Source organism: Mesocricetus auratus, unplaced genomic scaffold, assembly GCF_017639785.1.
Source record: "Mesocricetus auratus isolate SY011 unplaced genomic scaffold, BCM_Maur_2.0 Super-Scaffold_100006, whole genome shotgun sequence".
Taxonomy (NCBI): domain Eukaryota; kingdom Metazoa; phylum Chordata; class Mammalia; order Rodentia; family Cricetidae; genus Mesocricetus; species Mesocricetus auratus.
Window position 1 is genome coordinate 104,456,067 of NW_024429190.1, and position 55,456 is coordinate 104,511,522.

At 46.4% G+C, this 55,456-nt stretch overlaps 1 protein-coding gene across 1 annotated transcript; it reads left to right on the forward strand.

Moving 5' to 3' along the window:
• Nucleotides 1-2,672: 2,672 nt before the first annotated feature.
• Nucleotides 2,673-43,781, forward strand: Rft1 (RFT1 homolog). Its single transcript, XM_005085213.4, has 13 exons — nucleotides 2,673-2,801; nucleotides 6,777-6,862; nucleotides 8,682-8,798; nucleotides 9,722-9,911; nucleotides 11,433-11,534; nucleotides 14,753-14,890; nucleotides 24,832-24,910; nucleotides 27,795-27,845; nucleotides 28,587-28,717; nucleotides 30,321-30,465; nucleotides 33,957-34,062; nucleotides 39,600-39,849; nucleotides 40,343-43,781. Exons 1-13 carry the CDS (start codon nucleotides 2,739-2,741, stop codon nucleotides 40,508-40,510), a joined length of 1,626 nt encoding a protein of 541 aa, XP_005085270.1. The 5' UTR covers nucleotides 2,673-2,738; the 3' UTR covers nucleotides 40,511-43,781.
• The last annotated feature ends 11,675 nt before the right edge of the window (nucleotides 43,782-55,456 follow it).

A 55,456-nucleotide genomic window follows, 5' to 3' on the forward strand; every position in this document is an offset into this window, starting at 1 on the left:
TCATCTTCTGAGTTCAGTTGTGTTCCACGAGGCATTTATGAGAGTGTAGGAACGTTCTCTGTCAGTACCGTAGGAGGCAAATCCTGCTGGGCTGACTCCTGTCTGATTGAAGCTCACAGGCTAGTTAGATAGAGATACACGTTTTCATCTCTCCACTGTAAAACAGGCCACACAAAGATCTATGCAAGAGTACAAAGTGCTTTAAGGCGCAGTCATATTGGGCTGCAGAAATTTATTTCTCCATTCCTGGAGCCTTGGTTCTGGTGAGGGGACTCTTCCTGGTCCGTAGATGCCACCTTCCTGCTGTATTCTCTCACAATGAACAGAGAAACCATCTCTTCAAATATGTCTTTTTAGGTGCTGAGAGTCAAACCACATGTCTGCACATGATAGGCAATGCCCTCTTTATATGGCCACCGATTGCATCATAAAGGTTACATCGTGATGACCTAATTACTTCCCAAGTGCTCTCCTAATGCCACCACATTCAGGTCTGTCATTATATGAGTTTTGAGGAGACACGGACATCTAGTCCACAGCAAGCACTGACTACGGGCAGTTAGAAGTCAGGATTGGGGCCCCAGGAAGGCAAAAAGCACTGTCAGGAAAGTGATTTAGGCAGAGAAGGAGAAAGAAACAAAGATGAACCTCACGGGGCCTCTTCGAGGACCAGTAAGGGTTCCAGGTGTTCATTTGTTCGTTTGTTTTGAGACAGAATCTCATTATGTCATCCTGTCTGGTCTGGAACTTGCTATGTAGACCCGGCTAGCCTCAAACCCACAAAGACAAGAGTTGCCTCCCGAGTGTTGTGGTTAAGGGCCCCAAATTGGGGGAGGGGTCTAAAATGTACTGATAAAGACAGTGAATGATGCAAAAGGCGAAAAGAAGTTGATTGAGATCAAGGAAAGCTTTAGAGGTTAGAAAAAAAATGATCGTGTATGTTGGGGACTTTGTGAAAAAAAAATGTATACAAGCACTTCTAGTCTGCTCTTTGATCCATTGTGCCCAGGCCTATGCTGTGCAGAATTGAACAAGGCTTGCTTTCTTCCTCACAACTGGGCCCAAGTATCAGAGCTTTGGGAAGGTTTCTACAAAATTACGTAGATGAAAATGCTGTGTCTTAATGGGACCTCTGGTAGTAGATCAGTATTTATCCCTAGCATATGTGGATGTTGGGAGCCCACTCCACATAGAGGGATACTCTCTCAGCCTAGACACACAGGGAAGCGCCTAGGTTCTGCTCCAAATGATATGACAGACTTTGAAGATTCCCCATGGAAGGCCTCACCCTCCCTGGGGAGCAGAAAGGGGATGGGATACGGGTTCAGTGGGGGGCAGGGGAGAAGGGGAGGGAGAGGGAACTGGGATTGACATGTAAAACAAGCTGGTTTCTAATTTAAAAATTTAAAAATCTGGAAAAAAAAGAGAAAATACTGTGTCTTTTTGTTCTCAGCTCTTCCTCTGTAAAATGGGGAGAAGTCCTGTCCATCCTAACCGGGAGAAGGGTGCTATGAATGGATTTGTGTGAGAGCCAATGGCCAGAATCTGACTACTGATTCTCTGCATCTCTGCTGAGAGCTCTGTTCCTCTGAGACCATTCGTTTTTCTTCGATTTGTTTTTGGACAGGGTCTTCTATAGCCCAGGCTGGCTAAGGATAACCTTGAACTTTTGATCCTCCAGCCTTCACCCTGTGTGTGTTGGATTTCAGGTATACACCACCAGGGTAAGAATATACGGTGCTGGGACCGAACCTAGAGTTTCCCTGGATGTTAAGTAAGCACTCTCAGTCTATGATGCCATCTTCTAAGACTGCCCATCGAATTTGATTTATTTGCAAGAAAGAAACATTCATAAAAGGAAACGGCTTTCATCCAAAAAATAAAAAGAATCGGGCTGGGCTGTAATCTCTGTGGTAGAGCACCTGTCTTGCACGCATGAAGCCCTAGGTCCAATCCCCAGTACTACGAAGTGAGGCAGAGAACAGGCTGGCAAATTGGCTCAGCAGGTTAAGTGCCTGCCTTGTAAATTTGCCACTCTGAGCTTGATCTCAGAACCCAGGCAAAGGTAGATATAACTGACTCCCAAGAGTTGTTCTTTGACACACACACACCTACACTACATAAAAATAAACATTTAATTAGAAAAGCAAAGCACAACAAAGAAGATGCCAGCTTGTTTTGGCGGTCTACTCCTGTAGTCTCAGTCACCGGATCAGGAGTTCAAGGCCTTCCCAGACTCTGTAAGTGAATTCCAGGCCAGCCTCGGCTACACAGCGAGAGTTTATTTCAAAATAACAGCTGGAATCCCCGTACTGGGGAGGCAGAAGCAGGCGGATCACTGAGTTCGAGGCCAGCCTGGTCTACACGTCGGGTTGCAGGCTAGCTAGAACGACCTAATGAGGCCCTATCTCAAAAAAATAAATAAAATCAAATATCAAACCAACACACAAACCAAAAGACAACATCTGGTCCCCGGGGGGGTGCACCCGAGGAAGCCCAACATTACCGCAGCAAGTTCTAGGCCAACACGGAACGAAGGAAAAAAAAAACACACCAAAATCAAAAAACAAGAACCGGCTAAGGCGCAGCCTCACAAGACGTTCGGACGCGCAGCTCCTTGTGCCCCGCCCACTGCCGGCAAAGCGCCCAATCAGGAACGAGGCTGCTAGTGACGTCATCTCCCCGCGACGGAGCGGGCGCCAGGCGCGCTTCCTCCTCCGAGCCGTGGCGTGGCGGCTATGGGTAGCCAGGAGGTGCTGGGCCAGGCAGCCCGGCTGGCCTCCTCAGGTCTCCTGCTGCAGGTACTCTGCTGCTGCGCCAGCTCCGGGGGGGCTGTGCTGGGTCCCCCGCGCTCCCCCGCGGCGGGAGGGGCGCCGGGCCCGGGAGTTGGGAAGTCGTGGCTGCACGGCCGACTTTCCTTGCAGACCATACGGACTTAGCCGTTTCCTTTCCCAAGACTGCATTTCCGTGTTGGCAGTGGGGAGGCAGAGGCTCCTCAGTGCCCCGCAAGCTGATGCTTGAATGGGTTCATCTCTGTGTGTCCCACCTTGGGTTGTCAGACACCTGCCTGCAACGCTGGTCCGCACGTAAAGGGCGTAGCTGAGATTTGGGGATCCGGGTTCAGGCAGGACTCGCTGCACGACCCAGGACGAAAATCACGTCAGCCCCGGGGCCTCAGCTCCTCGTCCACAGAATGAGGGTCATAGTTTCTAATTCAGAAAGCAGTTGCAAGTGTTGTTTGGGATCATCTGAATTAAGCACACTTCACCATAGCACCTGCATCCCAGAGTGCGCTTAAAAAACTGCGTCTTTTGTGTGTCCTTGGGTAGGCCATTTTTTGACTTTTGTGTTCCCCAGATGACACTTGGCCTGTTCATCCAAATCAGCGGTTCTCAATCTGTGGCTATTAATTTTTACTTAAAATACACACACACACACAAGCACACACACTATCATACAAATAGGCATTTAAAGTAATGGGAGAAGATAAAATAAAAACAAACAGAAAAAAGAGACAAAGAAAAAGCACAAGAAATATACAAATGATGAGACAACAAACCCTTTGGCAAACCTCTACCTCCAAAAACATTTACGTTATGATTCGTAACGGCAGCAAGGGTACAGCTATGAAGTAGGAGCGAAAATAATTTTATGAGGAACTGTGTTAAAGGATTGCTGCATTAGGAATGCTTGAGAACCGCTTATCAAAAGAGTGTCTAAAGATTCTTTCCTCCCTAAAAGTCAGTTCTTCTAAGTTTCTCATTTTTCTTGATGCCTTATTCTCCAGTTTATCAACCCAACTTCACTGAAGTCTTTTTTTTTTTTTTTTTTTTTGGTTTTTCGAGACAGGGTTTCTCTGTATTGTTTTTGAGGCTGTCGGTCCAGCCCGGCCTCGAACTCACAGAGATCCGCCCGCCTCTGCCTCCCGAGTGCTGGGATTAAAGGCGTGCGCCACTCCCCCCCCACCCCCCCAGCCCCCCCACCCCCGGCCTGGTCGTGAATTCTTGATACTCTTGCTTCTGTTTACAAAGTGCTGGGGTAACAGACATGCATCACTATTTTGAATGAGAACAGTAATACAACCTCACAGGGTCATTAGGAAGACTAGATGAAATCCTGTTACGCCCGGGCACAAAGCATGGTGCTTATCAGTGTTAGCTGCTTTCTTAGTGTGGTAGGTCCGTAAATGGCAGTGTAGGGATGAAACAAGGTAACCACATAGAGAAAAGCACTTTGCACAGGGTATGGGCTTAGTGAGCACTGCCCACCTGGTTTAACTCCATCTGTCTAGTTCTTCGTTTTCCTATTTCGCAGTATGCGTGACCTCAGTGCGTTATACATAGTGTTTATTTTTCCACAGAAAAAGAAACTGGCCATAGAAGACAAAGGAGTAGGGGTCAAGTGACTTAACTGTAACATTAAACCGGCCCATTTGTTTGCTGTTTGATACCAGGCAGACCCTTTCATGACGAGTTTTGTTTCTGCCGCCTTTGCCTGGTTGCTGTTTGGCGTTGGGAGTTGAGCCTTTCAGAACCCCACAGGTTCTAAGCAAGAGTTTTATCGCTGAGCTACATTCCCAGCCCTGGCTGGCTTTTGCGGTCTTGCTTTTGAGACAGGGTCTCATTGTTTAGCCCTGGTTGGACTAGAATTCTCTAGGTCTGAAACTCCAAAGGGATTTGCCCAGTTCTGCCTTGTGAATGCTGGGATTAAAGGTTTGTGCCACCATGGCTGGCCTGCTTGGTTGTTTTTAAGGGTTAAATAAATAACAAATGTAAAAGCTTCTATAAATGTAAAGTCCTTTACGAAAGTAAATAGAGGATATGTTGCTAATAAGGGCCACTGGGTGGCCTTAAACCTTTATTAGCTTTATTCGACTTTATTAGAGCAAACTTTTATTCAGATCACTTAGAAGATATTGATATGACCTAAGACCTTAAGTGTTTTGTACAATAGTAACTTTTTAAATGTACAATTTGTAATCAGCACATATTATTGTACACAATGATGACCTTTATAATTGTATATGTGGATTTTTAGAGTAGCCATAAAATGTAGATTTCTTGATTGTTTTAGTTCAGTCATACATGCTTCCTTAAGTTATAATGCTGATACTTATGGTAGCGTTGCAGCTACATTTTATTATGTAATTTGTGAGTCTTAGTTCTGAGCTAATCACAATGTACATTTTATTGCCTTTAATTTATACATTAAGATGTCTTCACTTCTATAATCTTATTTTAGTCTTGTAATGAACCTTATGAGATATTTAGCCTCATCTGACAGAAAGTTGAGCCTTGTAAAAATTAGAAGATGAGGTATGCATTTAAGAGCTAAGTGACAGGCGGCCTCAGCTGAGGACTTCACTAAGACTGTGAGTTGGTTCCCTGCTACCAGCAGTGAGTGCAGAATTTGGCTTGTGTGTATGAACACACATGTTTCTAAGAAGCTACAGAGCTTCTGTCAGATAGAAAAGATCATCTATGACTCCATAAACATGGTGGTAATTTTGGCATGGGTGTCTCTTTAGGAACAGTGTTAATGGCCGGGAGATTTTCAGACCATGGTAGTCCTCTGGTCTACAGTGATTGAATCTGCCAAAAAAGGCAGCTGTGCACATGGGTAACCTTGAGCATGCCTAACGCTGAGTGACTTGTCATTTGTAGCTGGGATGAGGAGAGAGCACGAGTTAGACTTGCACGCATCCTACTCAGCAGCTCCGCTTGGGAGCCCCATTTAATTGTAGTTTCTTGTTTTCCTATGTCTCATTGGAAGGATTCTTTGTTTAGGTGGCTTCCCTCCCCTCCCCTCCCCTTCCCTCCCCTCCCTCCCCTCCCCTCCCCTCCCCTCCCCTCCCCTCCCTCCCTCCCTCCTTCCTTCCTTCCTTCCTTCCTTCGCTTTCCAGGACATGGTTTCTCTGTGTAGCCTTGGCTGTCTTGGAAGTCACTTTGTACACCAGGCTGACTTTGAATTCTGAGATTAAAGGTCTGCAACCATCACTGCCCAGCCTGGCTTTTAGATGGTTTTCTTTAATGGACAGATTTGAAAGTCTTAGGACGTGTGCCTGTTTTCCCACTCACATTTTACATTAATCTTATTACTACAATTGTTACTTAAAAGATGCATCAACTCCTCTCTGGAAAGAGGCAAGTATTCAATAAACATAGTGTTTCCTGTGTTACTAAGGAAATCAGATTTCAAAGACATTAAACGTCTTTGGAATCCCCAGGTATTGCCAGGCAGAGAAGAAAGAAATTAGACCCCAGATTCCTAGTGAGCCTACTATACTCTGCAGGCTCTTGTTTCGGTGTGTTCAGTTTCTAAAGAGGATTTGGGAGTCAGTCTTTTGACCTTGTCATCCAAAGATGTGTTGGGCTGAATCCATAGTTATCTTGGGTCTCAAGTGGCCCATTGGCTATAGGCTGGATATGTCTGGAGAAGGTTTTAGCTAGGGTTCTGGATAATGTGAAGCACTACAGCAGTTCTCTCTCTATCTCCTTGACTTAGAACCTGAAGACTCAGTCTGCCCAGGCTTCTCTCATTAGTAAGTAAGGGAGAGTTCCAAATGCCGTCCCGGGTTCTTTGCCCACTGCTCTAAGGAGGTACACAGCTCACAGAAAGCCAGTGAGGTGAGTGAGCATCTTAGAGAAGAGTCTCCATAGCAGAGCTGCTGCGTGTCGTCATATCACACGGGGAAGGACAGCTTCTCAGTCCTCATTTCAGTGACGTCAACACGCCAATCGTAACCCCAAACGTAACACAAATGCACTTTCTTACAGGTATTGTTTCGATTAATAACCTTTGTCTTGAACGCATTTATTCTTCGCTTCCTGTCCAAGGAGATTGTGGGCATAGTGAATGTCAGGTAAGGAATGTACCCTGGCACTGTCCACAATTCCTGTCACTTATCACAGTTGTGCTTTTTTTTCAGGCTGTACCCATGTGCCACCCTCAGATTTAGATTTAGAATCGTATGCTTTCCCCAGTAACAGAGTGTTTTAGCAGTGGGCTGAAGAGAAGTGCAGGGTGGGGGATGAGCGGGCCCTGCTGTGTTTAATGGACCCGTGCAGTGTTTTCCATTAGCAGCCTCCAAATGCATACTTCTCCCCAGCTCTTCTAGCTTCTCTGCTCTTAGAGCCCAGGAGAAGAGTGGGAGTAGTTCATTGCAAACCTCGTCTCAGGTATAATCAATCCAGTGTTCTTGTCCTGCTGACACAACACAGGAAGCAGGGATTCTGTAGTTGGTGAGGATGTGTCTCGTAATTGCAGGGCTGGAACACCCAGCCACCTCCGTCTCGGCTTCAGTGATTTCAGAGCTGAGATATGGTAGCTGGGACCAGAGCACGAATCCTTGTGGTTGATTCTGTGCAAAGTGAACTTGTTTTGTCTTAGGCTCAGCTTGTTTCTTCTCTGCTCTAGGACACCCACACTTATTTTGTCTTCACAAATGACACAAAAAACGAGTGAAATAATGTCCTGAGAATAGCTCATCCTCTCAGACATTTCTTCATATCCTGATAAACAAGACAGTATGTTCGAGACAGAATTTCATGCCTGGTATTTACCATCTAAACATTTACCATGTTTTTCAAAGAGCCTAATGGCTGTGTTCAAACTTGGTATTGTCAGAGCAGTCTTCTGGAACTTTGTATTAGGTATGGTTCATAGTCTCACGAGGGGTGGTGAAGGGAGAGGAGTCATTGAGAAACCATTTAAAAAGCAGAACGAAAGAGGGGTCAGAATTTTCTCCCATGCATCCTCCCCCCAGATCGCCAGGTGTCTGCCTCGACAGTCTTTGCCTGCTCTTCCTCACTGTTAAGGTGTGGCTTTGGCTCCTCACCTGCGATGCTGGTTGGGCTACTGGGGAGTAGGATGCACCTTGACAACCTCATCAGGCCCCTGGCTGTAGAGGCAGGGAAACCTCAGCTGCTTTTCTTTGGGTGCAGGAAGACTGACCCACCTGACTGAGCTACTCAGGCAAATCCTAGGGGTTACAGCAGCCTCTATTGGCTACCTGCTTTGCTGGTCTCCCTGAGACTCTTTTAGCACCTCCCTGGAGTAGAACCTCTGCTTCTCTCACAGAGTCTCCAGTGTCACCAGAAGGTCCCCTTGCTATGGGGGCGATGAGCTGCTCTTTTCCTCCTTACGGTCAGGACCACACCTCTGCCCTCAGCCATGAGCGCAGGCTGTCTGTCTGTCTGTCTGTCTGTCTGGGATGTAGCTGTGAGCACACACAGTCAAGCATGCCTTGTTTGGGTCCTCACTGGTTTCCATGGGGATCCATCCATCCGATGGGAGTCTTGTCAGAGGCGTTGTGCTCTGCATCCCTACCATGGTTTCCGGGCTTGCTCTGTCTTTTCTGCACTCCTGTACACATGCTAGGCAGTGCTGTGCCACCGAGCCGTGTCTGTAGTCTCCTCTTCACTTTTATTTTGAGGTAGGATCTCACTAAGTTGTTCAGGCTGGTCTTGAACTCATTCTGTAGTCCAGCAGGCCTTGAACTTGCTGTCTTCCAGGCTCAGCCTCCCATGTAGTTGGAATCACAGGTTTGGGCCACCAGGCCACCAGTGGTTTATGACAACTGTCTTTTCTTGTTCCTATTGCTAGAAGAATCTCAAAGGTTCTTTCACTGAAACATTAGAACAGGCCTGAAGGCCTCACCCATTTCTACATTTGCTTTGTAGACTAACACTGCTTTACTCAACGACCATCTTCCTGGCCAGGGAGGCCTTCCGAAGAGCCTGTCTGAGTGGCGGTGCCCAGAGAGACTGGGGTCAGACCTTCAACCTCCTGTGGCTAACGTGAGTTGGACTTCAGCAGGTGACAAGTTCTAAGAACACACATGCCAGGAGTGTTATAGTGAAGTGACAGAACCCACCGAAAGCTAACTGTCTCCAGACTGGGTCCTGGGGACTAGCTTTACAGCGGGAAGGGAGAGTGTCTGAGTTGGAGATGACACTTACGTGGTCTCCTGTCCCGTAGCAAGGAGGTGTTCAGGGCAGGGTTCCTGGCTTCCTGCTCCACTCTTTATTCCTAATCTTTCTGCCCTGTAGTTTCCTTTGAACTTTTAGCAACTACTTAGTATTTTTAAAAAACACTTTTCTTCAATTCTTTAGAATGTTCCTGTAGACCAAGTATGTCATCTGAAAACTAAAATGGCTTCTCCAGCTAGATCCCTGCTGGGAGGAGGCGTTTCCCAGTGGACAACTCGATCGCCTCACAGCAGCGCCTGTCAGAAGGACCGGCAAGCGTTCATTTTATTAGCAGAGTGACAGCTAACTGTGATAGCACATGAAATGGGTGCCATGCTGAGGACTATTGATTATTTGGAGTGCAAGAGCTGACTGCATGATGTCTGTCAGCCACTCTGAGCATAGGCAACAGTTTTTTTTTCTGGAAAATTTCCTACACCATGGGATGTAGGCTTTGGGTTAGGTCGGGATTGGGTCTTGTCTCTGTTCTTGGCCAAATTACCAGTTCCTTTCAGCCTCAGCTTCCTTCTAAGTGGGATAATGGCTGAGGATCATTGTGGAGTGTCAGTGAGATCAAGGGCTAAGTCACGGTGCCAGGCATGTGGGTAATGCCTGCATTCCCTGCTAACAGCCTCATATTGTGGAAATTGTTTTCATGATGACTCTTGTTTTCACGCAGCATTACTAGTTTAATGCATCTTTATACTTAAGACAGAGGTTGTGTATTAAAAACATCTTTTCTATTCCTCTAGTGTTCCCCTGGGTGTATTTTGGTCCTTGCTCTTGGGCTGGGTCTGGTTGCAGTTGCTTGAGGTGCCTGATCCAAATGTGGTCCCCTACTACGGAGCTGGAGTGGCACTCTTTGGTCTCTCGGCAGTGGTGGAACTTCTGGGAGAGCCTTTCTGGGTCTTGGCACAAGCACACATGTTTGTCAAGCTCAAGGTCAGTGAACCTGTTGTGAATAAGAAGTGTGAGCAGTAAGGGAAAGTGTGAGGTTTTGGTGTTATTACTGACGTTTGTTCTGGGACAGGGTCTCACTGTGTAGCTCTGGCTGGCCAGGAACTGACAGAGATCCACCTGCCTGTACCTTCTAAGGGCTGGGATTAAAGGTGTGTGCCAGCAGGCCTGGAATATATGGGTATTTTGCTTGCATGTGTGTCTGTGTACTAGCTGGGTGCCTGGTGCCTCTGGAGGACAGAAGAGGGGGTTAGATCTCCTGGAACTGGAGCTACAGACAGTTGTGAGTCACCATACGGGTGCTGGGAACTGAACCCAGGTCCTTTGGAAGAAGAGGCAGTGCATTTAACTACTGAATCATTTTTCCAGCCTTTGGTTGTGTGCTGTTTATTATTTTAAATTTGTCAGATGGGCTATGCTAAAGTTTGTTCCTGCCAATTGAGTCATGATGGTGGACACATATAATCCCAGTGCTCCAGAGGCTGAGGCAGGAGGATGGTGTATTCAGGGCTAGTTTGGGCTACATTATAAGATTTTATCTCAAAAACAAGTAGGTGCTAGGGAGACAGTTCAGTCAGTGAAAAGCTTGCTGTACAAGAAATGAGGACCTGAGTTTCTGTCCCTGAAGCCATGTTACAAGTCACACCTTTAATCCCAGTACTACAGGAGGCAGAAACAGAAGGTTCCTGGGTCCTGTTGGCCAGCCAGCCTAGCCAATCACTGAGCTCCAGGTCCAGTGAAAGACCCTGTCTCGGGGCTGGAGAGATGGCTCAGAGGTTAAGAGCACTGACTCCTCTTCCAGAGGTCCTGAGTTCAATTCCCAGCAACCACATGGTGGCTCACAACCATCTGTAATGAGATCTGGTGTCCTCTTCTGACCTAGAGGCAGAACACTGTATACATAATAAATAAATCTTAAAAAAAAAAAGACCCTGTCTCAAAACATAAGGTGGAGGGCATTAGAGGGAGACACCTGACAGTGATCACTGGCCCCCTTGTGCATATGTACCTGCTTACATACATATACATGTATGAACGAATTGGTCACACACAGTTCGGGCTGGGGGTGCAGATTACCTCTATATCATAAATGAAAAGCAGGTTTTGTAATAAGGAAGATAATATTTAGAATTGAAATTTAAAATTTAGGATCTCTATAAAATAGTTCATATTTTTAAAAAATAATCTTGTTTAGTTGAATCCTAATATTGGTTTCTTTTCCTCTTTTAAAATATATTATTTAATGCGTAGTAGCATATATATGTATTATATCTTACGGCATAAAGCTAAAGATGAATGAACTGCCCACTTATCCCAAGAGATAAAGCATTACTATTGGTGCTTCCGTCTAAACACGCCCCATCCCCTGCAGCAGGATAGCCACCATGCTGAATTCCGTGTGTGTTATGTGTGTTATTCTGTGTGTGTTATGTGTGTTATTCCGTGTGTGTTATGCCTTTCCTTATTTACCCTGTGATCCTCTGGCTCCTTTCCCTCTGTGCGCAGGTGCTTGCTGAGAGCATGTCGGTCATCCTCCGGAGTGTCCTGACGGCCTTTCTTGTGCTGTGGCTGCCTCACTGGGGCCTGTTCATTTTCTCTGTGGCTCAGGTGAGAATCATTCTCTACTCCTTACATAACCCACATTTCTGTTTTCCGCTTCTTGTTCCCACCGGCGTGTGTTTTATGCTCACAATACTCATGCTTTTCAGGATAGTTGGAAACTCCAGAATTTTGGCTTGCCACCACTTCTCCAGCTGCTATATCCATCCTGTTTCACACAGGGCACCATTGTGTCCCTAGGGACCAGGGAGGGCCATACACTTTCCAATTGTCCAGCATCAAAAGTTCTTTTAGACATTCTCTGGGCGGGTCCATATGAAACTGGATTTGATTGTCTACTAGACCTATGGAGGAGTAGGGGCAGGGGAGCCAAGGGGTGGGGTGGGAACCGAATTGTATGCGTATTATTTTCCTTGAGTTTCAATCAGTTGTTTGCAGAATAGGAGGAAACCCTGCCAAGTGTGTTTTAAACTTAGATTGAAATCTCACATAATTCAGAGAGAATGACTCAAGTCCAAGCAAGTTCGTTTTCAGGGCTGGCAGTTTGGCTCCATTGTGTGTTTTAGGTGTAGTCCATAGTTCCAGCTGCAATGAAGACATTGCTAGAGTGAAAGTACTATTTTAAAAATGAGCCCTGAGGCTGGAGAGACGGCTCAGAGGTTAGGAGCACCGGTGCTCTTCCAGAGGTCCCGGGTTCAATTCCTAGAAACCACATGGTGGCTCACAGCCATCTGTAATAGTTGTATCCCTGCAGGCAGAACACTATACATAGTAAATAAATAAATCTGAAAAAAATGAAGCATAAACCTGGGCATGGTGGTGCGCAACTTTAATCCCAGTACTCAAGTGACAGAGGCAGGCAGATTTCTGTGAGCTCAGTGCCTGTAGTTCAAGAATACATAGAGAAACCTTGTCTCGAAAACCTAAATAAATAAATGAAATTAAAGTAGCCTAAGATCAGATATTTATCAGACATCAAAAAGACATATGAAGTGGTATATGAGAGTTCCCTTGTCAAACTGGCCTCCAAGTTCTTCTTTAAATTGCCCATAAAACTCACCTCAGAATAATACTTATTCCCGACAATAAAGATAAGCCCTCTTAAAAACTGAGCAAAGAATTTGAACAGACATTTTCCTAAAGACTATATAAAATAAATGGACATCAAGCACATGAAAACATGCTTACAATCAATAATTATTAGAGAAATGCAAATCAAAACCATAGTGAGGGCCTGTCCTGACCTTTAAACCCAGCACTGGGGAGGCAGAAACAGGTGGGTCTCTGGGAGTTCAAGGCCAACCTGGTCTACCTTATGGGTTCCATGACAACCAGGACTACAAAGAGAAAATCTAACTAAAAACAAATAAACAAATAATAAAACCACAGTGAGGTATTACTTCACACTTACTAGGGTGGTTATTTTTTCTTGTTAGGTATAAAATAACATATGAGGGCAGGGTTGTGGAGAAATTGAAACCAGTACATTTTTGGTCTACACATAAAATCATGCAGCCTCCATGAAAAGCTATATGACAGTGCCTCTAAAAATTAAACAGAAGCCGGGCGTTGGTGGCGCACGCCTTTAATCCCAGCACTCGGGAGGCAGAGGCAGGCGGATCTCTGTAAGTTTGAGACCAGCCTGGACTACCAAGCAAGTTCCAGGACAGCCTCCAAAGCCACAGAGAAACCCTGTCTCGAAAAACCAAAAAAAAAAAAAAAAAAAAAATTAAACAGAGCTATCATATGACCCAACATTTCTACTCTTAAGTATATACACCAAAGAGAATGTTCATAACACTATGGACAGTGGCGAAAAGACAGACATATTCCAAATGCCCATCAACTAATGAATTGGATGAACAAAATTTGGTATGTCCATATAAAGGAATGTCAGTCAGTTCTAAGAGCTGCCTTGCATGCTGGCCTACCTGTAATCGCAGCACTCTGGAGGTAGAGGAGGAGAAGTTGTGCAAGCCTGAGTGCAGCCTGGTCTCCAGAGTCCCACAACAGCCAGAGGCCAGTTGTGAGACCAAACAGCTACTGATACACTATGGATACAGATGAAGATGAACCTTGAAACATACTAAGTGAAAGAAGTAGTCAAGCCAATTATATGATTCAGCTGATATCTAATGTCCGTGACTGTCGGGCTCACAACACAGGAGATTAGTTGCTAAATGATGGAGGAATAAGCAGTACTTAATTATAGTTTGTTTTGAACTGATAAAAATATTAAGGAGTTAGATAGTGATGATTTAACAACAATGTAAGTGAACTATAAGCCACTGAATCCTGTAGTTGAAGTTGTAACTTTTATCGTGTGGCTTTCTCCTGATGGAGACAGTAGGAGGATCCTGTGGCTGTGGTGCCTTCAGGTTGCTGCTACTGTTCCCCCAAACTCTGCTCAGCAGGGGATCAGGAGAGGTGGAAAAGCACATTTATCACCGAGGACATAGTATTAGCTGCTGTGGCTCCCGGCCACACTGCCTGTCTTTTAAGGGAGGACAGCAGGCTTCATCCTTACGCGTGGTTGAGAGTAGCGCGCAAAGGAGAGGCCTACCAAACCATGACTCCTCTTTTTCCTTGTCACACGGCTTTTGACAGGAGTTACCTTGATGCAGGCAAGTAGAAAGAGGGGCTTGGTGGCCCCAGTTCTCAGAAGGGAAGGAGGACAGAAGGGAGCCTGTGACAAGGGGCCCTTTTGGATACTCATTTCCAGTCTTCAAACAAAAGCTTGATGGCCCACTTCTGCCAGAATCGATTCTTTTGTCCCAGATGGGTGGAGGGTGAGGTGGGCGTTATCACAACCCCGCCTTTTCCTCCTGCAGCTTGAAGCAGCTGTCACCCTGCCAGTGCTCTAGGTGGGGAGGAGAGAGCCAGGAGCTCCGTTCTGCTTTGTAATCGTAAATGGCATGAGTTCCACGGCTTATGGGAAACTGGGCCCTAAATGATGGCAGAAGCCTGTCTGTCAGCACAGTGGGGACACCTGGAGCCACAGTCTGCTGGGTGGGTACCTGACGTTGTTGGATTTGAGCCTGTGGCCGTCTGCCATGGTGAATATGTTCTCCAACCAAGTGAAGTGTTGGAGCCTGTGCACAAAGGTATCGCAGAGGAACTGGGCCTGAGTGGAGTGCTGTGCTGCTCTTTGAAAAGGGCAGTTAATTAAGACAGTTCTGTTTACCTCAGAGATAATCTTACAGTCCTGTTGTAATCATGCCTGTATCAAAACAACTTACCTTCAACCCTTTGTTTTCATGTTTCAGCTTTTCTATACTACCATTCTGGTGCTCTGCTATGTGATTTATTTAATAAAAGTACTGCATTCCCCAGAATCAACCAAGCAACTGACTCTTCCTGTCTCCAAAATAACACAACTGTTACCCAGTATTCCAAGAAGCAGAGTGAGTAAAGCCTTTTTATCTCTTATCATTTTCTTCACACATGATGGTTATCCTTGAGATAAAGAAACTGCGACTGGCTTATTGTTATAGCAGAAAAGATACTTTTAAAGGTTGTATTTACTGAGTCCTTGCCACACATATCAGGTTGGGATTTCCAAATCTTAGCACTGACTTTTGGGCAGAGCATCAGAGGATACAGGGGCTGTGGTGTGCACGGCACAGTGCTCAGCATCCCTGGCCTCTTGAGGCCGCTAGCACGTCTGCCCAGCAGCACAGCACTGGCAGCATCTCCCCAGGGCAGACTACTCCCAGGAGAGAAGAATTATGCTACGCCCTATACGAGCTTCCTGTACCTCAGCTAGGGCTTGCAGCAACTCTGAAAGATGGACAGTGTCACTCTGTATTTTAGGATTCAGGAGTCGAGACTGAGCACACTATGTACCTGCCCTAGGTGCAGGTGGAGGGAAGTTAGGAGCCCACAGGGGATCAAGTTCCCTGTGTCCCACTCTCTTCTGTGTCTTTTCTCCTCTCTGTGGACTGACCTCTGGCAGAGGCAATCCAGAATTCTGAGAATGCCTGGATAATTCCCAGCGCTTGGTTTTTTTTTTTTTTCCTGTTTCTTTTTGACACAAAGTTTTGCTTTTATAGTCTCAAACTTGGAATCCTCCTGCCTCAGCCTTGTGAGTGCTGGCATGGAAGACGCCATGTCTGGCTCGTGTCACCTCGTTTTGTTTGTTTGTTTTTAATCTCGGCGTGAGGCCATCATCTCACATGGCTGCTTTCCCCTCAGACCAAATGAGAAAACTGGATGCTGGCACGTGGGAGTGAAGCCTAACCTTGTTCCTCTCAATTCTCAAACTCCTGGGCTGTTGGCCTTGTGTTCCTAGCCCTGATGGTCAGTTAGTCCTGCTGGCTGGCCTGGAGCCAAAGCGTCTCTCGGGACAGTACACCACGCAGCCTTCCCGCAGACACTCTCCATCGCTCCGCCCCGTGCTGAGCACGGGCTTTTTTCTCAGCTCAGGACTTCTCTTTCATGATCACTTGAAAGGTAGCTGAGTGTGGGAGCCATCTCAGGGTTATGGAGTCCTGTTGTGCTACTTTTTAAGAAGGACCTGGCATATGGTGTGCGTCAGAGCCACGTGTGCTCTCGGTTGTTGACAAGGAATGCTCCATTCTCACCAGCTGCTCCTAGCAAACCTTAATCAGTGACAGTTTGCCCACCGCTGTGTCTCATCTGTGGGTGTACATGGTTAGGATTCCTGGTTAGAAGAGTCCCTCCCCACCAAGGTCTCTCAGCACCACCATTACCTGACCAGCCCCCGTTTTCTGGCATGCTTTGGAAAGGTGCAATTGAATTGTTAGTAGCTTCTTTACATGCCAAATAAGGGTAATAATAATCCATCCCCTGTAAGGTCTTGAGAGCCTGGTGAGATGGGACCTGGACAGACTTAACACTGGCCTGGTGCAAGTGGGCGCCACCATCTTCACACTGCTGCTTCCAGGGCAGAGCTGGCTGACACTGATGGCAGTGGTGTGACACTCAAGTCTAACCACAGCCCACACTGAGGGTACCTGTGCCTAAGTGGTGGTGCAGAAGCCCCTGCTCTGAAATGGCTGACCCCATGCTTGGTGTGATTAGAACCCAGACATCAGGAAGGCACATTTCTAGGCCTCAGAGAGCTTCCTGTCGGTTTGGAAGGCAACAGGGAGAGATCTGAAGCCTGCAGACTCGGGTTTTGTTTTGTTTGAGAGGGGTCTGATTCTTTTGCCTGAACTAGTGCTGAACTCTTGGGCTCAAACAACCTTCTTGTCCTATCTTCCCAAATAATTGGAAATGTAGCTTGCCACCACACCTGGCTAGAGCCCTTATGTTTTAATTTACTGTTTACTTTTTTGTTTGTTTGGTTTTTTGAGACAGGGTTTTTCTGTGTAACTGCCCTGGCTGTCTTGTCCTGGAACAGGCTTTGTAGAACAGGCTGGCCTTGAACTCACATAGATTCACCTGCCTCTGCCTCTTGACTGCTGGAATTAAAGGCTGCCTGGCCGACTCTTTATTTTTAAAGTGAAACTGTTGGCTTACATGACCCAGGAGGCTCATCTGAAGACTTCAGGAGCTCCATGAAGCTATTTGAACTTTGAAAAGGCCCGTTGAAGATGAGCATGATAGCACATGACAGTCGTTCAAGAAGCTGAGGCGGAAGGATCAGGAGGTCAAGGACTGCCTGGGCAGCATAGTGAGACCCTGCCGTAAAATTTTTAAAGAAAAGAAAGTCTGGAGATGTAGCCTAGTATTTGAAAGGCCCAAGTTCAGTTCCAGGTAGTGCCAGAAATGGATGAAGGGAGAGAGAGAGCTTCAGGGAGGGAAGAAGGAGTAGGTTATAGTAACTGCTCTCTGCCAGCACTGACGTGGGTTTTGTGTTATGTTTTCCCAAGGTCCTGTGAGATAAATGCGGTTGTCTCCATTTTACAGATGAGAGGGCTGTTTGAGTCCACTTCCTTGTAATTGCTTTCTGTGGACCAGCTTTGCTTTATGTGGGTAACTAAGCTCCAAAAGAATTGGGCTTATTGCCCATGTAATTTTTTATTTGCTTAAAGATGGGAAGTTCCAGGTAGAAAAATTACTCAGGCTTATTATTTTTAAAGGCGTAAAGAGAAGAGTCTTAGGCCAGGTGTAGAGGTGTACTCTTGTAATCCCAACATTTGGGAGGCAGGTGGATCTCCGTAAGTTCAAGGCCAGCCTGTTCTGCATAGTGAGTCCCTGCCTCAAAAACAACAAGACAAATGACAAGAAGAGAATAGTCTATATTCAACTCTCCCTCAAGCAGAAGCCTGTTTGTCTCCTTGGAGCAGCTTTCTGCACCAGACTCCAGTGTAAAACTACTCTCACGGTCACATGCAAAATCAACAACCAAATCACAAGGTTTCCCTTCCTAGTCTTCTAGAATTCCATTTTTTTTATAGATATGTGTTTAGATTTGTTTGTTTGTTTGTTTTTCAAGACAGGGTTTCTCTGTATAGCCCTGACTGTCCTGGAACTTGCTCTGTAGACCAGGCTGGCCTCGAATTCAGAAATCCACCTGCCTCTGCCTCCTGAGCCAGGATTAAAGGCGTGAGGTACCACCACCACCACCTGGCTTTGTTTAGATTTGAAATAAATGAGTGGCACCTCCAATGACTACTGCTTTTATATTCTCTGTCACGTCTGAGTAACCTGAGAAGACTGCTGGTATTTAAGTGAAGCTGTGGAGTGGTGACTGCGCTGTGGAGGAGAGATCCGATACATGCTCAGCCAACCACACGGCAAGACTGCATTCATTTAGTGTCGTCAGAACAGCAGCTCAGGATGGACGGGGGAGCCTATAGGAGCTTTCAGGAAGGCTTCAGAATATGGGGCAAGTGGGGCATTTGAGTGGAACGGACAGGGGGAGGGACAGAAGTGGCTAGAGATTATGAAGGGAGGTGAGCATAGGTGCCGGGCTAGCACCAGAGAGAGATTACGAAGGGGGGTGAGCATGGGTGCTGGGATAGCACCAAATGGCAGTAACCCCAGCAGAGCAGAGTTTGACCTGAATTCAGGAGCAGTGGAACTTAAGGAAGGTTTTATTTTAGAATAGAAAAAGATTTGTTAGTTTTAGTTTTTTAAAGTTAAATTTGTTCAACAGTTTTGCACACATGCAATACCTTACTGACCAGGCTCTCCCTTTCCCAGCTCCCCACTCCCCTGTCTAACTGCCATTTCCTACAGATCTCCTCCTCACCTCACGGATGAAATAGCCATATTCTCAGTCCCAACCCACTGATGGGCACCGCGCAGGCTTAAGCATACCTTCTATGGTTCAGAGTACTACCACACATACGCAGTCCACTTCTGCCCACCCATGTCAAGCTCCAGCTCAAAGGCAGCTTCCTCCAGGAAGCCTTCCTGATTGCTCCAGATAGAATTCTCAGTTCAACCAAATGCACGCTGTCTTGAGGTGTGGTTGTCTAAGCATGTATCGGATCTCTCCACCACAACGCATTCAATATGGCCTCACGCTGAAGACGTGCTTGCTGAGATGAACTCCACAGCTTTTTGTTTTATTTTGTGACCCATTGAGTTTAGCAAGGGCAACTGTGTAGCATCAGTTTGGAGTTATCTATCAGTTGGAACTAGGTAGACTTGGCGTTGGATATATAAGTGAAGACAATGGTTGTTCTTCTCAGAATTCCTTTTTGAAGCAGGGACTAATGTAACCCAGGCTAACTTCTAACTACGTAGCCGAGGATGCCCTTGAACTTGTGGTTTCTTATCTCTACTTCCTGAGTGCTGGGTTTCCACACAAATCTGAAAGACTTTTTTAATGGTGCCATGTGGGAGGAGCTTCATAGCTTCTCACTTTTCTCTCAGGAAACAGAACTTCTGTCTCTCTTTGAGACTGGTCTCACCATATGTCCAGCCTTAAGCTCTTAGTCCCTCGTGCCTCAAGAGTTTGAGTGCTGTTGTCACAGGCACGTGCCACCACGTCTAGCTAATCTTACTGTAAGATAGAGTGTACTAGAAGCTTTTCTGCTGTCCTGCCAGGTTCCACAGCTGCTTGTAAAATTGCCACTCAGAGGCTTACTATTAGTTACAATTGTTTAGTCAGTGGTCAGGCTTATTACTGGCTGGCTCTTACATGTAAATTAACCTGTGATGCTTGGACACCTTCCTCCTTGGGCAGCTGGATGGTAACCCTTGACTCTGCCTCCTTTCTCCCTGTACCTCTGCTTGGGTTTCCCACCTCGCTATATTCTGGCCTGCCAAAGGCCAGAGCAGCTTTATTCATCAGCCAATAATAGCAGCACATACTCACAGCATACAGAAGGACATCCCTTACCAGTAGAGCTTATCTCATTTTGCAGAGGACAAAACCAAGGCTTAGCAAAGTTGGCTGTCTTGCCCTTGGCCTTTGGGCTAGGTCAAGAAGCAGTTCAAACCCTAGGTGCTAAGCTTGGTGCCAGAGAAAAGGATGGGCAAGCAGCGCCTTAGTGGGAGGCCAGGGCGGTGTCCCAGGTAAGAGCTATAAGGACAGTCTCGAGGAGGATGAAAAGGGAGGACGGGCAAGTCTGGGCAGTCAGCGGCCCGTGAGGACTGGGGTGGGAAGGGAGAGGGTGCCGTGTGGCCTGATGGAGGTGATGGCTGGCCCCGGGCTTCCCAGTGACTTTCCGTGTGGGAAGGACACAGCTGATCTCCCTGAGTCACAAGAGTTTGGGAAGCGGAGAATGAAAAACTCAGCAGGACAAGACTGACTCCCCCTTTCATGTAGTCACCTTACGCCTCATAGCACGGCGGGGCTGTGGGCTGTCTGTCTGCTTAGGAGTTTCAGAGAAGCTCGCGCCTGTCTTAACTCAGAGCTCTGTGTACCCAGCCAGCGTTACTCCACAGTGCCACTCACATCCCAAGAGGCACCACTCCAGACAGAAGGATGCGAGTCCCCAGCGTTTGCTCCTCCTTTCTGTCACTCAGGAGCTGAGAGCCCAAGCCTCAGCGTGGACTTCCCGCCAGTGTGTTCTCAATGAACACTGTGGCCCTTCCTTCTGAACCATGGGCTGCAGGGATTAGGGCTCCCACTCAGGGTTTCACTCTCCTAAGGACTTTCGCTTTTGAAAGCTGAGTCGTTTGCCCAAACACCTTTACTACCTACCGGCAAGTAGGCTTCAACAAGAGCACCATGGGGTCTGGCATAGCAGCACACACTGCTAATCCCAGCATTTGAGAAGGTGAGGTGGGATGGGTGCAAGCTTTTGAGGTAGCCAACAGTCTGTCTGGGGCGGGGCAGGTGAGGGATGGGGTGTGGGGGGGCAAGCTTCAGATTTTCATTTCCTTTGAAAATAGTGCAGGTGCTACAGCACAGGTTCCCTCAGAGCAATACTGTTGTGCCAGGGCAGGGACACTGTGCGATCAGAGTGGACCATGGGCAGAATCTGAGGATGAGTGGTCCATAGTGCCCTCTAGTGGTGTGAGATTGTCTAGCACCTTTTGTTCTAGATAAAGGAGATGATTGCCGAGTGTTAAACATCTTTATTTTTTTTTTAAGATTTTATTTATTATATATACAGTGTTCTACCTGCATGCACTAGATCTCATTACAGATGGTTGTGAGCCACCACCTGGTTGCTGGGAATTGAACTGAGGACCTCTGGAAGAGCAGCCAGTGCTTTTAACCGCTGAGCCAACTCTCCAGTCCCCAGTGTTAAATAAATATCTTGTGGCCCAATTTCCTTCTGCCTGGGGAAGGCTTACTTCAGGGCTAGAGATACGCTTTGACATCTGCTGAGAGTTAATTGACACCCTGAAGACGGCACAGTTTGGGAAGGTTCAGGTTCATCCTCTTCTTATCTAAAGAAAAAGCGGGGGAATGAGGGATGAAAAGAGCCTCACTTTCTCAGAGGTGTCCTAGGATTGCCCTGTCTAAGATAGTTATCTGGCCTGAGCCGCCTGTGACTGTAGAGCGTTTTAGAATAATCTGAGTGGAGAGAGCAGTAAGTTTTAGAATACATTCTACACTTTAAAGGTTAGGGCAACAAAGAATATATGAAATGCTGCTATATTTCATATTCAGCACATGGAAAAATAATATATTTTTTTCTTTTTTGGTTTTCCAAGACAGAGATGTCCTGAAACTCACTTTGTAGATCAGGCAGGCCTTGAACTCACAGAGATCCACCTGCCTCTGCCTCCCAAGTGCTGGGATTAAAGTCCTGTGCCACCACTGTCTGGCAGGATAATTTTTTTTTTGTTTTTTTGTTTTTTTTTTTGGTTTTTTGAGACAGGGTTTCTCTGTAGCTTTGGAGGCTGTCCTGGAACTCACTTTGTAGACCAGGCTAGCCTCGAACTCATAGAGATCTGCCTGCCTCTGCCTCCTGAGTGCTGGCAGAATAATATTTTGAGTTAAGTATGTTAAAATTAGGAAGCAGGGGATGGGATGGTGTGCCTCTAATTCTAGCAGTTGGTAGGTAGAAGCAGGTAGGATCTGGAATTCAGTGTCATCTTCAGCTACATATTGAGTTCAAGGTTACGTGGGCCACATAAGGCCCTATCTTAAAAAATAAGAAATAAAAAAGGAGCTAGCTCATTTGTTAGAGTTTTTCTTGGGTTCAAGCTCTAACCCACAGAAAGGAGGCCTGGTGGCCGGGACTGTGATCCTAGCACTTGGGAAGTGGAGTCTAGAGGGGAGAGAGGTCAAAGTCACGTTTAGCCAATGAGGTGACCCGGTTGGTAAAGTTGCTCTGGCTGAGCAAACTTGGTAACCTGAGTTCAAACCCTGGATCCCATGTAAATGGAGAAGGAAAAAACTGACTCCACACAGGTATCTCCTGACCACCACACACACACGGTGGCACATGCCCACCCACACATGTTGTGTATGCAGGCACACAGGCACACACACTCATGCACGCACACATACACTCTCACGCACAGGAGTGTGCACACCCACACGTTTTGTTTTAATTGTCGAGGTATGGCTAAGACAGGAGGGTCATAAATAAGGTCAGCCTGGGTGACATAGTGTAATAGCCAATATTGATTGTCAACCCCACAGGAGCTAGAATCATCTAGAAAAAGTACCTTTAGGTGTGTCTGAAAGGGACTTTCTCAGTTAGGTTAATTAGGGTGGGAAGGCCCACCCTTGCACACCCTCAGTGTGTGCAGAGCCGTCCCATGAGTTGGGGTCCTGGACTAAATTGAAAGGAGGAAGGAGTTGAGCATTGGGACCCACTGTTTCCTGCTCTGTGACTGTGGACGCGGTGTGAGCGGCCACCTCTTCTGCCTCTGCCTTCCCTCCCTGATGTACTGTCCGCTCAGCTGCGAGCCAGAGCAGCCTTCCTCCCTTGCTGTAGCTACTCTGCCAGGTGTTTCGTCACAGCGACGAGACAAGTAACCAATCCACATGGTTGCTGCACAGCTAGAACCTTTTTGAACAGGAAAACAAATGCTCATCGATAGTGGTGGCGCACACCTTTAATCCCAGCACTCGGGAGGCAGAGACAGGAGGATCTCTGTGAGTTCAAGGCCAGCCTGGTCTACTGAGTGAGTTCCAGGACAGCCTCCAAAAGCTACAGAGTAACCTAGTCTAGAAAAACCAAAAACCAAGTGATTTTACTTGTGACTGCAGAAAACAAAGAATTATAATTCTGGACTTGACATGTGAGACTCCAGAATGCCTGTGTGACAAAGTTGAGTCCCCCTAAGAACTGAGGGGAACTGGTTACTCTGTGTAGTCAGCCTCCTGGCTGTAAGGCTCACTCACAGGCTGATCTGCTCTATCCGAGTTTGTTTCCTTCTTACTCTCGTTGTCTTTAGGAAGTGGCAGTTTGAGGGTCCTGAAGGTTTCAGAAGAGTCATAGGTAAAGTTAGGGTTTTGTTGTTGCTATTATCATTTTAATCTACGCTTTCCTCTATTGTATCAATCCTGAGTGGTTTATCTGACCCGGGAAGGTTGAGTTTCTTCTGGAATATGTGATTACACCTCACAACTGCGTCAAGGCCCCAGAGTGGCTGAACCTAGTATGAAAATAAGGAATACGAGGGGGAGGAGTTTGTTCTTTAGCTTTCCATGCTTCAGACACACACACACACACACACACACACACACACACACACTCAAACACACATTCTCACACACTTACACACTCACATACATTTAAACACACACTTAAACTCACACTCACACATAGACACACCCACACACATGTTTTTGTTTTTTTGGTTTTTGTTTTTTTGGTTTTTACGAGACAGGGTTTCTCTGTATTGTTTTGGAGGCTGTCGGTCCAGCCTGGCGTCGAACTCACAGAGATCCGCCTGCCTCTGCCTCCCGAGTGCTGGGATTAAAGGCGTGTGCCACCACTGCCCGACTATGTTTTTGTTTTTTTGAGACAGGGTTTCTCTGTGTAACAGCAATAGCTGTCCTGGTACTCACTATAGACCAGGCTGGCCTGCCTCCTGAGGCATGCACCACCAGTGCCCAGCTTTATTTGTTTTAAAGAAAAGACTTGAATGTGAACTGTGTTTTAGATGTGGTAGTGTACTGTCTGGATTTCAAAGGCATCCAAAGGGGTTGTAATGATTCTTTAGAGCTCTTTTCGTATAGTTTAGGCATGCCTAAAACTTTGCCTTCCCATTTTGGAAATCAGCTTTCTGTTATTATAACAAATACCTGAAATAAATCGTAAAGAAAGTTTAGTCTAGTTTTAGTTTTGTTCAGAGACAAGGTCTCACTCTATAGTCTAGGTGGCCTTGAACTCACTCTGTAGCCCAGCATGGTCTTGAAGGAGGTCAGTCCTCTCTTCTGCATCGTGATTGATACTGGAATACAGGGCCACCACTCCTGTTTGAGGTCCTTTGTTTTGTTTCTTGAGATGGGGCCTACTTTTAGTGTAGGCTGGTCTAGAACTCCCTTTATAACTAAGGCTGGCCTTGATTCAGCATGTTTTTGCTTCAACCTCCTGGGTACTGAGAATACAAGACGCCCGTCCAGAAAAGGTTTCCATCCATGGTCAGTTGGTCCTGCTGCTTTTGGCCTGTGTCAAGCCAGCACATTGTAGCGGAAGTGCATGACTGGGCAAAATGGTTTCCCCTGTCTGGGAAGGGCAAGAAGAGAAGGGGCTGGCATCCCGTAGTGCCCTCTGCAGCACGCCCTCAGTGCCCTCTGCAGCACGTCCTCAGTGCCTCTGCAGTACGCCCTCAGTGCCTCCGCAGCACACCTTCAGTGGCCATGGCACTTCTCTGAACACTGCTGGAAGCCTCTGCCACCCTCAGTCTTCCAGTTGGGTCCAGCTGTTCTGTATGCTCAGCACCGATGGACGGTTCAACGGGAGCTATTCAAGTTGGGATCGTAGGGGGCAGAAGTGAGTTTGCCTCTCAGGTAGCTCTTAGCTTGGAGATGCTGGAAATTTTGTTTTATGTTTTGTTTTTCTTGTAGGCATTTGTCAATTGGAAAGAGGCTAAACTGACTTGGAGTTTTTTCAAGCAGTCTTTCTTGAAACAAATTTTAACTGAAGGTAAGTACAGTAAGAGGTCGTGTTGAGCAGTTGGGATCTCACATGACTGATGACACAGAGCTCTTATCTGGAGCCCTTGGCAGAGGACACTTAGAATATGCTTGCTTTATTCTGCTTTAAATAAAGATAAGGGAGCTAATATTTATTTGGCTTTATGTTTTTTGTTTGGGTTTGGTTTTTTCGAGACAGGGTTTCTCTGTTTGGCTTTGGAGCCTCTCCTGGCACTTGCTCTCTAGACCAGGCCGGCCTCAAACTCATGGAGATGCACCTGCCTCTGCCGCCCAAGTGCCTGGCTTTTGGCTTTATGTTTTACTTAAATTGTCTAGTTTAAATCTCTCCATAGCCTTGTAAAAGATATTCTCTTCCTCTTTATAGGGATGAGGAAACTGGGGGTCGTGCTCTAAAGTCCTGTAGTTACAAAGGATAGCTTAATTGAAATCTAAGTCTCTGTTAGTAAACTTTCTGTTCCTGTGGCAGAGTACCTGAGACAGTCAACTTAAAAGCAGGGAAGGTGTGATCTGGCTCACAGTCTTAGCCCGTGACTACTTAGCCTTGCTGCTTTGGGCCCAAGATAACACAGTATATCATGGTGCAGGTATATTGCAGAGGAGGCTTGCTGGGAGACAGACAGAGGACCAGAGTTGGAATATACACTTCAGCAGTATGCTCCAGGGACTAACTTTCTCCCTCTAGCTCCTGTCTTCTGAAGGTTCTAGTAGCACCAGGGCTGGGGCTCAAAGCTTCAACACATGGGACTTGGAGGCACACTTCATACACAGACTATAGCAAAATCTAACTGGAAAAGCCCATATTATATCATTTAATAAGTTTATTATAGAAGTGTTGTATCAATGGAAGAAAAATTTGAAAATTATCTCATTATGATAACCTAACTTTTTATACATTCTTCAACCCAATTCAGAACTGTCTTTCAGCTGGGCAGTGGTGGCGCACGCCTTTAATCCCAGCACTTGGGAGACAGAGGCAGGTTGATCTCTGAGTTTGAGACCAGCCTGGTCTACAGAGTGAGTTTCAGGACAGCCAAGGCTACACAGAGAAACCTGTCTCAGAAAAATGAAGAATTGTCTGTATATGTTTCCTGTATACTGTGTCGGGTGCTGAGAGCAAAGACAGATAAGTAACAGGCCATGACCTCAAGACCTTCTCTCAGGAAAGCCACTGGCATGAGGCGGTTAGCTGGCCGTGGGGCTGTGCTGCAGATCTTAACTTGGTCAGCACAAGTCCCTGAGGACCCTCATTTCTTAGAGCTCTGCTAAGGAACTGAAGAGGAAAGGAGATGAGGGTATCTCAAAGGGGTCTCCTGCCAGAAAACAGGGAGGGGCCTTAAAAAAGTCCATTGTAGCCGATGAGGATGCCCAGTCAGATACAGACTGAGCCAGAGCCGCTAAAGGGAAACTCACGCAGGCAGGGGTAACAGGATGAAAATGTGATCAGGGTGAAGATGGGGAAAGGAGGCCAAAAGATAGCTGGGGTTAGTGTACACAATGCCTCCACTGCAGGATTAAGGAACCTGGACTGTCTTTTGAGACAGGGTTTCTCTGTGTAGCCCTGACCATCCTAGAACTCACTCTACAGACCAGGCTAGCCTTGAACTAGCCTCTGCCTCCATAGTGCTGGGATTAAAGGTGTAATCACCACTGCTGGGTTTGAGCCTGGACTTTTGCAAATTCTAATGAGCCATTTGAAGGAGGGACAGCAGGGATCAACAGGGGACTATACAGCTGTCCCTTGGTATCAGGTTTTGGTTCCTGGACCAATCCCAGATATACTGAAATCTAAGGATGCTCAAACTCCTGTGTAAAATGGTGTATTTTTGTATATAACTTAGACATACCCTTTTTTTATGCTTTAAATCATTTCAGGAGTACTTAATTGTACCTTGTTTAACACAAGTGCTATGCAAAACTATCATTATACTATATTATTTAGAGAATAATAATCATAAAAGCCATACATGTTTAGTCATGTTCAGTTCAAATACGTTCTTTTCTGGGTGTTTTTAATTTACAGTTAGTTTGATCATTAGAATTGCAAGCTCTTGTGGAGTATGACTGTGTTTACGAAAGCTGGAACTGTTTGAAGTCAGGGAACGTCAGAGCAGCCTAGGGATGGAAACTTGAGAGGACCCACAGGGTTCCCTGTCACACACAGTTGTCTTTACAGGGAGACAGGTCAGAGAGTAGTCTTGTGAGAAGATGGTCTACAGAGTGAGTGCCAGGAGGAGGCTCCAAAGCCACACAGAGGACAGCGGGGGGAGAATGTGGCCTCCCTTAAGACTTGGAAGTCATTTCACTATTAACATTTCTGAAATCTCCCCATGTTTTATTGTTTGTTTTTTTGTTTGCTTGTTTGTTTTTTGAGACAGGGTTTCTCTGTGTAACAGTTCTTGCTGTACAGGAACTCACTTTGTGGACCAGGCTGACCTTGAACTCACTGAGATCCACCTGCCTCTGCCTCCTGAGTGCTAGGATTAAAGGCTAGTTTTGAAATAATCTTCATTTGTTTTTAATTTAAGACTCCATCAGTAAAGGCCTCAGCACATTTTGAACTGTTGCTAAGTGATGGTATGAAGTCAATGTTAGGACACTGAACTGGTTTTTCATTGGTTATCTGATGTTTCTCTGAGAATACTTGTCCTTGTCAACCGGAGCCAGGCATGGTGGCACACACCTGTAAGCCTGGCATCTAGGAAGGCATGGCAGGGGCTTCTCAAGCTCAAGTCCATTGTTGAGCTCATAAACGGGGGGAGTGGGTAGGTAGGGTGGGTGGGTGTATTTATCAACTGGAAACACTGATAGATCCTAGAGAAAAGGAAAAAAAATGAATGTTGCATTTGAAATGCTAAGTTTATTTTCTGTTATAGGGGAGCGATATGTGATGACATTTTTGAATGTATTAAACTTTGGCGATCAGGGTAAGTGTTTTAATTAACGATGGATACCATTAATAGATACTAGGCCTTTGACAATACCTTGTCATGTGACTTGGGTGGCAGCCTTGTTGGGACCCTCACTCTCTATTTCTCCTAGTCATCTTGAGGGGTTGGGGCTCCTCGTTGTCACAAAGATCTGCTCCCAGTCTCTCAGGGTCTGTTTTATATTTATTTTTCAGTGTGATACCAGAGTAATGGAAATAGAAGTAGAGAAAAAGTCAGCTTCGAGTTGATGACTTAATTTTTAAAGGGCTAGTGACAAAAGAGCCTCTGTCTTGACTATATAAATGGCAGGATCATGGTTGCAATATTGTAATGCAGATTTTGCAAGATGGTATCATTTGGTACATAAACCTGTCATTTCTTCAACCATACACTGTTTCTCTCCAAATTTACAGACTTTTGCCTGGGGAAGCAGCTTGGTTAATACAGTGTTTGCCTGGCATGCATGGAGCCCTGAGTTTAATTCTCAGCACCAGGGAACGTTAGATGTGGTGGTGCACACCCATAGTCCCAGCATTGGGAGGTGGAGGGGTGGATCAGAAGTTCAAGTCTTTGTTGGCTGGGTAGAGAGTTCAAGGGCTGCCGGGGCTACATGAGGCCCTATATACAAAAGAAAAAGATTAAAATTTTAAATTAAACATTAAATTAGAAAAGCAATTTTCATATAGTGCTGTGAAATTAAGAACTAACATGATTGTCGCTCTTCTTTCTGTTTTGTAGGTGTCTATGATATAGTGAATAATCTTGGGTCCCTTGTGGCTAGGCTAATTTTCCAGCCCATAGAGGAGAGTTTTTATATATTCTTTGCTAAGGTGCTAGAGAGGGGGAAGGATGCCACACGTCAGAAGCCGGTGAGTTTGGCTCTCATTCATCTCAGGTGAATGACAAGAAATTCAGGACAGTCAGTTGTCCTTCAGTTGGATTTGACGTTTCCTTCTAGATCTCCTCTTCTTTCTGTTTTGCTTTGTTTTTTTTGTTTTTCAAGACAGGATTTCACTAAGTAGTCCTGGAACTTGCTTTGTAGGTCAGACTGTCCTCAAACTTGAAGACCCGCCTGCCTCTGTCTCCCAAGGGCTGAGATTAAAGGTGTGTGTCACCACCACCTGGCTTTGTTTTGTTTTGTTTTGTTCTGTTTTGAGTCTTGTAGCCCTGGCTGGCTTTGAGCTCCCTTCGTAGCTGAGGCAGACCTGGAAGTTTTTGATTCTCTGCCTCCGCTGCCTAAGTAGTGGAGTGAGAGGCGTGCGCCCCACGCCAAGGGTGTCCACTGCTGGCAGGACCCAGGGCTTGCTTCTCCGTCCTCCTGGCTGTCCTGTTTGTCTCCCCCGTCCTCTTCTACGACCTTTCTCTTTGTCTGCTCAATTCTTGGGTTTAATTTTGTTGTTTGTTTTCTGAAACAGGGCTTTACTCATAGATGACTTTGAACTTCTGAACCTCCTGCTTCAGGCTCCCACGTGCTGGGATTTCAGACGTGTGTTACCACAGGCCGCTAATGCAGTGTGAGGGATCAAACTCAGGGCCATGTACATGCTAGGCCAGCACTCTCCCAGCTGAGCCATATCCCCAGCCCTGTTATCACTGAAAATTCTGACCACTTTAAAAAGATTTTTGGCTCTTTTTGTTTTGTTTTTCAAGATAGGGTTTCTTTGTGTAGCCCTAGCTGTCCTGGAATTTGTGGTCGACAGGCCACACTGGCCTTCAACTCACAGAGATTCGCCTGCCTCTGCCTCCCAAGTGCTGGGACTAAAGGTGTATGCCACCACTGCCCGGCCTTTGCTGTTTACGTTGCCTGATGCCTTGAGCCGGGTCTCACTGAACCAGGAGCTCACTGTTTGACTCAGCTGGCTGGTTAGCAAGCTCTGGGATCTGCCTATCCCACTCCTCAATGCTGCACCACAAACACAGAAAGCCATGCCTAGCTTTTTTTTTTTTCCAACATGGATACTGAGGATTTTAATTAAAGGCCTCAGGCCCTCATGCGTGCAGATCAAGCACTCTTACCTGAGTAGTCTCCTCTGCTCCCTCTGACTTATTTTGCAATTAAAAGCAATCTAGGTCTGCCTCTACATGTCTTAGAAGATAGTTTACAAAGTGCAATGTATGCTCAGCATCTGAGAGTAAGATCTGGTCGGAAGTCTGACTTAGCAGCAGTGTGTGCTGACAAGAACAGACTTTCCAGCCATCAGTGAGAAGCAGCACAGATCTGACCAGCACAGGTGAAAATTCGAGAATAAAGACAGTGTTTTCTTAGCAATACTGGAAATTTATCCTGGATGAGGTGAAAACTCAGCCTCCTGCCTCCCACCTGGAGACGCGGCTCAGTTCTCCTTTCATCTGTCACGAATGAAGACAAGTACAGGCTTCAGAGAGGCACAGAGCCCTCACTGGAAGGGATGGCCTGCATGAGCTGCTCTTGAGCTCAGACTCAGCTGACTTCCTTCCTTTCCCCTGGTCCAGGAGGACGTTGCTGTGGCTGCTGCGGTTTTGGAGTCTCTCCTCAAGCTGGCCTTGCTGACTGGCCTGACCATCACTGTTTTTGGTTTTGCCTATTCTCAACTGGCTCTGGACATCTATGGAGGAGCCATGCTTAGTTCAGGATCGGGTATGTGCTAGACTCTGTAAAGGGTTTGTTCTGATTTCTGAGTAGAAATGGAAGCGGCTCATGAAATTCAGTCCATGTGTCACTGTGGGGAGAATGTCTGGATAGCCGGGCTTCGGGGCTGCTCCCTCATTATCAGCCGCAGTCAGGGTGCAGGCTGGGCTTGCACTCAGTTCTCCACCCTCGCTTGAAGAAGTGGGGAATCCTTCTTGCTATTGGCTTTCCTCTCAGATATATATATATCTGCCCCCCCATAAGTATATTTTGCCAAGTACTTACCTGTGCTTCCTCTAAGTGAGGGAGGAAAGCAGAGAGGAGGCTATGATGGGTCTCTATTTGGTAAATCTCAGAGTGTGATGAGTAAAAGCCTTGGAAAGATAACCTGGAGCCATTTGCCTAGAATACAATTAATCTCAGCAATAAAGTTGTATATTTAATCTACTGACTCTCGGCTTGGAAAAGCAGCATGGGCTGTATCTGTCACTGAGATACTTGGTCCCCAGGCTGCTGAGAATTTCAGTGCACTTGCTAGTCCCTGGGCGTGTTTATCTGTTCCAAACTGTGCTGGGCTGTAGACTGACCATCCATTTGCAGTTTTTATCCTGGGATGAGCAGAGATGCTTTTACTTTCTCAGATCTCTAGACAGGAACCTGGAAGATTCTCTGCTGACCCATCTCCATATAAAGGGTCCTGTCACTACAATTTTACACCTCCATGTTTCAGTTGCCACAATGGCCTCAGACTTGGCATTGGGGAGAGAAAGGGATGGTGTTTCTGTGCCAGAGCAAATGTGAAATTTGAGGAACTACCTGCTGTGAAGCCTGTGATATGATTTGTGGCTCCTTGGGGTTTGTGCCTCAAGCAGTAGTCTCCATCAGGCAACTGCTTGGGAGGCCTCATTAGGAAGCCATTAGGAAGTTTATGTGCAGAGATAGGGGATCCAACTGTTTATACCAGCTCTGCCCCCTTAGAAACAGTTCCCAAGAAACAGCCTCTGCTTTCACACAACCACAAGATGTTGCCAGGAGGGGCTGTCCAATTATTATCATGCTCATTTGGTAGAGCAATTTATCCTAGAGATAAATTAACTGCCATCATTAGGCTGCCTCTGCCTCCCAAGCGCTGGTTAAAGGCGTGTGCCACCACCACCTGGCTCATTGCTTGTTGTTTTGACCAAGCTGTCGCCCTACAAAGCCCTGTCCTGTCTGGGTAGCATCAGGGCCTCTGCACACACTGCCTGCTGGGCTTCCCTCTCACACCACTTCTCCTCGCCCAGCCCTTACTCGTGCTGTGTGTCCAGATGAATGTCTTGTGTCAGGGAGCACACACAACACTGTTCTTCCCACTTAAGTATTTTCATAGAATGTGTCCTTGCCTGGAAAGGATTCCTGCATTAAGCAGAAATGAATGTCGTATCTGCATGGTTTGGCCTTATCACTTTATTTATACATGTATGTTATATGCATGTATCAGTTTATTTAGGTGCTAGGAATTTGAATTTAGGGCCCTGAACATACTAAGCAAACACTCTTATCACTTTCAGCCCAAGATTAATCAGTTTTGGTTTTTATTTATTTTTTGTATGTGTGTGTATGTGTGGTGCTGGGTATCAAACCCTGGGATTTGTGCATGTTAGACCATTGAGCTACATCCCAGCAGTGGTACTGCTCTTTAAAAAAAAAAGAATTTCAGATCAGCTGGGTGTGATGACACACACCTTATCCCTGCGTTTAGTTAGCCTGGTCTACAGATCAAGTTCCAGGACAGCCAGGGCTACACAGAGAAACCCTGCCTTAAATGAATGAGTGAATGAATGGATGAATAAATAAATAAATAAACAATAGATAGAGAAACAAATAGACAAAATAGACAAACGGATAAATTTATTTCAGGTCAGTAAAATTTTACAGCATGTACACTCTTGTGTCTTTTTTAGTCTAAAGTTTTTGACATTTGTTAATACATGGGTTCTGTTTTTCTTGTTTGTTTCTGAGGCAAAATCTTATGATGTACCCTTGGCTAGCCTGGAACTCATTATGTAGTGTAGACCAGGCTAACCCTGAACTCATATGCACCACAATGCCCAGAAATCTTTTCTTTCTTTTTGTTTTTTTGAAATAATTTCTTTCTAGCTGGGCATTTAATCCCAGCACTCGGGAGGCAGAGGCAGGGGGATCTTTGTGAGTTCGAGGCCAGCCTGGTCTACCGAGCAAGTCCCAGGACAGGCTCCAAAATACAGAGAAATCCTGTTTTGAAAAACCAGAAAAAAAAAAGAAATAATTTCTTTTCAAAATTATATATATATATATATATATATATATATTTATATGAATGTTTTTGCCTGTATGTATGTATATGCACTGCATGCATGCCTGGTGCCTTTAAAGGCTAAAAGAGGGTTGGATCGCCAGAAGTGGACTTTAGACAGCTATAAGATGCTGTGTGGATGCTGTGAGCTGAACAGGGTCCTCTGAAAGAGCAGCGGTGCCTCTAGCTGCTGAGCTCTTAGCTGCTGAGCCCTCTCTCCAGCCCCTTTAAAGGTGTTCTCAATGAGAAGTACTACTCTGAATGGAAGGCCACAGTTTGCTTATCCTTTTTTTTTTTTAATTGCTTTTTTGAGACATGGTTTCTCTGTGGCTTTGGAGGCTGTCCTGCAACTCACTCTGTAGGGATTAAAGGCGTGTGCCACCAACGCCCGGCCTGATCTGAAATTTTTAAGAATTACACTTTATTTGTGTGTGTGTGTGTGTGTGTGTGTGTGTGTGTGTGTGTGTGTGTGTGTGTGTGTACAGGTGCCACATGTGTGTGGATTCAAGACAGCTTTCAGGAATGAGCTCTTTGCTCCACAGTGTGGGTCCCAGGGATCAAATTTAGGTCGTCAGTTTTGGCAGCAAGCACGCTTACCCACTGAATCGTCCCACTGACCTTAAAAATGTATTGCTGGAGCCAGCCTGTAGTGGCACACAACTTTAATTCCAACACTTTGGAGGCAGAGGCAGGAGGATCTCAGTGAGTTCGAGGCTAGCCTGGTCTACAGAGTGAGTTCCAGGACAGCCAGGACTGTTTCACAGAGGAGAATGTACTGCTGGGTGTAACTCCGTGTCACTTTATTTTAGGAGAAAGCACCACTGGGGGCTCTGGTTCTCGCCGTGGATTGTGAAGGTTCTGTCTCAGGAGTTTGTTGCTGGTCCTAGGCCCTGGCTATTCCCAAAGGGTCTGCAGCCTGTTCAATTGAGCTTCCCTTAATGTATACACACTGACTGCAGTGCTCAAACTAGCAAGCACCACCTCTCTGCTGACTGAAAATGTTCGAAGCTTTGCTTGGTGGGTGGCACGAGGTCTGTGGGTGTATTCCTCGCTGTCCGGCAGTCAGTGCCGTGAGGTACTGCGAGTCCTCAGGTGTGATGCCGTCTTGTCTCCCGTTGTTACCCTCAGGTCCCAGGTGTCTGAACACACGGTGGAGCTAACAGTGTGTGCGGGTTGTTTCCTGTAGGTCCTGTGTTGCTGCGCTCCTATTGTGTCTATGTCCTCCTTCTTGCAGTCAATGGTGTGACGGAGTGTTTCACATTCGCCGCCATGAGCAAAGAGGAGGTTGACAGGTGGGTAGCGCACAAGTACGCCTTTAGTCGTGGCCTGTGGGCAAAGTGGAATACTGCCCGTCCCTTTCTTTCCGTTCTGAGCATGGGCTTGTGTACACTTTTCTCAGAGGCCTCACCACACTGCTAGCGTGGCACCACCCAGGACCGCCATTGCCCTGGCACAGATTACCTAGTGTTCCCCACAGCGGGGCGAGGAGGCCAGGACTCTGCTTCCTTTAATGGGGATGGGTACCACCCTGGGGGAGTTGTATTTGTTAGGTATGCAGACAGCCTTAGGAAAAGCTAGTCTTCATTCCACTGTGTCCCTGCTCAGATCCCTAAGAGCAGGCCTCAACTCCAGGGGGTTCCTTTGCTTTTTCAAGAAGCAAATTCTTAGTGACTAGAGAGATTGTTCAGTGGTTAAGAGCACTGGCTATTTTTTCAAGAGACTCAGGTTCAAGTCCCAGCACGCACGTGGCAGCTAACAATCTCTGGTAAGTACTGGGTTCTGACAGGACACCCTCTTCCGGCCTCCTTGGGGAATGGAGGCATGCGGTGTACAGGCATAGATGTAGGGAGAGCACCCACATGCATGTAGAAGCAGATATATTTCAACCCAAGTTTTTCTTACCTCTTAGCTCTAGACTGGGCCCCTACCTTGGAGCTTTCACCAGGAGTTTTAACACTGTTGTGATTCAAATTCTTCCATGGAGAGAGTTATTTATAATCAGAGCTTCTTTTTTCTTTTCTTTTTAAATTGTATATGTAGTGTTCTGTCTGCATGTATCCCTGCACCAGATCTCATTACGGATGGCTGTGAGCCACCATGTGGCTGCTGGGAATTGAACTCAGGACCTTTGGAAGAGCAGCCGGTGCTCTGAGCCTCTGAGCCGTCTCTCAGGGCTTCTTCTTTACCCTACCTGTACTACTCTTGCCTATCACATCTGTAGGCCCTTGGGCATGCATGTGTATTTCAAAACCTCCTTTGTTATTCTGATGTGAAATAGCTTAGTATCTTTGGTCCATACCCAAGATCGTCTGCTTTTTGTATCCCAAATGCCAAAAATATTAGGGCAGTATCTTAAGATGTCATTGTAAGATGAGAAGGATAAAAATGATGAGATAGAGAATTTAGAGGATAATATGAGGGATGGAACCAGTGGTCCTGTCTATCCACTATCCCTTGATTTCTGAATCCCTGAAGGTTTCCAGGCTGCCTCTGTTACCTTGAGTACCGCTGAGAACCTCAGAGGCTTGGTCTTAGGAGTGGAGTGAGGAAGGGGTAACCCAGAGTCAGGGAGTCCTTCTCCCTTCTCAGCAACCTCTGTTCTCATCTTTGACTGCTGAACATAGTAGCCTTTGCTGCATAGTGACTGGAGTGTAGCCAGGATGCTAGCCCAGGTGGAAGCGGTTGTCTTAGGGACTTCTGGTCTTCTCCCAGGCCAATAGGAGACTGTTCATTACCAGCACCAAGTGGCCTGAAGCTTTGGAACCTGCTGGTCTGAGCACAACATGACCCAGTGCACATGTAAATGCATACGACAGAAGCAAGTCCACAAAACAAAAAGCACCTCATCTATGCACAGGACACATTGATTCTTTTAGTCTGTCTCATTCTTCAAAAGGAACTACATCTAAAATGAAATGGTTCAGTGGGTAGGTGCCTGATGCCAAGCCGGGGCACCAGAGTTCTAACCCTGGGACCTGCATGGCTGAAGGGGAGAAGTGACTCCTGCATTGTCCTTGGTCTCTACGTGTGCCCTGCACACACAGGCACTCTCCTGTACACACAGGCACGTCTACAAACAACTAAATACATACAAATGTAATGTCAAAGTCCTGAAGGCACATTATGACCTAATATTGAATCCATTTGCTATTAAAAATATAATTAATCTAAAGCATGCTAGGTGAGAGATGTGGCAGTGTGTAAACTAGGACTCCACCACACATTACACGCTTTTCCTTTAGTCAATTTCTTGCTATGTGGTCTTGGCTGTTCTGGAACTTGCTGTGTAGACCAAGCTGGCCCTGGACTCACAGAAACCCACCAGCTTCTGCCTCTGGAGTGCTGGGATTAAAGGTGCGCTCCAACAGGCAGAAGAGAATTTAATTAACAGTAATTTCAGCGTCAGTCTGGAGGGGGTGAGGCAGTACTGAAACACATTTGAACTGTTTGAGAGAAACAGAGTCTCATGACCAGACCATAAAGAAACCTAGACAGTAGGTGGTAGCATTCTTTTCTTTAAAAAAAATAATATTTTTAAGATTATAATATAATTACATAATTTCCCGATTCCTTTTCGTCTCTCCAAACCCTCCCATGTACCACCCGTCTTATTCTCATTCAAATTTATGGCCTCTTTCCCTAAATGTATGTGTGAGTGTGTGTGTGTGTGTGTGTGAGTGTGTGTGTGTGTGTGTGTGTGTGTGTGTGTGTTCGTTCTTAAATATATAAATGCAACCTCCTCAGTCTGCATGGTACTTGAATGTATGTCCCACATGGGCTGACGGCTTGGTGCTGGGTGACCGTTTGGTGAACTCTTCCCTAGGAAAGGCTATTTCTCCAACTCTCCACACTCCTTGAACACAGAGATTACTAGTTTAGCTCTTTTATTGCCAGCTCTCACAACTTGGCCTGTTCTTTCTAATCTGCATTTCACCTTGGGGCTTTCCTTCCTGTCTTGCTGTCTCTGTGTCTGGCTAGCTGATGGCCGCCTGGATTCCAGCCCCAGGCAAGCCCCTTATTCTCTCCTCCTCCTCCTCCTCTCATTCCTCCTTTCTTTTCAAGCCTAGATTTATTCTCTCTGTCTGCTAGCTCTACTTGTCTTTTCTCTGCCTAGCTATTGGCTGGCCAGCTCTTCATTAAACCAGTTAGGAGCCTTAGGCAGGCAAGGTGAAACAGATGCAGCACATCTTTACATTATTAAACACACATCCATGCATTGTTAACAAATGCAGCATAAACGTAAGCCACACACCTTTACACAGCACAAACAAATGTAACACACCTTTGCCTAATTAAAATAATATTCCACAACACTTAGTTGCCTGTAGTTTTAGTTCTTTGTGTAGGACTGAGGCCTTTTGAGCTTCTCCTGTCTGTTTTAACGTGGCCATTGGTATTGTCTTTGTTCAGGTCACACGCAGGCAGCCATGTTGGTAAGACTTCCATTCCTAGGGAACACAACCTCACAGTAAACTTCCTGTTCTTTTGGCTTACAGTCTTTCTGTCTCCTCTTCTGCAGTAATCCCAGAGCCTTGGATGTGGAGGTTGTGTTATAGATGGTCAGTTGGGACTGAGCTCTACAGCTCTGCCCTTTGATTGGCTGTGGTTTTCTGCAATGGTCTCTGTCTGCTGCAAAGAGAAGTTTTCTTGATGAGGGCTAAGAGCTACACTTATATCTGAAGATTTGTAGCTAGGAACCTCAGAGCAGTAGTGTGGATACAAGCTCTTGTATGTTCATTTGTCATGAAAACATTTTCTGCTGAGAAGCAAATGATCATTCTTTCTTAATTTCTGGCTGAAATTTTATACCCTTTGTTGGAGTACAGTGAGCGTGTGTGTGCGTGTGTGTGTGTGTGTGTGTGTGTGTGTGTGCACTTGTAAGTATATGTATGTTTCTTACTATGGACTCTAATAAAGCAGGTTTCTGTAGTGCCATGACCTTGGTCAGCCCAAAGAACTCTAACCAGATGTTTGGGATCATAGTGTCTCCCTTATGATCTGTAGTCAGATGAATTACTCATTGAACACACAGCAGCTTTCTTACCACCTCTGATGTACAGAACCTGGGTGGTGGTCTCAGAGGCTGTCTAACTTGTGGACAGAAATTGGAGACCTACAGGGTTTAACTCTCTCAACAGCTATATATTCATAGAGTATCTCCTGTGAAGTAGGCAGTACCCAGATGCTGGGGATTTGGTTAATGGCTCTATCACAGACTTTCTGAGGACTGTGGCATTAATTTTATGATGCCAAGACTCAGCTCTTTCCCTTGCAGAACACTGAAGATGGTGTTTTAAACCTGTGGTGAAAGAAGTAGCGTAACCATTGGGCTCCAAAGCCCAGAGAGAGCCCGGGAGTCTGCAAGCGGGAGAACCTCAGGGAGGGTCCAGGTTTACTCACTGCTCACAGCTCATTCGGGAGCCTCTCGTTTGCTTTGAGTGAGGTTCAGCTCCCGAGTGCATCGCTTTCCAGGGGAAGCGGTGAACTCCATTAGCACGGTGGAATGTTCCGTGGTCCTCGGGTGAGTTCTCGGCCTCGCTGTGCTTGTTCATGTCTCTGTTGAACAAATTTAAGCTGCACAGGATAGGAGTCATGCATATTAATTGCTTGCCAGTGTCCCTAGCACCTTTACCAAGTTGGCATTATTACCCTGGTCACATTCATTGAAGATTTCAGCTGAAAAGGGCTTTTGTGTTTTGATTACAAAGTAACACCTAATAAATTATTATCCTTAGAAGTCCAAGTATTGCCAGGTCGTGGTGGCGCACGCCTTTAATCCCAGCACTCGGGAGGCAGAGGCAGGTGGATCTCTGTGAGTTCGAGGCCAGCCTGGTCTACAGAGTGAGTTCCAGGACAGCCAGGAATACACAGGGGAACCCTGTCTTGAAAAAAACAAAAACAAATACAAAAACAGAAAAAAAAAGTCTAGGTATCTTTAATTCTGTATGTTTTGTTTAGGGGTCAGGAAAAAGTCACATTTCCATGTTAGCTATATAGTATTCAGTGTTATAAAAACATGGGTTTTGCAGGGCATTGAAGCACACACCTGTAATTTTAGCTCTTGGTAGCCTGAGGCAGGAAGATTATGAGTTTAAGGCCTGAGGGTTGCAGATGTTGTTCTGTAAAGAAGGCTTGCTTAGCTGGGGGGGAGGCGTGGTGCACACCTTTAACCTCAGCACTGGGGAGGTGGCTGAGAGAGGTGGATCTCAGTGAATTTAAGACCTGCATGGTCTGCAAAGCAAGTTTCAGTTGTAGCCAGAGCTACAGAGAAACCCTGTCTCAAAACAAAACAAAACAAGACAAGAAGCCTTGCTTAGCTTGTGCAAAGCCCTGTGTTTGATCTTGAGCACCTCAGAGAGAGAGACACACACAGAGACAGAGATTGAGATTCCTGAAGGACAGACAGCCTAAGCTATATAGTAAGTTAGAGGCGAGCCTAGACTACATAGGGACACTCTGTCTCAAAACAAAACAACAACAAAAAACCAAGGGCTGAGCCAGGTATAGTAGTTCAGGCCTATAATCCTCATACTCTGGAGGTTCAAAGTCAGCGTAGGCTACAGAGTGACACCCTGTTTCTAAAAAAAGAAAAAAAGAAAAGCATGGAGGCAAAGGAGCATGCCTGACATATGTAAGGCCTTGGTTTAATCTAGCACAGGAACTGAACAAACGGTTCCTGCCCACAACGCGTATAAGAACATTGGATTATGGGAATTCGTTTGGAGTAAGGTGAACTTAGATCTTTCTGTGGGTTGGTATGGCCACTTTTTGTGTGATAGTGGTGTCTTGTGGCAAGGCCCTCACGCCCCGACTTTGCTTGTCTCCCCAGGTACAACCTCACCATGCTGGCACTGTCTTCCTCGTTCTTGGTCCTATCCTACCTCCTGACCAGCTGGTGCGGCAGTGTGGGTTTCATCCTGGCCAACTGCTTTAACATGGGCATTCGGGTCGCGCAGAGCCTTTACTTTATCCAGCACTACTTCCAGAGGAGCCCCCACAGGCCGCTGGCTGGCCTGCACCTGTCACCTGTTCTCCTCGGGGTGTTTGCCCTCAGTGGTGGCATTACCAGTGTTTCAGAGGTGAGACTCTCTTCAGCCTTCATGCAGCTCCATTCCGCGGGCTGTCAGTGGTCCTCCCTCTAGACTTCCCTCTCCCACCCAGCCTGAACGGACTGATCAAGGGTTTGTCTGCTCCATCTCCTCCAGACCTATGGGGCAGTACGTAACCCCTAGCCCCATCACTGTGTCCTTTACCTGACTTAGAAGCTGGATGACAGGGCTGGAGAGAGGGCTCAGTGAGTAAGAGCACTTACTGCTCATTCTGAGGACACAGGTTCAGTTCCCAGCACCCATACAACCATCTGTAACTTCAGTTCTAGGGGATCTGATGCTTTCTCTAGTCTCTCAGGTATGAGGCACACACACACACACACACACACACACACACACACACACACACACACTGCACATAAGTTTATACACATAAAATAAAATAAATAAGCCTAAAAAGGAAGAAGCTGACTGATAGCGTTTCCCTGGTTTTCCTGGTGGTGACACTGGCTTCTCTCCCCAGGCATTCCTGTGCTGTGAGCAGGGCTGGCCTGCCAGGCTGGCACACATCGCTGTGGGAACCGTCTGCTTAGGAGTGACCCTGGGGACAGCGTTCTTCACAGAGTCCAAGCTAATCCACTTTCTCAGGACTCAGTTGGGTAGATCCAGACTCAGTGACAAAATGAGGTGACATTGATGATGCTGTGACGCTTTGGGTACCTGGACCCACCATGGAGTGTTTCTGGAACAGCGTGTGTTGCTGTGCAAACGTCCTGCTGTGGAGAGAGAGTCGCCCTGGAAGTGAGGTGGCAGAGGAGAGGCCACCCAGCCGAAGTCTTCCACCGAAGGTGGAATGTCCCTTTAAGCGAAGACCAAAAGCCATTTTGTTAATGAATTAGTTCCCTGTATGTGTGATTGACCTTTGAAGTTACATCTTCTAACAAACTCTGTCTTAATATTAATAGTCATATCTGGGCCAAGAAAAAGCAGTGTAGCCACTGACCCGTCACACGAGTCTGTAAAAGAAGTAAGGAACAAAGTGCGGCCTGAGAACTGTGGATCCCCTGTGTCAGTGGTGTGGCTCTGGATTTTAGAGAAGGAAAAAACCTTGTCAGAAGTATTTTTGAAATAATGTTTGCCGTCCTGGGGATTGAACCCAGGGCTAGCTAGTCATGCCCACACCCTCAGTATGTTTCCTGCCCCTGGCACTGGCAGCCTGTGACTTCGGAGTCTTTGGGAGCAGGACCACAAGATCCTTGCTCCCAGGCAGAGAGAGGCTTTGCAGCTGACCTACTGCAGGCCCCGCCTCTCAGCTTGCCGCTCCCCAAGCCGTCCACCAAAGGCTGCTGTAACAGCCCAGCCTGTTAAAGATGGGCACAGCCGCTCGGGGCTCCTTCCCGGGCCACGCCTTCTTATTTCCAGAAGGAACAATGCATTTTCTCATTTTGTTGAGAAATGACATTTTGGACCAGGTCCTCCGCAGTTCTCAACCTCTTGGTCAGCTCTCCAAAGCCCATCTTAGATGAAACAAGCGTGGCTCTTAGACTGAATTGCATCCACATTGGGCAGGCTGCCTCTCAGTACCCAAGAATGGTTTTGAGGAGTCTCACACTTCTAGCTTTCCTGCTTAAGATAAACTGAGGCTTCTCCATGGAAACAAGTCTCAAAGATGCTCCCCTTTATAAAAGGAGGGAAGCTTTTGTGGTGAGAATAACAGGGACGGCCTTGTGTACTCCTCTGGTCACTTCAGACTTGGCCTGGGCTCTCCCAGTGAGGAGCTACCTAGCGCTCCTGTCACAGAGACTCTTGACTTCTGTTTTGGTCCACCCTTCCCTTCTGCCCCCTGCCCAGTCTTGTGAATGAGTGATGCTAGTTTCATCTGAGTCCCCTGGTTTAAAACCAACCTTTTTTCTTTTTTCTTTCTTTTTTTTTTTTTTCTTTTGGTTTTTCGAGACAGGGTTTCTCTGTGGCTTTGGAGGCTGTCCTGGAACTCGCTCTTGTAGACCAGGCTGGCCTCGAACTCACAGAGATCCACCTGCCTCTGCCTCCCGAGTGCTGGGATTAAAGGCGTGCGTCACCAACTCCCGGCTAAAACCAACCTTTTTTCATGTTCTTGTAAAGATCTTCTTTTGTACCTTGTCTCTCTCCAAAGGGAGGGAAAGTCTTAACTTTCATAAATCAGGTTGGGAATGTAGCTCATGGCAGACTCTTGCCTCACATGTGTAAAACCCTGATTTTGATCCCCAGCTCCCCATAGTTACAAAGTTCGTAAGGAAGATAGGCAAATATCTGTTTTGTTTGTTTGCTTGTTTATTGTTTTTGGAGACAGGGTTTCTCTGTGTATCCCTGGCTGACCTGGAACTCGTTCTGTAGGCCAGACTGGACTTGAACTCACAGAGATCCACCGCCTGCCTCCTCCCAAGTGCTGGGATTAAAGATATATGCCACCACCACCCAGCTAGGCAAATATCTTGAGTATTGAAACAATACTTGTGTTCCTCATTGGGCCATCGCTACCTGCGTTGGTCACTCTAACTCCTAACTTTGGAAGGAACAGTTACCAAGAGGCTTCTTTGATTTTGGACCAAAAGACCTGGGGTTTTTCATGCCATTTTTATTAGTCAGGGTTCTCTAAAGGAACAGGGCAGATAGAATGAGTACAGAGATCAGAAGAGGCTTTATTACAGTATGGTCTGAGCAAGTCCAACAGTCTCACATTGGAGGCTGAGAACCTGGTTGTCACCCATCCATGAGGCTGCCTGTCTCAGCTGTCCTGGTCTAGTGCTGGAGGCCTGGAGGCCTGGAGGCCTGCCGCCGCCGCCGCCGCCGCTGCTGCCGCTGCTGATCAGTGCCATGCATACTGAGGAAGCTGGTTCTCATGGCAGCAGAGGATTGCAGCAGCAACAGGGAAGGTGAACTGAGCTGCAAGAGTGAAGGCTTTTTTGCAGTTTTCTTCCTTCATGTCGTTTTGCTTGGGCTGCCGCCAGCAGGTGCCACCCAGAAGAAGGGTGGGTCTTCCCACTTAAACTACTCTGATCAAGACACTGGAGTGTCCAGCATCTTGAGTTGGGTTGATTCTAGCTCCAGTCAAGTGGACAGTCAAGCTTAGCCCTCACCCCATCCTGGCAGCTCCCCATCCTGTATTGCGGCCGTCTGTCTTCATCACATGTGGTACTCACCTGTCTCCTAATTGTGCTGTGGACCCAAGGCTCCTAAAAACCAAAGCAGACACAGAGGCCATGCAAGGAAGCGGCACAGCAGAAACTGGTCAGGGACAACGGCACAGCCTCGGGAGCTGACCGCACCCCCAGCCCTCACCCTGCAAGTGTCTAAGCAGAGTAAACATAAACATACGTGCCAGTTTACAGTTACGCCTCCCCACCAGTGGGGACCAAAGATTAGGGACTTCCGCAGGAACATTGCTCTGTGGCACACCTCTGTTCTCCTTGGTGGTTCACTCAAGTGCTGGCGGGGCAGCTCGCCCATCACCCATGTCTCATATTGTACTTGAAGTTCTAGCAAGAGAAATAAGACAACAAAAGGAGATCAAGGGGATACAAATTGGAAAGGAAGAAATTAAACTTCACTATTTACAGATGATAAGACAGTTTGCATAAGTGACCCAAAAATTCTACCAGGGAACTCCTATAGCTGATAAACACCTTCAGCAATGTGACAGGATACAAGATAAACTAAAAAATAAAAATCACTAGCCATATTATATACAAATGACAAATGGTCTGAGAAGCCAGGGTGTCCGCGATGTCAGTTACCCAGGTCTGGGGAGGTCTTGGGAACTTAAACTTTGTTTGACCCCTATTCAAGATTTATTCAAAATGGTTTCAGTTTGATTCTTTCTTAAATACCCCCTATCCTCTTCATATACTGTACTTATTTCCTCTCTTCTCCATCTAGCCTGGTCTTTATCTTGGTTGGTTTAAAACAAAGAAAAAAAAACAAAACTCATTTATTAAGCAACCATTCTTTTTTTAATGAATCTTTTTTAAATTTTTGTTTTATGTGCATCAGTGTTTTGCCATGGGTGTCGGGTCCCCTGGAGTTACAGACAGCTGTGAGCTGCCATGTGGGTGCTGGGAACTGAACCTGGATTCTCTGGAAGAGCAGGCAGTGCTCTTAACCACTCAGCCATCTCTCCAGCTCATTTGTTGTTTTTGTTGTGTTTTTTTCCCTGAGCTGAGGACTGAACTCAGGATTGTTTGCTTGCAAGGCAAGGACTCTACCACTGGCTAAATCCCCACCCCCTCAAGCAGCCATTCTTCGAGGGATCAGGACGAGTGTCAGGGTGGGATAGGGCAAGTATGGTTCAGGGAGTCTGCGGCAGCCTGTTCACCCTCAGATCTCCCTCATTGGTGTGCTAGAATCTGCCCTCACTGAGCCTGAAGGCCGAGTGGACCAAGCAACTCATTCACATTCACAAACCCCTGCCTGGGTGTTGGGAAGGCAGAACTGACAGTATCCAAACCCTGAAGCAGTCAGGTGGAAGGTGGACCTCTCAGAAGGTAGGATCCCACGCTGCGCTGCGGCCTCTGGGCTGAATGGGGTTCTGCTCCAGCAGAGAATCATGGCGACTGTGGTCTCTGACTCAGTTTTGGAAGAGCCACAAGTGAAGACGGGCTTTGCCTGCGGTGGGTGGGGCTAGACAAGAGAAGACCAGGAGCCGCTCCCACAGCAGCCGCTTTTGGTAGAAGGACAGGACGGGAGGTCAGCCTTTGGCCCTTGTTGCCAAGTGAGGAGAGTTGCAGGGTACTTGCTTATGAGAACTTCTTGCAGCTTAGTCTTGAGGACCCATGGGAGCTGACCTGCTGTCTCAGGCTGCCCCCATGTGAAGTCCTCCGTGGCCCTAAGGAGAGCTCTGGGAGTTCTCAGCAAGGATCATATTTGGAGCAAGTATCCAGGTTCTATAGAAATTTACTGAAAGCAAATCAGGACTGAAAAAAAGCAACTGAGCAAGACTTTGCTCCCAAATACAACTTTTGGCTGGCAGCATAGCTTGGCAGGTAAGTGCCTGGCCATGAAAGCATGACCTAAATTCCATCCCGGGAGTCCCCAGAGGAGGTGGCAGAAGACCTGGGCGGTAGTGGCGCATGCCTTTGATCCCAGCTCCGGGGAGGCAGAGGCAGGAAGATTCTGAGTTCAAGACCAGCCTGGTCCAGAGGCTCCGAAGTCACAGAGAAACCCTGTCTCAAAAACAAACAAGCAAACAGAAAGGTGAAACACCACAGAGTTGCTCTCTGACCCTCATGTGTGAGCCATGGCCTGTGCACACATCCCCGGAGTAAGTAACAGTTTAAGAATACACGAGTCCACTCCTCCACCCCACCCCCCACTACTCCATGAGTATCCAGGAGGGGGCCCCTGTGTTTAACCTGATCCAGATCCAAAATAATTTGCTTTACTGTTATCTACTATACCTGAGCGAATTAGCCATTAATATAATTAATTATGTATTGCATTTGTTGATTCACTTTTTTGGGGGGGGGGTTACGAGATAGGGTTTCTCTGTATTGTTTTGGAGGCTGTCGGTCCAGCCCGGCCTCAAACTCACAGAGATCCGCCTGCCTCTGCCTCCCGAGTGCTGGGATTAAAGGCGTGCGCCACCACCGCCCGGCTTGTTGATTCATTTCTAAGGGTAGCAGAAAAGGTGTTTTACTTGCTGAATTTTGGGAGAGGAGGGATTCATTACAATATCTGCTGGCTCCCATTTACCTTGGCATAACCAGTCCCTTTGCTGAGAATCTGTTGTTTCTAACCAGTACTGTCTGGGTACATCAGAGCAGAGAGGGAAAACGGGCTCTTAATGTAGTTTAGACTCCACCAGGGGCTAAATGAAGAAAGGGTTATAAGTACTGCTTCTTTGTCCTCCAGACAAATTGACAGGAGCTGTTGATTTTTCCTGTCCCGAAACGCAGTCCATTCTTTGCCTGCCAACTTTCTCCACTTTCTTGACCTGTGAGCCTTCAGTGGGAAGCACGTCTGGAGAGAGGGCAGAAGTTGGGTCTTTCTTTCTTTCTTTCTTTCTTTCTTTCCTTCCTTCCTTCCTTTCTTTTTTTTGGGGGTGGATTCGAGACAGGATTTCTCTGTATTGCTTTGGAGGCTGTCCCGGAACTTGCTCTGTAGACCAGGCTGGCCTCGAACTCACAGAGATCTGCCTGCCTCTGCCTCCCTGGTGCTGGTATCAAAGGCGTGGCCACCAACGCCCGGCAGGGTCTTTTCAGTAATAGCTTCTTGGCAGTACAGTGAGTGTGACCAAATGGCCTCAACCTCTTCAAGCCTGTTAGATATTCACTTCTGGAAATGTCCTCACCTCGGCTTGTCAAACCTATTTGCTGTGCTTGGGTAGTTGTCATGACGCTCTCCTTTGCATGTTTAAATTTTACTTAGGAAGCTTTGTTTGTATCTTGGAGCCAGTAAGTTCTGTTTCTGCCTGCTATAGCTTTCCACTGCATTGACAAAAGGTCTATACTAAGCTAAGCCGTTTCAAAGGAGGAGGGAAGGGTTTGGTGCTGGCTCCAGTTTCACAGGATTCAGTGTGAGATCCCTTGACCCTGTTAGTCTAGGCCTGTGGTGACACAGGATGTCATGGTAGCAAGTGTGTGTGCACAGAGTTGCTTGTCCGTGATGCAGAGGGAGAAGACCAGCAGTCCCAGCATGCCCTTCAGGTACCCCAGTGATGTAGTCCCTTCTAGGTCTCTCCTGAAGTTTCTACCCCCTTCCAATTGTTCCCGGCACCGCTTTCCAGGGAGTGTAGGCAGTGTTTCTCCGTGTCCTGGCAGCTGCTCCGAGTAATCACACAAGACTTATTATTAAATATAAATGTTCAGCCAATAGCTTAGGCTCATTTTTAGCTAGCTCTTAATAACCTAACCAATTTCTGTTTATCTACGCGGTGCCCTGAGACTCCTTTACCTCATGGATATACTTCCCATCCTGCTCCTGCGGCGTCTTAGGACATTTCTGGTCACTCTACTGTTCTTCTCCCCAGCATTCTCTCTGCCCTGAAAATCTTGCCTAGTTATCGACCAATCAGCTTTTTAAAAAAAGATTTATTTATTTATTTATTATGTATACTGTGTTCTCCCTGTATATATTCCTTCAGGTCAGAAGAAGGCACCAGATCTCATTTCAGATGGTTGTGAGCCACCATGTGGTTGCTGGGAATTGAACTCAGGATCTCTGGAAGAGCAGCCAATGCTCTTAACCTCTGAGCCATCTCTCCAGCTCCCAATCAGCTCTTTATTAACAATGAGAACAGCACATCTTAACAGTGCTTATTCCACAGCATTTCCCCTCTTTTGTCTAATTAAAAAGGAAGGTTTTAACTTTAACATAGTAAAATTATATACCACAAAAGCAGTTATCAAGTAAGAATTACAGTTACAATATCCACTCCATTTGTATTTGGCAACATTAGAGAAAGTATCTCATTACTTACTTTATCTTTGTGAGTCTCAAATTTTATATCTAATTTAGCTTTTATCATAACTAAGGAAAACTTTAAATCTAATTATTTAGTCTTTAATTCCCTCAAAGACCCCAGAAGAGTTTAATGTTATCTAATGACAGGGATTAATGGCTGCCTGTAATGTTGGGGCATCTAACTCTAGCCTACAGGCCTAGTATATCTGACAGACATTTCTGAGAAGCACGGGACTTTGAAGGGCTGGCCTACCTTGTCTTGGCAAAGATTGGCAGCTGTTTTCTTTGCATCCTGCTGATCCAGTTTGGATGGCATACGTCAGCAGTTGAGGCGAGGCGAGGGCAGTTTCTTTGCTTGATTGGCTAGCTTTTGCTACAAAGAAAGTAAACTACATACATAGGGAGTTTTTTTGTATTTTATTTTGATTCCTATCATCTTCTCTGAAGTAAATTGGTGCTGCCAGGAGCAGACAAGAGTCTCATTGTCATAGAAAGTCATATATTATTTTTTTTAAATACTTACCTAATGGAACTTTATTTGCAATACAATCTTCTGCCTGCATGCCAGCAGAGGGCACCAGATCTAATTCAAGGTGGTTGTGAGCCACCATGTGGTTGCTGGGAATTGAACCTGGGGTCTTCTGGAAGAACAGTCAGTGCTCTTAGCCGCTGAGCCACCTCTCCAGCCCAAAAGCCACATATTATTAAACATATTAAATGCCACTTCTTTGAAGTGTTTGAAGACCATCTGCCTATCTAAATATAATTTGTGTATGACCTTGAAAGCATACCTAACATGACTATAAGTTGATTATTAGATGACTACTACTAACCTGTATCTTTTTTTTTTAGATTTATTTATTTATTATGAATACAACATCCTGCCTCCATGTATGTCTGCACATACCAGAAGAGGGCGTCAGATCTCATTACAGATGGTTGTGAGCCACCATGTGGCTGCTGGGAATTGAACTCAGGACCTCTGGAAGAGCAGCCAGTGCTCTTAACCACTGAGCCATCTCTCCAGCCCCTAACCTGTATCTTTAATTACACATTACGTTTTAAAATGAGTTCTATAAGCATAATACCCCAAGTAAGAGTAGAGACATACATTCAGTATAACAAAATTAACTTTAAATTTTTATCAATAAATGAAAATCTGAAGCAACATATAATATTTTGAGATTAATAGTTGTGTTTTGTATTAAAGTAGATTTCCATATCATATTCCCCCTTTTTCCTTTAGAAAGAGATCTTTGAATTTAACTCTTTTGTTTAGCTTTTTCCTAACTATAACCAATAACAACTTGTAACCAACCCCCCTAAACAATGACAAACATGCTGGGCGGTGGTGGCGCACGCCTTTAATCCCAGTACTCGGGAGGCAGAGACAGGTGGATCTCTGTGAGTTCGAGGCCAGGCTGGACTGATAGCCTCCAAAACAATACAGAGAAACCCTGTCTCGTAAAAAACAAAAAACAAAAAACAAAACAATGACAAACATTTATAATCCATCAAATAGCCAAAACCATTCATATCCCATCTCTTGGGAATGCGGGCATTGTATTCTAGTCTACTTCCTGTTGTTTGTGGGTGCTAGTATCTTTGGGGGAACCTTGAGAAAACCAGGATAATTGTTAAGTCTTGACTGAAGTATTCTATGAGGCTGGATCATCTCAGCCAACAACCTTGAAGCTGGATCGCCTGGGCCATCCATTTTTATTGATGTCTGGTCCCTTGTTCTGAAAATACATAAACTTTTAAAGGTAACATACTATGTGCATTAATACAAATATAGACTGTGCATTGTACACAAGTCAGTCAAAGATGATTTTTTGTTTTATGTTTGTGACTGGGTTACCTTGCTCTGGATGGTTTCTTCTAGTTCCATCCATTTGGCTGCAAATTTCAGGATTCCATTGTTTTGTTTTGTTTTTCCCAGTGATTAGCATTCCATTGTATAAATATATCACATTTTCTCTATCCACTCTTCAGCTGAGGGGCATCTATATTGCTTCCAGGTTCTGGCTATTACAAATAATGCTACTGTGAACATAGTTGAACAGATGTCCTTGTTGTATGAATGTGCATCTTTTGGGTATATGCCTAAGAGTGGAATTGCTGGGTCTTGTGGTAGACTGATTTCCATTTCCCTGAGAAACTGCCATACTGATTTCAAAAGTGGCTGCGCAAGTTTGCACTTCCACCAACAATGGAGGAGTGTTCCCCTTTCTCCACATCCTCTCCAGCATAAACTGTCCTTGGTGGTTTTGATTTTAGTCATTCTGACAGGTGTGAGATGGTATCTCAGAGTTGTTTTGATTTGCATTTCCCTGATGGCTAAGGATGTTGCACACTTTCTTAAGTGTCTTTCAGCCATTTTAGACTCCTCTATTGAGAATTCTCTATTTAGTTCTGTACCCCACTTTTTAATTGAATTATTTGGTATTTTGGAAACTAGCTTCTTGCGTTCTTTGTAAATTTTGGAGATCAGCCCTCTGTCATTACAGATGGTTGTGAGCCACCATATGGTTGCTGGGAATTGAACTCAGAACCTCTGGAAGAGAAGTCAGTGCTCTTAACCTCTGAGCTCTCCAGCTCAATATTTTTTTAAATACAAGGTTGAGCCAATCATTTTCACCACTTTTTGCTTCTAGCTTTCTATCTTTTTTTTTTTTTTTTTGCTTCCAAGCAGAGAACCTGTGAAGGAGAAAGGGAGCTGGCCCATTAGAGGCAAATTCTATAGGTTATATGTCGTAAGTGAGTCGGTCACTCCTGCACCACCTGTTTGTGGGTAGAAGCTCTGTAGCACAACTTGGTTCATCTAGGGTTGCCTTACAGCTCTGGTGCTCCATGACGTCCTGTCACGGAACAGCTTCCTTGAAAAGGAGCCTCTTAGATCATCGCCTGTTACACTCTGTTATTCCTCCAGTAAAAAGTCATGAAGCTGTCTCTGCTGTGACAGTATTGCTCTGGCTTCACAGATGCCTTAGGCAAAAGTCACCTGTCTTCACTGTGCTCAGTGATGAAGGAAGCTGAAAATTCCACAACCTGGGGCCTTGCTTCTGGCCTCTTACTCTGAATCTCATCTGTACCATCTTGTCAGAGGCCTGGGCCTGGGAATGGAATTGGGTGTTCACTCCATCAGTGCTCATCAGTGAACATTGACTAAGACATGACTGCTTGCTGGACGGTGGTGGCTCACGCCTTTAATCCCAGCACTCGGGAGGCAGAGGCAGGCGGGTCTCTCTTTTTTTTTAATTTTATTTTCCTGTTTAAATTTAGATAAGAAACAAGGTTGCTTCTCAAGTCAGTTCCAGGTCCCTCTCCCATTCCCTCCCCTCCTCCTGAGCCCTCCCCCCCCCCGTTATCCCCTCATTTCCCCAGGGAGGGTGAGGCCCTCCATGGGGGTGTGCATAGTCTGTCATTTCATATAGGGCAGGGCCTAGACCCTTCCCCAAGAGTTCGGGGTGAGAGTGCACCTCACATTGTTCTATGGGAGTCCAAAGTCCGTGTGTATACTTGGGATGGGTACTGATCTGCTGCCCAAGGCTCAATAGATTCCCTAGGCCTCCTCACTGACACCCAGATTCAGGGGGTCTTGACAGGCGGGTCTCTTGAGTTCGAGACCAGCCTGGTCTACAAGAGCTAGTTCCAGGACAGGCTCTGAAGCTACAGAGAAACCCTGTCTCAAAAAACAAACAAACAAAAAAGACAAGACTGCTTTAGTCACGTTGGGAGGTGATGAGTGAAAACATGTTTCTAGATCTTGTCTGGGAGATCCTGACACTCTTTTGATACTGCATGACTTTCTCCAGCCCTGGTGGGTGAGAGAAAGGGAAGTCTGAGGAGAGCAGGTTTCACTCTGGGTAGCACTGACTTCTTCCTGGTTTATGTGACCCTCCTGTTGAAAATCACGAGGCGGTAGATGTGGAGCCTATTGACCCAGCTCTCGGAAGGCTGAGACAGGAGGCCAACCTGGGCTACAGAGACCCTATCTCAGGGTAAAGATGCAGAGGAGGAGGAGGAGGGCATCATAAATGATGACCCCAGAGTGAACAAGGTTGCCAGAGTCCTCTTTCAGAGGGGCTTTCAGTTCTCAGGAGAATTGGCGCAACTCACAGAGGGAGGCTGGCGACCCTGGAACGTCAGTCTTTCATGGGTAAAGGTCTAGCCTCTCCAGCCTCAGAACACTGTCTAGCCCCCTCCTCCAAACAGAGCCTGGCTTGGCTTCCACAGGAGGCGACATCGCAGCCAGAAGGCAAGCGGCAATGCTTTCCTCCGTACACATTCCGGCTAGACTAGCAACGTTCCTAACAGAGCCTTCCTTGTTCCCCTGGTGTGTTGACATAATTCTATAAAAAGACAGATTAGCATGGTACATCTTTATGTTCTCAAATTAGAGCTGAAGATTGCTCTTTTCCTCACGTGGCTCCTCATACCCCTAAGAGGCTTCTCTCTAAAGACAAGAACATGCTCGTGCAGATGTGCAGATGTCAGGCTGTGGGGACCATTGAAGGACAGAACCACTTACATTTGTTTCTTTTGTAACTGAGTGAAATCATGTGGCGCTCTGGCTGCCAGCTCATGGGCACAATGCCCAAATAATGGATCGTGCTCGTCTTTGCTTCCCTTTGGCTCTCCCTGCAGCAGCAGACCCGGGAACTGAAGGCCCGGCGCTGGATGGAGGGCACCAGAGGGTGTCCTGTCTTCTTGTCTCTTTCTTCTATGTACATCATCAATGGAGAAACTGGCTTATGTTCTTGTCTGTATTTTTTTAATGTTATTTATGTATGAGTGTTTTATCTGCATTGTATGCTTGCATGCCAGAAAGAGGGCATCAGACCCCTTTATAGATGATTGTGAGCTGCCATGTGGTTGCTGGGAATTGAACTCAGGACCTCTGGAAGAGAAGTCAGTGCTCTTAACCACTGAGCCATCTCTCCAGCCCTCTTGTCTGTATTTTTAAGCAACCATCAGGCAGGCATTTCTCTCTCTCCCTTTCTCTCTCCCTCCCTCCCTCCCTCCCTCCCTCTGTGTGTGTGTGTGTGTGTGTGTGTGTGTGTGTGTGCACGCGCGCGAAAGCGTGCACGTTTATGCAAGTGTGATCTTCTTAGGGCACTCTGTTGCATTTCACACGTTTGGTTATACTTGCCCTGGCCACCCTTCTCTAGCTCACTGATTTTGAACATATGCCCTATGTGACAGGTGAGGAAACCCGGGCGTGGAAAAATGTCCTCACAGACCGCAGAGTTGTGGTCTCCCAATGTCCTGTTGCCATTCTCTCAGGCTTTACTGTGCTCCCCCCAGCGTCTCTGCTCATCCAACCTGAAGTTCTGCTGGGGGTGAGTTAATGGAAGACAGAGAACCTGGGACATAAGTACTTAGCAGCTTCTGGCTAGGTTAAAGCCTAACAGTTAAGTTGTCAAAACAGAAAACGAAGTAAACGATTTCTTAAAGTTTATGCGTATGTGGTGTGTGCGTTTGTGTACTTAACAGTTTGAATGAAAACGGCCCCCATACACTCACACGGAGTGGCACTACTTATTACAGTGTGTGGACTTGTTGGAGAGCGCGTCACTGGGGGGTGGGCTCTGGGGTTCCAAATGCACACGGCAGGCCCAGTGCTGTTTCTCTCTGCCTGCTGCCCTGGATGTAGACTCTCAGCTATGTCTGCCTGCATGGCGCCATGCTCCCTGCCATGATGACAATGGACTGCACCTCTGAACCTGTAAGCTACCCAGTTAAATGTTTTCCTTTATGAGTTGCCAGAGTCATGGTGTCTCTTCACAGTGACAGAAACCCTGTGTATGTGCAGAGGCAAGAGGTCAGTGTCAGATGTGTCACTCACTGAACCAAGAGCTCATCATTTGGCTAGACTGGCTGGTTAGTGAGCTCCAAAGATCTGCCTGTCTTTGCCCCCTCTGGCCCTCACCCCACCCAACCCCCACTGCAAGGGTTACAGACAGCCCGGTCTACAGAGTGAGCTCCAGGACAGCCTCCAAAACAATACAGAGAAACCCTGTCTCAAGAAAAAAAAAAAAAAAAGGAAAAGAAAACCTCTAGCCTCGTGCAGGTCAGTAAGTGGAATTATAAGTCTGTCCACAGAGCTGCAGAGAAGAGTCAGCCTGACCCACTGAAGTAACTGAGTGTTTTTTCCTCCGTGGAAATCTTTCTTTCCTTTTCTTTGAAGGCACACAGTAAAGGAGAAATGAAACCCTTTTGGCCCCGCTGGTCCTGTAGATTCTTTGAAGGGTAAGGACAGGGAAGTAGGGGCTAGGCATCCAGATAAGAATCTGAGGAAAAGCCAGGCTTGAGAATTCAAAGTCATGGCTTCCAGGGCCGCCGGCAGACAGCCTGAGGACAAGATGGATGCTCCCGAAGCTTGTTGACTGCTTCTCGGAGATCGTAGAAATTGCCTCAGCTGGTTGGTTAGATTTTTCTGTAGCCTTAGATTAAGCCAGACAGAAATACGAGGCAACTGGTGACAGGAGAGTGTGGCTTTGCCCGGGGAGGCCAGCTGCAGCCAGTGACTCCGTAGGCTGTTCAGGCTGTGGCCCCCACTCCCTCTTGCCGGGGCAACCCACGAGGACACTGCTGGAATGCAGCCTTGCTTGGCAACTATCGATTGTCAGGGGCTTTACTTCAAGCCCATCCATCATAGGCTGGCCCAGAAACATGTTTAATTTTTTTATTCTTTTTTTAGCCTTAAAAGAATACAAAAGATTAAAGCCAACCATTGTCTCCTGAGTCATCCTCAGGATGACTCAGTTTAATAACCCTGTAAGCTCTACTTCCATTTACTGCTTTTCCCTGCAGTGGGTAAAGGTTCAGCTTAACTGGCTAGCTCCTTCTAGAACAGTGGTCCTAGACCTGTGGGTCACAACCCCCTTGGGCAGACCATCAGAAAACACAAATACTTACATTACAATTCATAATAGAGCAAAATTAATGTTATGAAGTGTCAACAAAACAGTTGTGTGGTTGGAGGTCACCACACCATGAGGAACTGCATTAAAGGGTCACAGGCTTAGGAAGACCGAGAACCACCGCTTTAGAGCTTATGACGGGCCTGCTGTCATGAGTGAGACTGCTCACGTTCCTCCTCGGAAGGAAGACATGTGTTCTGTCCCCGTTAGGACTCATAGCTCGGAGGGAGCACCAGGAAAGACTGACTGGTCCTGACGCTGATCTTTGTCGATGTATGATGCGGTTGACATCGGTACCTGGACCCTATTCTAGCTAGTGAAGTCCATTTTCTGTATTGGGCTCCAACGCTTTTCCTATCACGGTCCCAGGACACCATTGTGAAACCAGGTGTGGCACACACTTGTAGTCCCAAGAGTTGAGCAGGAAGTTTGATTATAGCCGTGGTGGCTACAGAATGAGATACTGTCTCAAAAAAAAAAAAATTGCAGAGGCTCAGGGGGGTCAGGGTTAAACAGTCTCTTAGTAATGGGATGGGGGATTGAGAACCAGTCGGCCCGCGCATGCCAAAGCCAGAGCCTGGATCCAGCCTCATTCAAGCAGGAGTGCTTGGCCAGCAGCAGCATAACAGCCTGCATGGAATTTGAATATGTCTATGTGTTGTGTTTTCCAATGATAAGTTCTGTTATCGCCTGCTGTTATATGTATCACTTATTCTTGTCTGTGTCTACGAATGCATGCATGTGTGTATGTTCACATATATATGGATGTGTTTGCCTTTGTAGGTGCATGTATGTATGTATGTGGAGGCCAGAAGTTGATCCGGGGTATCTTCCCTCAGTTGCCCCCCTCCCCTTTATTTATTGATGTCTCACACTGAACCTGGAGTTTACAGATTCAGTTCAGCTGCTCTAGCTAGCCAGCTTGCCCCGATGACTCCAATGCCAGGATTACACATGGCCACCACACCCACACGCTTTCATGTGGGTGCTGGGGAGCTAAACTCCAGTCCCCATGCTTGAGTGACAAGAATTTTAGCCGCTAAGTCATCTCTCCAGTGTCTATGTCACATACTTCTTGATGGTAAATTATAAACACTGAATTACTGAGGGCAGCCAGTGGCTTGTAGATACCGAAGGACCTCACATCCATTCTGTGGTTCCTTGGATGCCTTGCCTGGCCGTCTGCAATGGGTCTCTGCTGGATGGCGCTCTGTGGGCAAGGTTCTGAGTTGCTGTGAAGAGTATCTCCCACAGAGACCTCCAAGAAACCA

Excerpts from the sequence above, each read along its gene's own strand:
- Rft1 (XM_005085213.4), top strand. The coding sequence starts at position 2,739 with ATGGGTAGCCAGGAGGTGCTGGGCCAGGCAGCCCGGCTGGCCTCCTCA. Across the intron at positions 2,802-6,776 it reads CCTCAGGTCTCCTGCTGCAG|GTATTGTTTCGATTAATAAC; the intron begins GTACTCTGCTGC and ends ACTTTCTTACAG. Across the intron at positions 30,466-33,956 it reads CATGCTTAGTTCAGGATCGG|GTCCTGTGTTGCTGCGCTCC; the intron begins GTATGTGCTAGA and ends TGTTTCCTGTAG.